The sequence below is a fragment of the Taudactylus pleione genome, unplaced genomic scaffold (genome assembly GCF_031769625.1).
Source record: "Taudactylus pleione unplaced genomic scaffold, aTauple2 ptg000108l, whole genome shotgun sequence".
NCBI lineage: Eukaryota > Metazoa > Chordata > Amphibia > Anura > Myobatrachidae > Taudactylus > Taudactylus pleione.
The window spans coordinates 2,717,453-2,789,541 of NW_028284510.1; the positions used below are offsets into that span (position 1 = coordinate 2,717,453).

Below are 72,089 nucleotides of genomic sequence, written 5' to 3' on the forward strand. Positions count from 1 at the left end.
AGTGATTTAGCACTTCTCAATCGACTCAAATCGAATTTTTGAAAACCAGTGATTTTGCCAAATTCACTAATATTCGATTTGAAGTTCGATTTGGCAAAAAAAATTCGATTTGAGTCAGTTTTGGAGACTGATTTGCAGTTCGATTTGACAAGTTCATGTCCAAATCGAATGGCAAATCACCCTTCAAAACGAACTGCAAATCCCCGACACACAAGCTGCTTCATGCTTTCACTTTCAGCATGAGCAATTCGTTCACACACAGATGCATGCAGACATCAGTGAGATGCCTGCATGCAGAGCCGGCCCTAACCAATTTGATGCCCTAGCCAAAATTTAGGGTGGTGCCCCCTAGCATGGCCACTAGGTCCACCTCTGACCCAGCACCCCTCTCCCAACAGCGCAGATCACAGCAGCAGCCAGCAACACATTCGCCCACAGCAATCCTCAGCCAGCACAGCACCCCTCACCTAGCAGCACAGATCACAGCAGCAGCACCCATCATGGCCACTGCTGGTGATATTGCCCGTCGGACATGCATGCAGGTCTGACGGGCGAGTTGCTGACAATGAGCGGGAGCGCTCATAGTCAGCGACATAGTGGGTACACACTGGCCATTGTGCCAGATTTGTCATCTGATTAGTGTGTACCCATAAGTCAAAAACTCACTCTTAAGAGCTGCCAGGCTACCTGTGAAACTAACAAAATGTATATATATATATATATATATATATATGTAGTGAAAAAAATATATATTTAGAAGTATATGTACAGAACCACATGTAAAAAATATATATTGATAGTCTGATGAGTAAGGTACCTTACAGCCGGAGGCTGACCAAACCTGGTTACCGGGGAAAGGGGGTGTCCTGTAGGCTCATGCCTCCTTACCTTCCCCAACTGAGTGTAGACAGACCGCAAGTGTAATCAAAAGTGTGGAGATGATCAGATCTGTGTATGGCGCTGCTGCCAGCAATAGTATCTGTCTCCAATCGACACAGGAGCGGGTTGTTAGATACAGTCCCCAGTGGTTGTTAATCAGCCGTGTCCCGGAGCTAGCAGCCGGAGGTTATCCACAGCAAGTGGAGCAAAAGGCAGGGTAACCCTTGGAGCTGTTGTAGGAGCCAGTGGGCATGTTTCAATCCCGGCAATATTAAAGACACGGGTGAATCAGTGCTGCTGCTTGTGATCAGCGCTGTGCTGCCGCTTGACGCGTTTCTCAGCGCAAAGGTTGTTTCCTCAAAAGCAATGCTGATCTGTGGTGAATAACAGTCTTTTAAGGTATCCATTAACCAATGGAATCAATTGAATAAATATTGAAACACCTGGGGCTAGTTACAGACCAATTAGGCACATGTCTGTATTCAAGGTTTTCTGTGAACTGCAATACTGTCGGTGGTTCAGTGCGGACTGCTACAAAATACTTTGTCACAATCAGTCTTTTGGACTCATTGTAACATTCAGTGGTTACATTTTAATTTACATTTTCCAGACAGTGAAATACTTACCATTCATTCTTTTATATATTGCATGTCTACAATTTTCTTAGCATTAATCCGATTACCAATTTTTCTGGTTGTGCAGGGTTTTTATCCCTTGGTTATTAGAGCTGTGCTTATCTTTTTATATATATATATATATATATATATATATTAATATATATATATATATATATTATTTGATTTGCTCCTATTCATTTTATTACTCATTATTTCTTTTATTTGTTGTATGTTTAATGGTTCCTGAACCTGACTCCTTATGACCTAATTATTTAATTATTTTTTTTAAGACTATTAAATATCCTTATTATTAAATCTTTTTATTAATAATCTCATCAGTTGTATTGCGCTTCTTTCCTTTTTCTCTTTCTCTGTCAGACTTTTGTGTGAGGCTCAGCACCTCTCTTAGAAGAAGCAATTCTGTTGGATTAATTTACATATCACTTAGCATTTGAATTCATGTACCCACATTCAGGGCTGCCATCAGAAATTGCAGGGCCCAGTACTGACAAGATAGGCAGGGCCCCCCACCACCCGGGGGTGGAGGGCAGCGTTGGGTGGAGTAACACTGGGGGGGGGACATCAATTGGTGATATAATATATTTTTTACTCTGAAAAAGCTGGATCCACCGAAAAATCCAGAAGGGTAACTGTAGAACACTGGGCAGGGAAGGCTGGCTGGACGGGGGGCAGGGTAGGCTTGTGGATGGGGGGGAGCAGGGAAGAATGTCTGGACTATGGAGGGAGGCACAGGGCATGGAAGGCTGGCTGACTAGGGTGGGAACAGGGAAGGCTGGCTGGACTAGGGTGGGAATCACAGGGCAGAGAAGGCTGACTAGACTGGGGGGGACTGGGCAGAGAAGGCTGGCTGACTAGGGAGGGCATGGAACGCTGGCTGAACTAGGGGGGGAAGCACAGGGCAGGAAAGGCTGGCTGATTATGGGGGAGACAGGGAAGGATGGCTGGACTAGGGGGCAGACAGGGAAGGCTGGCTTTACTAGGGGGTACAGGGAAGGCTGGCTGACTAGGGGGGGACAAGGAAGGCTTGCTGGACTTGGGGGTGGGCAGCAAAGGCTGTAACAGAGGGGGGGGGCAAGGCAGGGAAGACTGCTGAAACAGCTGATGGACAGGGAACGCTGGCTGGAACAGGGGGGAGAGCACAGGGCAAGGTCAGAGAGTACCTTTTTTTCATGGTCTTTTCAGCTGGCTGCGCTGGTGCAGCCAGCCAGGTAGAATTTGCTTGTCAGAGATGGGGGCCCGGGTGGCAGCGGTGCTGCAACGGCAGCCAGGAGAACTCATGAACAGCTCTGATGGCATTTCAAAAGCCGGCCGCAAGCCAATCACAGCTCCCAGACCAGCAGCCAATCAGGAGCCGCTGCTCCTGATTGGCTGCCGTTCCGCGATCTCAGGCAGGTTTGTGGCCGCATGCATTATGAGCTCTCCCTGCATTCCCTGTCTCCCGGTGTGGTGTAGCACTGCTGCAAACCGGGCCCCCCTCTCTCTCTCTTTCCTCCGGGCCCGGGACTTGAGGTTTGGCGGTCCCCCCCTGATGGCGGCCCTGCCAACATTCTTTGGTGCACTCCATTACTCTCTTCCTACCTGTGAAGCTGACTGCTGAAGCACATATGAGAATGCAGCTGCCGTGTGTCCACCCCTGCAGTTGTTTCCAGGCTCCTAGTCCTTCCTGTGCTTCTTGGCTGGCAAATAAATTGCCCCTACAGGAATAAATCATATACATTGCCCCCACAGGAATAAATCATATACATTGCCCCACACAGGAATAAATCATATACATTGCCCCCACAGGAATAAATCATATACATTGCCCCACACAGGAATAAATCATATACATTGCCCCCACAGGAATCAATCATATACATTGCCCCACACAGGAATCAATCATATACATTGCCCCACACAGGAATCAATTATATACATTGCCCCCACAGGAATCAATTATATACATTGCCCCCACAGGAATAAATCATATACATTGCCTCACACAGGAATAAATCATATACATTGCCGCACACAGGAACCAATTATATACATTGCCCCACACAGGAATCAATTATATACATTGCCCCCACAGGAATAAATCATATACATTGCCCCAACAGGAATAAATCATATACATTGCCCCACACAGGAATAAATCATATACATTGCCGCACACAGGAACCAATTATATATATTGCCCCACACAGGAATCAATTATATACATTGCCCCCACAGGAATAAATCATATACATTGCCCCACACAGGAATAAATCATATACATTGCCCCCACAGGAATAAATCATATACATTGCCCCACACAGGAATAAATCATATACATTGCCCCACACAGGAATAAATCATACAGTATACATTGCCCCACACAGGAATAAATCATATACATTGCCGCACACAGGAACCAATTATATACATTGCCCCACACAGGAATCAATTATATACATTGCCCCCACAGGAATAAATCATATACATTGCCCCCACAGGAATCAATTATATACATTGCCCCCACAGGAATAATTCATATACATTGCCCCAACAGGAATAAATCATATACATTGCCCCACACAGGAATAAATCATATACATTGCCCCCACAGGAATAAATCATATACATTGCCCCACACAGGAATAAATCATATCCATTGCCCCACACAGGAATAAATCATACAGTATACATTGCCCCCACACAGAAAATAAATCACTGCCCACAGAAGAAAATATTCAAACACATTATCCGCTGACAGGGCATTGCAGTTATGGTACTGTTGGGAATGGGAGATATTTACCAGGAGCAGGCAATGCAGGACAGACAGGCTGACAGGTCTCAGGGCTGGTTTAGCTGTGATGGACTGGCAGGGTTTTTCTCTTTCCTGTTCGGTTCTCTTTTGTCGCGCTGGGGATGGTTAAGAAAAAACAAATCCCCGGCGAGAACTGCAGGAGGAGAGGGTCCACAGAGAGAGGCGGCGCGCGGGGAGAGATGAACAGAGGTGAGTGGAGTGGCCGGACTGCCTCCTTCTCCCTCTTCTTCATTACAGTCTGACTCATTATTAATACCTGTCTTGTGCGGCTGGCTGCGAGTCCGGCCCTTCATAGTGGCGTGCGCTGGTGCCATGCACCGGCTGTACCCCCGCTATCTCTGCTGGACCATCTTAGTTGCTGTCCGCTGCCAGAGCCACCATCCAGATGCCCCAAACCTCCGCCGGCCCTAGGCTTGGAATGCCCCTATGCATTTTAGATGCCCCTAGGCATTTGCCTATGTTGCCTATGCCTAGGGCTGGCTCTGCTTGCATGTATCTGCCTGGAAAAAGTGTGTAAAGAGTTAAATAAAAAAACAAAAATGTGAGGTCACCCCCTAAATCAGAACCAGCCCCGGATTACTGAAACCCAGTTGTGGTTGACTAAGTACAGGGAAAAAATTACTTAGGGTCTCCCTGTACTTAGTACAACCAGCACTGGACTATGGGAAGCAGGGCTGGTCCTGGATTTACAGGGAAAAATTTGCGTAGGGTTCCCCTGTAAGATCCAGAACCAGCCCTGGACCCTTTCTAAAGGGGGACTGATGCCACAACCAGAGGAGTCCTATCACCGGGCCCCACAGCCGCAGCATCATCCCTGACCATTAGTCAGTCCAGGCCAGGGATCCCTGGGGAGTTCAAGACCCCTTCAAAAAAAGGGCCCTCCCTCTCCAGGGCACCCCTAGCCTGGGCTGATAGCCCGGGGCTATTCCCGCCACCCCTGGGTGGTGGGTGGCGGGTTGATTGTGTAGGTGTTGGTAAAAATAGATACAAATAAACATTGTCTCTCCAGTAGAACTGCAGGTCCCTGCAAGCCTCCCCCACATGCTGATACTTGGAGAACCACAAGTACCAGCATGCGGGGCATTAAGGGCCCACTGGGACTTGTAGTTCACCTGCAAAGAAATGTTGCAAGAAACACACACACCTTACAAAGTATAACTTTAATACATACATACACACACACACTCACACAATACTCACCTATATTACATCCAGGGATCCCTTTCTCCTGTAGGCATCCATGGGTTAAAATAAAAAAATTAAAACCCAACCATCGCTTTAAGGAGTAATCAGTCTAACCAGAATGATTACTCCTTCCCGAATGAAGCGCACAGACGAGGCTTCATCCTTTGAAGCTCCGTGTCTGTGCGTTCATTGGCTGAGAGAGGACAGGCCCCGCCTCTCAGCCAATGAACGGCTCCTCCATTGTACTCAATGGTGGGAGCTGCAGGGTTACTAAAATTTATCCTGCGGCTCCCACCATACACAAATTTTCCCTTTAAATCCAGGACCAGCCCTGCTTCCCATAGCCCAGTGCTGGTTGTCCTAAGTACAGGGAGACCCTACGTCATTTTTTCCCTGTACTTAGTCAACCAGAACTGGGTTTCAGCAGTCCGTGGGCTGGTTATGATTTGGGGAGGGGACCTCGCATCAATTTTTTTTCTAATTTTAACACTTTCTTTGCTTTTTACAGCCAGATACATGCAGGCATCTCACTGATGTCTGCATGTGTTTGTGTCAATCTGACCTGCTCATGCTCAAATTGAAAGAATGAAGCAGGTCATTGTATTGGGGATTTGAAGTTCGATTTGAAGTCTGATTTTGAGGTCGATTTCAAATTGAATGATAGTAAATAAGGGTTTTGTGTGTTGGGCTATGTATAAGTACCAATGTTTTTATGATGGTCGATTTGAGGGCGAATTGAGTCCAAATTCGATTTGAAGTCCGATTTTACATGCAATTTGGCCTTTAGTAAATACCCAAAAGCAAAATCGAAGCCAAATCAAATGAAAATTGCACCTCAAATCACTCAAAGTGGCAAATTGACCTTTAGTAAAGTTACCCCTGTATCTCATTCATGAGATCGAAAATGTCAGATCCACAGTACTACACCCTCTTTGGTTCTGCCATACACCTGGGATTGTGGTGTTTACAGAGAAGCACTTGGGTTTGGGAAGTAAGAATAAGAAGTTTGCAGGGAAGCAGCAGTTTTATTCCTTTCCGATCAGAGAAGTCGCAGCCCTTGTTATGTGCAGAGCACTTATACTGTACCAGTGCATTTTGCAGAGCTGTGCAATGATCAGATTTCAATTAGCAGAGCGTGATAACTGATAACATTTCTTATTATTCATGGAATAAAAAGGCCTTTTCCAGTATACAACCCCCCCCCCAAAAAAAAAACTATGTTTGCAGCAGTCCTGCCTTTTTATGGGATGCATTTTTCTGTTGAACTTTGGTTGCCTAATTAAAAAAACAAAAATCTTCACACACACAAAACTGATACAAGTAATAAATACATTTCTGAAGTCTCATTCCTCACATGACTATTGAATACAAAACATGTGGCCAAATAGAGCAGTACTAAATCTAGATGTGCCGCACAGTCCAAAATTTAAAAAAGGGGAGCCACACCAGCTGCCAGTGAGTCCCAACCAGAGTTGTTTGGCAGCATTTGAAGTTTCAGTTGCAGAGGGGTGAAGCCAGTACAGAGTGGTTAAACAGAGAAACAAGATAAGCAGCAGCATTCGTGACAGGATGAATTAGGTAAAGGAGAGTAAGGGGAGGCCAGGGAGAAAGACGTTACAACAGTTGAGGTGGCAGATAATGAGTGAATGGGTAAGTGTTTTGGTGGCATCAGCAGTAAGGGCCTGATTTTAGAGTTGTTTCATAGCTGAATATGGCATGAGCGAGATATACACTGGGGGCCTGATTCAGACCCGTTCATGAGCGCTATGCGCTCGCAAGCAGGTCGATGGTGGCCCAGTGTGCATGCGCACGATGGAGCCTGCTCCGTTATGCGCATGCGCGAGACCTGGATAGCGACGTGCAATCCGTCGCTCTGGGTCTCATACCAAAGGGGACGTGCTGTCGATGTTGAGTGACAGCACGCCCCCTTTGGAGGGCGGGCGGGGTCGTGGCTGCCCAGACAGAGGTGTTCCAATGGGAACGCCTACTGTCTGGGGCCGGCCCCACTGACATCACAAGTGATGTCAGTGGGAGTGATTTCGGCTCTGTTAGAGACCCGAAAGCACTCTGGGGCTTGCGGCTACGAGACCCTACCACAAGGGTCTCGTCGCAAGCCAGATTGTCGCGATGGTCCTGACCATTGCGACCATCTTCCTGGCCGCTCGCTATAGCTGTGGGTGGTCACCCACAGCTCTGCAAGCGGCCAGGAGGCCGCTCTAAAAAACCAGAGGGCCGGCCCTGATTCAGAGCGAGCGCTCTGTCAGAGCGTCCGGCTCTGAATCAGGGCCTGAGTGCGAATGGTGAAGGATGGGGAGGACTCAAAGATGACGCATAAGTAGCGGACTTGGGGAACAGATATGAGGGAGATGTTTGTGAAAGAAATAGGGGGAGGATGGTACCTTGGTAGGGAGGAAGACAATGAATCCTGTTTTGGACAAGTTTAATATGAGAAAATGCCAGGCCATTCCTGATGAGATTGATCCTTCCATCAATGTAGCATTCTTTCCATGAAATGGGGATTTCTGGATAGTGAGTGGGCAGCGACCATGCAGACAAACAGAGTTGAGCCGACCTCCCTGCACTCTCACAATGTGTGGACACAGATGGGATGACTTTTCCTAATTAATTTTTTGCATTCAATATGGATTTGGTGCAAGTCTCGATACTGATGAAGATGGCTGTTAATGTTAAACAATGGGCAGGATGGCATTCCACAAACAGGCGCACAGACATTCCGTATGCATGGATGGATTCTCACATTAGCATAAGGAAGTAAGTAGTCTGCTGCGGCTGTATGGAATGGCGGCCATGTGACTAAGTCTGACTCAGAATCAGGCTCTTAGTGAACATAGGATAGGCGTTAGAACAGTGGTTCCCAAACTTTTTTGAATCACGGTGCCCTAGAATAACAGGATGTTTTTTTCACAACTCCGCTAGGTTTAAAGTTTCTCATTAAGAAATTCTACAAAATAATTAAATTAAGCAAATTGTGCTGACCTGTAAGAACATATTTTGTCACTGGCAGCAAACAGCACTGGTTTTGCCAATCACATTAACCATAAATAATATTATTTGTTCCTTGACCACGGCACCCAGTTTGGGGACTACTGCTTTAGAAAGATTCCAAGAATTCCTAGAGGGATAGGTTTCTCTTGATTATTTTATATTCGTGGTCTTGTTTTGCTTATTTTTTATGTTATTTCTTGCAATTATATGGCTCAATATTTCTTATAACTGTAGTATTGTGCATGAATACTATAGATAGGTAGGAAAATGCATTTTGTGCATAACATGTTAATGTACTGTCATACAATGTAAAAAAATTACTCATATAAATATTTCTAAAGTGTGTTGTCAGAATTCTGGTGGCTGCATTATGAGCACCGCATCCCGACAGCCAGGATTTCGACTATATCCCATCCTCATATATATAATTTAAATATAATACTGTACAACATTTTCAGGCATACATAACACATGTTTAATAAAAGCACAATATTCATACACCTTTCGCCACAGACTATTGTAGATTACTTATAATCCTCAGTATCAAGCTAATATAACTATTGGTGCTTGACATTTTACATAAAATCCAGTTTTAACTACAATAGCTTCAGAGCTAACATAGAGAATTTGTGAAAGATAACTAATAACTAACATTTGTATCTCAGAATACTCTATAATGCTGTAGTATTTGTTCACTTAAAAACCCAAAACATCAGTTGAATGTTGTATACTGGATAAAACATGGCTGGGCTGCTTCCCACTACAATAGAGAAACCATGAGCGAGTAGTTCCCTGGCATAATGGACATGAGCAGCAAGCTTGAGCCTCTATGGAAAGAGGAGCCACAAAAAATTACACCTCTCCTATGGAGACTGTCAATCTTACTCTTGCAGTTCCTTGAAGGCTATGGGCCTTCGGACACAACGGATATGAGAAGATAGGCAAATGCTGTAGGTGCCGTCTTTTGTAAAGAGTCCCCCACCGGTGACTTCTCATATCCACCACCTGCACCCAAACACAGTCGGTGGCTAAGATACAGTACATCCCCAAAACGGTCATGACACACCTAAATTTTAATCACCACTGCCTGTTACCTCCCCCACATGGTCACTGGTTGGTAATCAAGCTGCATGTAAATCCACAATGCATTGTCATTGCAAGAACATTGCGGAACATGCACAGTGCAGCCAGACATGTGTGCAATAGACAAAACACTGACCAGTTGTGATAGAATCAAAGCTGCATCTACCTGTGAATCAGGCCGTATTAGTGCTTGGGTAATAATAAAAGATTGGAATGCCTCTGGTCAGGGCTGCCATCAGTAATTGTGGGGCCCAGGACTGACAAGATGGGAAGGCCCCCCCTCAACATCCCTCCACCCCTCTTCCCCCGCCCCCCCCTCCACAAGTCCCCTTCCTATGCCTCCCCCCACAACCTCCCTTCCTCCACCCCAACCCCCCTTTCTTCTTCCTTCCACAAACACCTTCCTTCACAAGGGACCCTAAAGTCTAACATTAAAATCATAGTGTCATCAATCATTATAAAAGAGTGTGTTAACGCAAATAATATGGGTGTGCTGGTATCTAATAATGTGTATCTATATATATTAGGGGTGAGCGGGTTCGGATTTCTGAAATACGAACCCCCACGAGCCCCTCCGATCCGAGGCCGATCTGAGTCTGGCTCGACTTTTCCCGCCTGACTCGGATCTGAAATCGAGGCAAAACGTCATCATCCCGCCTTCCGGGTCTTGCGGGTTTTGGATCCTATATAATGTACCCACGTCGGCGCCATTTTCGGCTGTGGACAGTGAAGAGGGAGGGTGGGAGTTAGGGCTGGCTGGGCTGTGTAGTGTAGTGTAGTGTAGTGCAGTGTAGTGTTGTGCTGTGCTGTGCTGCGCTGTGCTGCGCTGTGCTGCGCTGTGCTGCTGTTGTCCATAGGGGCTGTGTCCACTACTTCAAAGTCCATAGGGGCTGGCTGGACTGTGTTGTGCAGCCAGTTGTCCATAGGGGCTATGTCAACTCCAAAGTCCTGTGCAGTGTCCCAGTCCTAAAGGGGTGCTGTAGTGTTGTCCAGGGGGTGCTCTGTCCGTCAGGGGTGCTCCCCCCAAGTGCAAAAAAAATTATATTTTTTCTGTGTTTGTGAATTGTGTGCACTGTGGCTGCACGTGCATCAACAAAGGAGCAGCGCCAAGCGTGCGCCTGTGTCCCATAAGTAAAAGGCTGGCTGGCTTGTCCGTTAAAGGGTGCTGTAACCCCCAAAGGGCACTCCAAACAAAATAAAAAAATATATTTTTTTGTGTTTGAGAATTGTGTGCGCAGTAGCCGCACGTGCATCAACAAAGTAGTGCCAAGCGTGTGCCTGTGTCCCATAAATAAAGGGCCGGCTGGATTGACTGCTAAAGGGTGCTGTAACCCCCAAAGGGCACTCCAAACAAAATAAAAATATATTTTCTGTGTTTGTGAATTGTGTGGGCTGTAGCTGCACGTGCATCAACAAAGGAGCAGCGCCAAGCGTGCGCCTGTGTCCCATAAGTAAAAGGCCGGCTGGCTCATTTCTTAAGGGTGGTGTAACCCACAAAGTGCACTAGTCTCCAACAAAAATAAAAAATTGTTTTCTGTGTTTGTGTGCGCCTTAGCCGCACGTATATATCAATATAACATAAATGGAGGACCAAACTTTCTCCGATAAAAATAAAATAGGGAAAGATCAAGAACCACTTCCTCCTAGTGCTGAAGCTGCTGCCACTAGTCATGACATAGACGATAACATGCCATCAACGTCGTCTGCCAAGGCCGATGCCCAATGTCATAGTAGAGGGCACATACAATCCCAAATGACAAAGTTCAGGAAAATGACCTTGAAAAAAACATTTAAATCATCTGAAGAGAAACGTAAACTTGCCAATATGCCATTTACGACACGGAGTGGCAAGGAATGGCTAAGGTCTTTCCCTATGTTCATGACTAGTGGTTCAGCTTCACATGACGATGGAAGCCCTCCTCCCACTAAAAAAATAAAATGAGATAAGTTGGCAAAAGCACAGTGAAGAACTGTGCGCTCTAAGAAGATATCACAAATCCCCAAGGAGAGTCCAAGTGTGGTGGTGGTTGCGATGCCTGACCTTCCCAGCACTGGACGGGAAGAGGTGGCTCTTTCCACCATTTGCACGCCCCCTGCAAGTGCTGAAAGGAGCACCCACAGTCCACTTGCTGATATGCAAATTGAAGATGTCACTGTTGAAGTACAACAGGATGAGGATACTGGTGTAGCTGGCGCTGAGAAGGAAGTTGGCGAGGAGGATTCTGATGGTGATGTGGTTTGTTTAAATCAGGCTCCGGGGGAGACAGTTGTTGTCCGTGGGATGAAAAAGCCCATCACGGTCATGCCTGGGCAGAAGACCAAACATTCCACCTCTTTGGTCAGGCAATATTTCTATCCAAATATGGACAACAACTGTCTTGCCATATGTACCATATGTAAAGGTGAAATAAGTAGGGTTAGGGATGTTAACCACCTAGGAACATCCTCCCTTATATGGCACCTGCAGCGCGTTCATAAAAAGTTACTGTCAAGTTCAGAAACTTTGGCTAAGACCGTAAGCAGTCCAGGGACACCTAAATCCCTTTGTCCTGTTGTATCCAAGTGCCTGCAAACCACACCGTCAACTCCCTCCTCGTCAATTTCCTCCTTAGTCAGGATCGGAAGTAGTCCTGCAGGCCATGTCACTGGAATGACTGACTCTCCTATCCGGGACTCCTCCGGAGGATCCTGCATTGCTATGCCTCCTGCTGCCGCTGCTTCTGTTGCTGCTGCTGGGAGTCATTCATCATCCCAGAGAGGAAGTAGGAACACCACTACTTTTACTAAACAATTGACCCTCCAACAGTCCTTAGCTAGGAGGATGAAGTACGACAGCAGTCATCCTGAAGCAAAACGTATAACTGAGGCCTTGACTGCTATGATGGTGTTAGACGTGCGTCCGGTATCCGCCATTAGTGCAGTGGGATTTAGACAATTGATGGAGTTAGTGTACCCCCGGTTCCAAATCCCGTCTAGATTCCACTTCACTAGGCAGGCGATACCGAGACTGTACAGAAACGTCAGAAAAAGTGTCCTCAGTGTCCTGAAAAATGCCGTTGTACCCAATGTCCACTTAACCACGGATATGTGGACAAGTCGAACAGGGCAGACTAAGGACTATATGACTGTGACAGCCCACTGGGTAGATGTATCACCTTATGCAGCAACAGCAGCAGCGTCACCAGTAGCAGCATCTCAGAAACGCCAGCTCGTTCCAAGGCAGGCTATGCTATGTATCACTGGTTTCAGTAAGAGGCACACCGCCGACAACCTCTTAGAGAAACTGAGGGAAATAATCGCCCAGTGGCTTACCCCACTTAGACTCTCCTGGGGATTTGTGATATCTGACAACGCCACCAATATTGTGCGGGCATTACATCTGGGCAAATTCCAGCATGTCCCATGTTTTGCTCACACAATAAACTTGGTGGTGCAGAATTTTCTGAAAAGCGACAGGGGCGTGCAGGAGACGCTTTGGGTGGCCCGAAAAATTTCTGGCCACGTTCGCCATTCAGTGACTGCATGCCAAAGACTGGAGCACCAGCAAACACTCTTGAACCTGCCCCGCCATCACCTGAAGCAAGAGGTTGTGACACGGTGGAACTCAACCCTCTATATGCTTCAGAGGATGGAGGAGCATCAAAAGGCCATTCAAGCCTATACATCCACCTATGACATAGGCAAAGGAGGGGGTATGTACCTGACTCAAGCGCAGTGGAGAATGATTTCCGTGTTGTGCAAGGTTCTCCAGCCCTTCGAACTTGCCACACGTGAAGTCAGTTCAGACACTGCCAGCTTGAGTCAGGTCATTCCCCTCATCAGTCTTTTGCAGAAGCAGCTGGAGAAAATGAAGGAGGAGCTAAGATGGAGCGATTCCACTCGGCATGTGGGACTTGTGGATGAAGCCCTTCATTTGCTTTGCCAGGGTTCCAGGGTGGTCAATCTGTTGAAATCAGACCACTACATTTTGGCCACCGTGCTCGATCCTAGGTGTAAAGCCTATGTGGTGTCTCTCTTTCCAGCTGACACAAGCCTGCAGAGGTGCAAAGACCTGCTGGTGAAAACACTGTCAGCTGAAGCGGAACGTGACACGTCAACAGCTCCTTCTTCATTTTCTCCCGCAACTGGGGCTGCCAGGAAAAAACTTAGGTATCCTAAGCAAACTGCTGGCGGTGATGCAGGGCAGGCTGGACCAAGTTTGGACATCTGGTCTGGACTGAAGGACCTGGCAACAATTTCTGACATGTCTACTGTCACTGCATATGTTACTGTCACCATTGACAGAATGGTGGAGGATTACATCGGTGACAGCATCCAAGTAGGCATGTCAGATAGTCCGTACCTGTACTGGCAGGAAAAAGAGGCAATTTGGAGGCCCCTGTACAAACTGGCTCTGTGGCGGTCGGGTGCCCCCCCCTAGCATCGTACAATCCTGCTACTCAGCCCGCCCTAAAATTGTGTACTTTTTACAGTCTGTTTCTGCTTTCCAGTGTATAAGGGCAGGAAGGACATATACTGTAAGCAGGAGAGGGCCCAGATGAGGCAGCTCACTCTTTGTGCTAGTGATACATGACCCATTATAATGCAGATGGGGTGTGTGTACTTCACATAGTGGGTGGGGACAGAACTGTGTATGGTACATTAATATGACCTTATACAAATGGGCCTGACCATGTTGTGTACTGTGTGCAATAATGCAGGTAACCATGTATTCAAGTGTTTGTGCCTATCAGTGTATAATATCTCTAAAGCCTGATATGTTACTTATAGGATTCATATGACATATGTAGGGATGTTGTAATGTGTGTTAAGTATGCAGGGGGGAGACATCCCCCCTCCCACTGGAATGTTAAGTATACAGGTATCTGTGTATGCCTGCTGATATCCCCCCCCCATAGGAAGTTACAGAGCTGATACCCCCATAGCCCCCCTGTCTTTAAGCTCTAGGCAGGAAGCTATAGTCAGCTGGATGGCATGTGACATCACAAATGACTATGAGGGGTTAACAGTGACTGATTCTATAGCCCCAGGGGAGCCAGCCCTCTTATCAACCTGATTAAGTTCCTTTGTACCAAAGGGGCCATTGCAAGATGGGCTGGCACCGATATCCACAGGGGGGAGGCAGGGAATGATGTAATCAGTAACTGCTCAGTACCCAGCCCCTGCGTTCAAACCAACCAATACTAGGGATCAGGGGTGGCACCTAACCGTGGGAACATCAGAGGTTTTATAATGGCAGGTGAAGGCTTTCTGAGGGAGTTCTGCCCTGAGACCTGAGGGGAGAGGAGCCCTAGCTTACGTAGCAGGATCCAGGCTGGGTAGGAGTCAGGAGACTCTGCCCAAGCATACGCTCCCACCGAAGCAGTCCCGTGGCGTGGGACTGGTGTGCCCGCTGACGCGGGGTGACTGGTCTGCACGCCCTGCTCCTGCTGAGCAGAGGACGATCAGGCCAAACCGGCCGGGAACAGCAAGTCAGGGACGGAGGAGCCATTTCCTGGAGAAGTGTGGAGCCTCACAGCAGTCGCGCACAAGCGTTGTTCACCCAGCCCAGGCGGGTAAGTCAGAGTAACTGTCCACTGTTCTAACACTAATGGGACCTCTGCTGTAGGGACATGTGTCTGGGTTCCCCAAGGTTTTAGCTAATACTACTGGCATTTCTGTATATATTGTATATAGTTGTAGTTGCTGTTTTTACAAGTAGAAGTAGTGATATGTAAAATAAAGGTATCGTTATACCTTTGCTATTGTGTCATTTCCTGTGCGATCTAAGGGGACTCATAAAAGGACCCGGGGTACTGTGCGGAGCTATTTACAGTTGCCTTTCTCAAGGCGACGAGGGTCAGTATTCGAAAATAATGCACACATAAACCCGGGATCCTCACAGGCTCTATTTTACCTGAGTTGCCCCCCTCCAGTGTGTACTCCGAAAGAGTGTTTAGTGCAGCCGGGAACCTTGTCAGCGAAAGGCATAGGTGGTTGCTTCCACAAAATGTGGAGAAGATGATGTTCATAAAAATGAATTATCAACTCTTCCAGGGAGACCAGCCTCCAGAATGTACAGAGAGACCTGTGGTGGTGGATTCCAGCGGGGATGTGTTAATACTCTGTGAGGATGTACACAACACTGAAGAGGGTGAGGAATCGGTGGATGAGGAGGATGAGGACGACATCTTGCCTTCGTAGAGCCAGTTTGTGCAGGGACAGATTAATTGCCAGCTTGTTTTGCGGGGGCCCAAATGAACCAATCATTTCAGCCACAGTCGTGTGGCAGACCCTGGCGCTGAAATGATTGGTTTGTTAAAGTGTGCATGTACTGTTTATACAACATAAGGGTGGGTGGGAGGGCCCAAGGACAATTCCATCTTGCACCTCTGTTTTTTCTTTGCATTTGCATTATGCACAGTTTGGGGCCTAGTTTTTCAAACTGTCATCCTATCTGCCACTGCAGTGCCACTCCTAGATGGGCCACGTGTTTGTGCCGCCCACTCGTATCGCTTAGCATAGTCATCCAGCTACCTCGGTGCAACCTTTTGGACATAAAAACACTATTGTGAGGTGTGAGGTGTTCAGAATAGACTGGAAATGAGTGGAAATTAAGGTTATTGAGGTTAATAATAGCATTGGAGCAAAAAAAACCACAAATTCTGTGATTTTAGCTGTTTTTATGGTTTTTAAAAAAAAAAATACAGATCCAAAACACAAAACTCAGAACCCAAAACACGGAAGGGTGGTTTTGGCAAAACCAATCCAGATCCAAAACACGAAGAAAGATCCAGATCCAAAACCAAAACACGAAAAGTGGACGGTGCACACCCCTAATATATATATGTGTATCTATAGCTATCTATCTATCGATCTTTATATATATATATATATATATATATATATATACACATTCAAAGTAATAGGACCTGGTGCTTTTCATCTATTCAATTTTGATTGATAAGACACACAGTAGTACACTTCTTTTGTTATCTTATCCACTCTGATCCCTTTTGCTTGCAGACTGTGACGCAGAGGAGCTGTACTGCTCTGCACACAGCACGTTTCTCCTCCTCAGACAATCCTCCATGTGCCCCCTCTTCCCTGCAGCCTTTGCGGTGGCTGGCCACTCACTGAAAGCCTGCAAAGTCTCAGGATACAACCACGCATTCTATTGGACGGCAGCGCTCTGCGGCACTGTCTGTATGATGGCAGTCAGTGCAGTGGCTGCTAGTGTAAGCTGGTGCGCTGCGGATTGGGTGACGGGTGGCAGGGGGCTATCTCAGAGAGGGAGGCCCGGGGGAACTTGCTCCCAGAGTACCCCCTTTATCCGGCCCTGCGGCTGGGTGATAAGTGACTTAGTAGTCACTCATTTTATTATGCTGTAGTGGCGGGGGGCCCGGCCGGGGAGACAGCACTGCCTGCAGGCGGCCGCAACATAATGGTAGGAGCGGGCCCACTGGCTGTCAGTTGCCACTGTCTTCCATTGTGGGCCAGGGAGGTAGTGGCAGGCAGGCAGAAGGGCGGGCCCCGCAAAGTGTCCGGGCCCAGGACTAAAGTCCCGGCAGTCCCCCCCTGATGGCGGCCCTGCCTTTGGTACCTTAGCCCAAAAGAGTAAAAATAAAAAATAAAATAACACATAAATACAAATTGAAAATTTGCAAAAACACCCGTAACCTCATTTATCATTTTCTTATAATTCAAAATACAAAAGCATCTGCGCTACAACCTGGCGTAAATTTCTTCTAAAGCAGATAGACAGCACCAGGTTACACAGGAATAATGTTTACCAGTCATAGGAGTATATTTACTAATGTGAGGGTTTTTAGAGGTGGAGTTGTAGAATCTGATTGGTGCTTTGAGCAAAAACTCCATTTCTAAAAACCCGCACTTTTGTAAATATACCCCATAATGTTTGTGCAGCACAGAAGAAGCTTATAAGGGGATGCACAAATGCAAGTTAGTCTACCCCATTTTGGAGCCATCCAGCCCTTTGCTGGATAACATTGAGGCTTTTCTCAGTGGTGCTTTCTGTTGTAAAAATGATTATTCCCATACTCCAGACATTCATAAGTGGCCAGTGAGGGACAGTATGTCATGTGTCGCAGTATGCTCAGCAAAGTTGCTTCACCGATTCAAATCTTGGAGCAGTTACTTTGACAAATTTACCCAGTGTTATGGATCCAGGGTATTTGTAGTGGTTGTCTACAGGTGTAGAGGATAGAATGGAAATGGATGGAGAGTTCTAAGCACTAGTGCAGTGGCAGGTGGTGTTCCTGACATAGAGCTCCAGCCTCTGATGCTAAAAAAGGAGATGTACCTGGTATCTATGCTAGGTGATTGGACTCTATTTCCTGTGTTAATACTGCACCTGGCTACTGTGTTTCTCTGCTGGATCTCTTCACTTGCTAAACTCACTTGCTTCTGCTCATTCCTAGCCTGGCTGCAGGATTACCAGTTTAATAGACCTCTGCACTTGCTAAACTGACTTTTGTCTTAAACTTCACATGTTTACTTATAATCTGTGTAACTTGTTAAACAGTATTGTTGCTGTTTGACCTCATCTGACCTCTAGATTACATTAATATACAGGTGTCCATCTGGCTCACCTCACTGAAGTTTCTCCTCCTGTCCAGGCTCCACTGCACCACTGTGGGTAGGGAGAGGAGACAGGTGAGAGGATTCACGGGGAAGACACCGGCTGGGACATATATCAGCAGTGGGGGGCAGGGATCACAATTGTGAAAGAGGGTCTGAAGTTATAGACTGAAGCGGGGTCGGTGAGGGGGGAGTACAGTTGATGGTGGCTAAATAAATGTTAAAGACACATGTGCAGATTGAGGAAGTCCTTATGGACACCTCAGCTGCCGGGGAAAATGATCACAATTCCAAAGAGCTGACTCCTCAAAAAGAGCAGCTTTCTGGATGTGATACTTTAGCCAATGAGGCATAATCAATGCCTCCAAAAGGTTGTTTAAACTTGCAGTGAGTTTAAATTGTAATTATCACTAGTGATAATTATGTAATGATGAATAGACCCCTATCTGTGGTATTGTTTTGCAACAAATGACTTTTTTTGGCTACAGATGACTTTTTTACTTCTGGGTCAGACTTTGGCCAATATAGACCTCTATCAGTTAGCAATGTGATCTTCTCCAAGTGGATTCACACTTCTGCAATTTGCATCCCACCTTCCTGGAATACAAAGTGGAAATTGTTATTCATCCTGATCGATGGGCACTTCCCGCCAATGGAGAGACTAGCCAGGAGCTTATCTGCTTATCTGTGAGCAACATTTTTGTATACAATACAGGTATGAGCATTGCCTGATCCATTGTTTATAGTATGTGTCCAGTTATTTGTTTATTGAGTGATGAGGTTACGCCACACCACTGAAAGTCCAAAGAGCCATTTTGCAAACAGAAGCAGGTGCAGCCTGAAGATCCAGAAGAAGGTATGTGTCTACAGGTTGGAGGCAGAAGGAAGTGGAGGCAGGAGCTGGAGAGACATTGCAAGGATGGATGGAGAGAAACTGGGGGGCTGGAGAGACAGAAGGGAGCTAGCTGGAGCTGGGGAAACACTAGCGGGATGGAGAGAAACTGGGGGCTGGAGCAAGCTGGAGCCACTGGGGAGGAAGTAGGGGTGGGCACCACTGGGCATCTGGCATGGATGTACACCCCTGCAAACAAGCATCCCAGCAGCAATAATAATACAGAATGGGGGTATGTATAATGGGATGGGAAAAGGCAGGGATGTTGTGGGAAATGGTTGAATGAGATCACATATCAAACATTGAAATCCTTCTCTCTGGGGGAGCTCCACGAGGGGAAATGCAGCTGATCACGGGGAGGTCGCATCAGGCACTTATCATCAGGCCGAACTCTCTTGCCACATAATGCAACAAATCGCAGGTTCGTGAAGAGGATGGGGTCAAGAAGATGCAGTTCTCTGAGAATTGCATCACGGCGCCCCCTCCCCACCTATTTTCCTTGGAATAGGGTCAGATTTGGGACAGTGATCAACTCTTCCGGGAGACCGAAAGAATAGGCAAGTATCACATATAGGTACGGATAAATGCTATACAGAAATTCTTATCATTTTGCTATTATTGCTACTTCCTACACAATATATTTTTACCCAAGGTACTCTCACGTCTGACACCAGTGCAGTAACAAATCAACCAATATACTTGCTTCAAACATGTAAGGTAAAGGTAAAGTAGATAGAGATAAAGTACCAACCAATCAGCTCCTAAATGTACATTTTAAAGTGACAGTTAGGAGCTGATTGGTTGGTACTTTAATTCTCTCCACTTTGTCTCTCTCCAAGGCTTAGTACATACTGTATACACCAAATTATCTTAATGTATTTAATTAATAGAAATTAGGTTCACAATGAAGACACAAGTTGGTACATATGCTTTATTGAATGTGTTCTCCCTTTTTATAAACTTGTACTGTACAGTACTTTATTTTATTAAAACAATTTTACAGAACTTGTATTGGCAATATTAGAGGAATATCCAGTGGTAATGAAAACTGGTGTACTCTCCAATCATGATCATATACAGTATTAGAACATAAATAATTCATTTTAATGTATTACATTTTTCTCTGTAATTTTACACAAGTGGAAAAATATTCTAATAACACATCTAACTTTAAACAGGAGAACATACTTCATATAATCTGCATTTGTTATCATTGCAGTGCATACAAATCATGTCTGGTTTAGACATTAGCTGTGTACATACTATGGCCCTCATTCAGAGGCGGTCGCAAGAAGCGATCGCTCTCTCTGAATGAGGGCGGGCGCTTCTTTTTTTTCTGTGTGGCCTCCTGGTCGCTAGCTAAGCTGTGGGTTACCATCCACAGGTTTAGCGACCGACCAGGGTGATGGTCGTGATGGTCAAGACCATCGCGACCATCGGGGCTTGCGACGACATGCTAAGGTTGGGTCTCGGCAGCCGCAAGCCCCAGGGAGCTTCCTGCTCTGATCGAGCAGGAAACTCCCCACTGACATCACTGCAGATGTCAGTGCGGCCGCCCACAAAACGGCAAGCATTCCGTCAGGAACGCCTCCGTTTGTGTAACCACCACCCTGCCCCGCCTACAAAACGGGGCGGGCTGTCGATCAACATCAACAGCCGCCCCTTTTTTTAGTGAGCTCCGGAACGAGAGAGTTTCTCTCTCACTCCGGGGCTTGTGCACGCGCAGTGCGGCTGCTGCATATGCGCAGGACCAAAAGATCGAGTCCGTTGTGAGCGCTCAGCGCTTGCGACCGACTCTGAATGAGGTCCTGTATGATATATCTTATGATATATTGTTCTGACACAAATCAGAACGATATATCATACTCACTATATAGTGTTTACACCTGCTCTGTTATTCCCAATGGTGCTTCACAGCAGATGGGATGATGCATTGAACAATGTAGTGCTGTTACATGCAGCATGTAGCAACATTATTGTGCCGTGGAACTCCGGATCATGCAGTGTGTATGGTACGTGCAATGTTTAGTTACATCGTTCAAGGCATCGCTGGGTCGAACTATCGTTCAGGTGTGTAAAGATTTTTGAGTTGCAAGAGTAAAAATATTAAAAGTAGAAACTGATTTAGAGTTTTGAGGGAGCAGTAATATAGCCCAAAGTACAGGGTAAACATGGAGCAAGTATAATATGTAACATATATAATAACCTAAAGTGACTTCAAATTATGCAAATAAAAGTAGCATTTTCAGTACACCATGCTTTTATTTACTACAAATTCTGCACCCAGGAACAAAATTGCACCTATTGCACCTCTTAATATAATGGGGCTAATTTTAAGTTACACACAAAGTGGCTGTAGTTGCAGCAGATCATTTTACTACTCTATGCTTTATATGAGTATCCGTTCAACTAATGCTGGGTGTGTGCATGTGCAAGCAGAAGCCTGCGTTATCACACCTGCTGCCACAATCGTTATCATTAGTACCTGCACATGCACCAGCCCCATGCTAGGTGAGAGTGATAAGTTAGAGACAAGCTTCCCTTCCCCATACACATGACTCAAAATCACACAGAGCATCTTATTAATGCCCACGACACACCCACATCACACCCACGACACCCATGTCACTCCCAAGACACTCCCACGTCACTCCCAAGACACCCCTATGTCACAACCATAACACGCCCATGCCACGCTCAATCCACGCACATGACACTCCCAAACCATGCCCATGACACTCCTACTTCACAGCCACAATGCTCCCATGTCACAACCACGTCACTCCCACGTCACTCCTATGGGTCAGAGTGGTTCTGTGCAATCAATATTTCTACCGCTCACTTCCTGCCTCAAAATGCCCTATTTTATGGTAAAACAGATCCTGCCAAGCTGCTCCCAACTCTGAATTGCACGGGCATATGTAAAAATGCATAAAGTTGCTTCTGCACATGCTCTGTATGCAAAAACTCACCTTTTGTCTTTGCTAAGAGCCCCATTGTGCAATTAGCATCATGGGAAACTAAATATTTACTGTGGCACAAATCACACTTATTTTCTCTGATTGTCTGTGAGTGGGCTTCCTCTGTTGTTAGCGTATTACACTGAACAACCTGCATAGATATAACCATGAAGGGGCCTGTATGGCCACATAGAGGCTGATTCTGTGTTGGTTGCTGAGTGGCTGTACTTGCGGGTAAACACAGAAGCTCGATTTACTACCTTAGTAGAGTTTCCATACTGCGAGCATCCGTGCGACTTTCAGTGGGCAGCCGTTCCGCCTACTGTGTTTCTTTCAGTAGAAGCAATCATCATTATTCTGTAAGTAACTGCACTTGCACCTGCACCTGCACCACGCTAGGTGCACTAGATTCACTTAAACCAGGGGCGTATCTTTAATGCACACCCTGCACCCATACTTACCTTTCCAAAGTCCCACATCGGCTGCAGAGACACTACACAGAATGCCTGGAAAATGGCCGCAGCGGCCACTTTCCTGGCTTTCTGCCTATGTGCAGTAGGGAAAACTCTGGGAAAATGGCTGCTGCCCCATTTTCCCGGTGTCCTGCGCATGTGCAGTAGACTCCAGGTGCAGTTTGGTGCCCAGAGTCTAATGAACCTGTCAGTAAACTGCGGCCACCGGAGAGAGAGGAGGTGGCCCCGGATGGTGAGCGAACATGGGCACCCTCCACTCTGAATATGCCCCTGACTGAAACAGTCTTCCCTTCTCCATTTGCATTACTTAAGCTGGCCACACATCTAAAGATTATCTGTCCAACCAGCCAACTAGTTGATTGGTTGGAATGAAAATCTGGTAACCTATGGGAGTAACTGATGATCAGCAATTTGCTCCCAAACACCGGAAAATGGACAAAAACTGTTGTTTGAACAAATTGTTTAGATCAAACATTTAACAAACTTGTCTGACGTCCATTTTCATCTGTTTTCTGGCATTTAGGAGCAAATTGCTGATCATCATTTACTCCCATACATTACCAGATTTTTATTCCAACCAATCAACTAGTTGGATGGTTGGACAGATAATCTTTAGATGTGTGGCCAGCTTTAGAATAGCACGGGACATACCTCTACAGTTCAGTGTGATCACATCGTTAAAGCCCAGTTTCTGCCCCAAAACTCCCATTTCACAAAAAAATAGATCCGGCAGTGTTGTGTCTGACTCACAATAGGAATGAGATATGCAAAAATACGTACAGTAAGGTCACATCTTTGCATGCTAAAACATTTGCTTCCTTGCACAGAGATGCATCTGATTCATAGACAATCCCATAGAGTGGTATGTACATGCAACCATGCAGAATAATTTGTACTAAGCCATATGGAACATTTTTTTAAGAATATCATCATTTGAATGTTCTCCTTCCAAAAATATTTATACATGTGATGATTCCACATTTACAGATAGAGGTGTGGCGGCAGCATTGTCCAAACAATTAAGGTTGGACCGTTCATTAAAAGCATTTTCCAACATGGCTGGTAAGGACTTTATAAAGTTTTTCTTAAAATCATGGGAAAAGAAAACGTAGAGCAAGGGGTTGATACAGCTGCTGAAATAAGCCAAGCAGACCGAGATTTCTGTAATGACAATATCTATTAGCCGGTATTTTACATTTAGAGTTATTAATGGCCACATGTTGTATGGAAACCAGCAGATGAAGAAGCACCCTATGACAGCAGTGATAACTTGGAATGGTCTGTGAGACCTATTTGATTTCCTTATTGCTCTTATCTTGAATAAAACCAGGACATATGATATTAGGATGATAGCAAATGGGAATCCAAACATGCAAATACTTCTGGTGATAAACATTGACTTTTTCTCTTTACCCTGGTTAATTACATTAGCATCCACATATTTGGGATAACACTCAGTGACACCATCAAGCCCATGGTTAAACACCAGATGGGGGATACTAGTTAGTAGGCACAACAACCAGACCAGTACAGCTATGATGGTGGCTAACCTGGGTGTCCTGTGTAATTTGGTCCAAATCGGCCAAAAAACGCAGACACATCGGTCAATGCTGATGACGGCCATGAAATAGACACTGCACAACATGTTTATGAAGAGAATCGTTACACCAGCCTTACATAGGAAGTGATCATAAGGAATATACCAATACACAGCCCACTCAGAAATACGCAAAGGGAGAGAAATACAAGTGACAAAGTCAGCAATAGCCAAATTTAGGAACCACACGGCGTTGACTGTCTTCATCTTGAATCCGGCAATCCAGATGACTAAGCCATTCCCAATTGATCCCAAAATTAAAGTTACGCTGTACCATATGATGGACATTGCCCTTGTAAAATTTCTTACAGTGTTGGTGTCTTCGTGATAATCCCAATAGTCATCCTTGGTATTGTCTTCTTTACTGTACCAGTTGTCTCCAGTGTTATTCCTACAAAAATAGTGGACTAGTTTACTCAACAGTGTGATGCTCAAACTCTTCAACTTGGAATTTGCTTTAATTACTATAAATGAACAAGTAAATGTTTGAGATTTTGCTGTGTAGCTGTAATATGACAAAATATTGGCTTAAGCATAACATGAATCTAAGCTAAACCAGCTCCTTTCCTCATATTCAGCATAAGGAGACTAATGACTGTCGTTTACCCTCTAGAAGCCTAATTCTGAGTCGGATGCGGCAGAGGCCGTCCTCGCATCTTTTGCCAAATTGCCGCAGTCGCATCTGTGTCATTATGCTAATGCCGCTGCAAAGCCCTTTCCAGGTGTACATCTATACGTCCAAATATGCAAGAACTGATACGCCAACTCGCAACATCTACTGTATAGATGCTGTAATTTCTTCTGGTGCGTCCACTGTCAGTCGCACTATGGAAGCTAGCACCAGACTTATGCAGGTGCACCTTCTCTGCCTATGTAAGGCCTCTTATGTGAGCTTTGCATCTCTATATGTAACTGTTTCAGTGACACTGACACCTGCAACACTCCTATAAGATATAACATCTCTGTGCATCTTATTAGGTACCCCCGTTACCTCCCAGTCACCGTCCAGGAAGCCCCTTCCATTTCGGCTACTGTGCTTCTAAATTTGTTCTGTGATGCTGTACAAACAAAAGTGGGTATGCATGCAGTGCTAAATATCAGTAGAATATAATTGATAACCATGAGATTGCATCCAGTGGTCGATGTTGAGATTTAGGGGTCTATTTACTAAGCAGTGTTAGGAGACAGAGTGAAAAGTGATAAGGTGCCAGCCAATCAGCGCCTAACTGTCATCTCACGGGCTGTGTTTGAAAAATGACAGTTGGGAGCTGATTGGCTGGCACCTTATCACTTTTCACTCTGTTTCCTAACACTGCTTAGTAAGTAGACCCCTTAGAATTAGTGCGGTGGAAATTGCAAGTGAATGGAATTTGGTAGTTTTACAGTCAAAGCGGTCAGAGAATTGAAAGTATGATATACCACTGTACACCAATCCCTTTGACCACTTATTGCAACAGATACTGTATATTCACATCATGAGAGACCACTTCTGTACATGTGTTTACCTTACTAAAAGTTCTAGTATTAAATATAAAGTCAGGTGAAACAAATATCACAAAATAATTGAACTTTTTCATCTTCATTAAACCAATAAACTTCATTAAATCAATAAAACAGTGGAAAAAGTATCTGAACCTTGATGTTTGGTACCTGGTGGTACTGTTGAACGGCAGACGGATGGTGTAAGAGTTAGCATTACTACCTCACAGCACTGAGGTCTTGGGTTCAATTCCCACCATGGCCCTGTGTGGCGTTTGTATTTTCTCCCCGTGCTTGTGTACGTTTCCTCTGGTATGCACTACAGTGTGTATGTGTGTGTACATGTGGTAGGGAATATAGATTGCAAACTCCACTGGGACAGGGACTGATGTGAATAGCCAAATATTGTCTGTAAAGCGCTGCGGAATATGTGTGCACTATATAATTAAATGGTAATAAATGGTAATACAATAAATAAAAAGGTAGCTCTGACTTCAGCCAATCATCTCTTTAACCATTGATTAAGCTTTACAAAGCCAATGTGGAGTTGAACATAAGTACGCTTTGTGGTTGAATCTTGTGTGTTCTCGCATACATCTAAGGGAAATTTAGTGAGCCCATTTGAATTGAGTGATAGCTGGAGAGGCCCCGACATCTTAGAACAGCTGCTCTGTCTGTTGAATGTGAGATGCCGGAGATGGGAGTCTCTGTGTTGAAGACATTGGCTCAGAGGCGCTGAGAGAGGGAGGGAGTGGATACTAATTACCTGGGCCTGGGTTTGCTGGAGGGGCCTGGCGGGGGCACACGCTGCTGTGTGCTGGGCTGCACTGGGAGACTTCTTGCGGCTGGTAAGAAGCAACCACAGCAGTCTCCTATGCTTGTGGGGGGAGCGATCAAGCTGATCGCGCCCCCCACTCGTTATGCGCCGGGCTGAGGGGGCTCAGAGCGCTCACCTAGCAAAACTTTTTTTTTTTCTCGAAGGGGATGTGGCCACGCCTCCTGCAATTAGGCCACTCCACCTTTTACCCGGGCCCGCCGCGGCTCTGGGCGGGCCTGTATTGGCTAAGTCATTAGCATATTTGTGCAAATCCACTGCATACGGAATCAGAGTCAAGAGGGGATTTGCACCCATTTCTGAATTAGGCCCAAATGAAGCCATTGGATTATGTTTCTGACAGTGCAAATGATGAGAACAATAATGTTATTTTGGAAAATAATTTCGAAAAAGTGTATGTAATAGACACTGTACAATATAAGTGTATATGAAACAAGAGGTAATACCTGTCTATGGAATAAAAGTCATAGTCATCATAATCCGTTGTAGTGGTATAAAACATTCTATCATCCAAACCAGGAGTCCACAGCATCTCTTTTCCACTGTAAATTGAATCATAAAATAAATATTAAAAACACAATTAGAATTTCACCAAGCACTGCACATCTGTAATCAAGTCACTATATACATTTGCCCTATTATACATTGATGTTAAAGGAGGAGATTTATCAAAGCTTGGAGAGACATAAAGAAGAGAGAGACAAAGTACCAACCAATCAGCTCCTAACTGTCATTTTTCAAATACAATCTTTAAAATAACAGTTAGCCTATAACCTGAATCCCCTTCTAACTAAGTATTATTGGTAATGCCTACCTGCGCTCTGACTTATACAGTGGGGGATGTGTATTCATTCAGCAGCGGTACCTATAAGGTAACCCAAACCTTGTAGTTAATAATGGTAAATGAAGGAGGGTACTGCGCTCGAATGAAGGGATATTTAGTGAGTGTTCCCAAAGAAGAAAGGTTGACAATCTGTCTGTATGAGACAATTTATTAGGAGTCACACTGCTCCTTTGTTAAAACAATGGATATATGTCCATAGGTATATATATATTAAGGATACAGTTTGTGGATGAATGTCTGTAACGTTGGTGGTTACCACTAACTGGTCTGACTGTCCCAAACTTAGGGTGATTACTTAGATAATTGCAGTGTTTCAGTATATAACATGCAGTGTGGTACGTGCTGTTTGCGCAAAAAAAGGGTGAATCTGGCTTCAAAAGTATTAAGTTCTCTACGCGAGGTATGTAAGCAGTGTCTGGTGGGGCGGCGTCCCGTGTCCCCCAGGTGCACTTACTTACCCTCTACGTCGGAAGAGATCAAGTATACCTGGAGGTGTACAACAAGGACGTAGAGGGTAAGCTTGGGACAGTCAGACCAGTTAGTGGTAACCACCAACGTTACAGACATTCATCCACAAACTGTATCCTTAATATATATATACCTATGGACATATATCCATTGTTTTAACAAAGGAGCAGTGTGACTCCTAATAAATTGTCTCATACAGACAGATTGTCAACCTCTCTTCTTTGGGAACACTCACTAAATATCCCTTCATTCGAGCGCAGTACCCTCCTTCATTTACCCCTTCTAACTAAGACTGCCAGTCTGGACTGCAATAGTAGAGAGAGGGCTTCCCATGGGAAGCCACTCCCCTGCTTTAACAGCAGCCTTATCTGGCTCATAGGGGCTGCAGCTAATGCAGCACTTAAAAGTCAGCCTGTCTGCTAGCCTAGCAGAAGCTCTGAGCTGAAGCCACGCCCAAATTAAGACCACACCCATGGTAAGGCAGGTAAGGAGCCGCCGCTGCTAATAATATATCTACTACAATATAAATATTTTTAAAAGCTATTTATGTAAGATTCGTAATTTATGAAACATTCTTTAACAATGTAGTGATTATTAATCTCCTTTATACTGGATATTATTCAACATTTTGCTTTCTGCTATGATAATAATGGACCTTTGAAAGATATAATTCCCCCAAATGCCTGACATATACTGTAGCTCTTTATAATCAAGCACAAAAATAGATTATAAAACTTTTATACATATGAAATCAGGGCAAAATAAGCTCCAAACTGCCAAGTCTCCAACACAATCCACCAAACTATGCACCCACTTTTGGGAAAAAAACTCTGCCTCTTCCAAGTTCCATGTGTTAGATTTGGGGATATGCAGTCTGGGAGTATTATGATAATTTTTCATACTTAGGAAAACCACCATCCTGGTTATTCAATTTGTTTGATGGGTATTATGACCTACTACCAGTGGCGTAACAACGGCCCCCGCAGCAGCTTGGGGTGCCGGGGGCCGTTGCTTCCCCACTGCAACTGTGAACGCTGGCCTTTGAAGTGATCAGAGGCTAAGGAAGCCTCCGATCACTTCAGAGGCCAGCATTCCCAGTGATGCAGTGAGTGGGTGACGTCATGATATCACCTGCGTGCTGAGGAGCCTGCACATCTGTGCCTGCTGGATCAAGATAGATCCAGTCAGCATGGTAGAGGGAACTACTGCCCAGTTGACGTCCGCAATGGATCAGTTAAGTACTGGGCGTGGGGGTGAGGGGCACTACTTTAAGTGGCAGAACTACAGGGGCACTACTGTAAGGGGCACAACTACTGGGGGAACTGCATATGGGAACCACTACAGGGGGCACTACATATGGGCACCACTACAGGGGGCACTGCATATGGGCACCACTACAATGGGAAATGCATATGGGCTCCACTATAGAGGGCACTGCAGATGGGGACCTCTACAGGGGGCACTGCAGATGGGCACAGCTACAGGGGGCACTGCATATGAGCTTAACTACAGGGTGCATTGCATATGGGCACAACTACAGGGGCGAATGCATATGGGCACAACTACAGGGGCACTGCACATGGGCACAACTACAGAGGGCTCTGCATAATGGGCACTACTACAGGAGGCATTGCATAAGGAACACTGCTACAGTGGACATTGCATCAGGGGCACTACTACAGGGGGCATTGCAATAGGGGCATGACTACAGGGGGTACTGTATAAGGGGAACAATTACAGAGGGACTACTATAGGGGCACTGTATAAGAGTCACTTACTTGATACGCGCAGTTTACAGGTTATGAGCTATGTTCCCAATAATCTGGTACTAAACAGACATAGAAACTGTGCAACCTATGGAGGGTTGGTGAAGTAGATCTTTCAGGGTGGGATGTAATGGGCATTACTGTTTGGCATAATGTGCTATTAGGGATATTACTTACTGTGGCATAATCTGTTATAAAGGGCATTACTGTGTGACATTACTGTATGTGTTATAAGATGCATAATGTGTAAGGGGCATTACTGTGTGGCATAATGTGTTGTAAGGGGCATTACGGTGTGGCATAATGTCTTACATGGGCATTACGGAATGGCATAATGTGTTATAGGGCATTAATGTGTGTCATTATATGTTAAATGTGACATTATTGTGTGGCATAATGTGTAAGGGGAATTACTGTTTGTCATAATGTTTTGTAAGGGGCATTACGGTGTGTCATAATGTGTTATAGGGGTATTAAGGTGTGGCATAATTTGTTATGAGGGCATTACGGTGTGGCATAATAAGGGGATTACTTAGTATGTCATAATATGTAAGGGACATTACTGTATCTTGAAACCACACACCTTAAATGTCATCTTTGGGTGTGTTTGTTATTTGAGCAGGGGGGGGGCACCTGAAACTTTTTTGGCATTTGGCATTTATAGTTATGCCACTGCCCACTATGGCAGCATGCAGATCTACACCTTGGTAAATATTATTGTGATGCAGATTTTATGAATCCAGGGACTACACTATCTTCTCTTGCTTTTGGCACACATATTTTATAACACTTTGTATTACAGTTGTACTACAGAAGCTTGTAAACTCTAAATATAAACTAACATCATTGTTTTGCTAAGGTGGAAAATTGCCCATTCTAAATTAACTAAAGTTTTTAGAAGTGAGTGTTAAAAATGATATTGCCCATAGCAACCAATCAGATTCTACTTAATATTTAACTAGCACCTTCTAGAACATAATAGCTAGAATCTGACTGGTTGCTATGGGCAACATCACTTTTATAACTCACTTCTAAAAACTCTCACTTTAGTAAATTTACCCCTAGCTGTATTTACTCTTAGCAAATAGTTCAATGTAGTCATTTGTCTACCTCTACTAAACAATCTCATTATTCACAGTGGATTTTTTCCCTCTGCTGTTGCAATTGTTGCTGCTTAGCATATTAGGAAAATACAAATGTCATTATTTTATGTGAAGAAGTAAAACACAGGTGAAACAAAATAAGTTAGTATTAAACATAATACATAAAACATCTTTTTAAGAGAATAAATACAATAATCCAAGCAGAATTTTGTTTCTTTCTCCGAACACTGGCACTTTTCTGTGTTGTCGAGTGCTACAGTATGTCTGACAAAATGTGAATCCAGAGTTGTCTTATTCCCACATTCTCAACACTCTACGTGGTTTTGTTTTGTGTACAGAATGAGGAAACAGAGCATTTATTGATGGCTTCATTGTAGCCAGTGGTTCTCAAACTCATTCCTTAGTACTACAGATGCAGAAAGCACTAAATTACAATGAAGTGTGTGTCATGCTTGTAGCGCATTTCGCTATTTCTGAGTTCCAATTTTTAAATAGATAAACAAAACAGGCAATAGGTTCCATATATGGAATAACAATTACATGAGCATCTATTGTATGGTTTCCCCAGGTTTAAATTTACTCCATATAGCTGAGATTACTCCTCACTCTTATTTAAGTTCCATAAGTATTATCTCCTTACACAACTTAGGCCCTCATTCAGAGCCGTTCGCTATTTGCGGTCGTTCATTCAAAAACAAGGGGTGGCTATTCAAATGATCCGTTCGCAAATTGCAGTCTGTTCACACCTCTAAGTCTGAACGAGCGAGCAAAACATACGCTCGTTTATTTGTTAAAAACGCCCCCTGGCCGCTCGCACCATACGTCATGTCCGCTATTTATTAGATTAATCGAGTACATCGACCAGCGTATGAACTGCTCGCTATTCTTGTGGTTGGTGTTTGCTACCACAAATTTGCGAGCAGTTCTGGCTATAAAATAACCCAGTGACGTGGTCAATGACGCTGCTGTATTAATTATGCACACCCATAATACGCCCGTTTTGACCTTTAAGCACGCCTGCGTTCGGATCTCCACTCCCCATTTTCAAGCACCTTCCCCTGTTACCACCCACATACGCCTCATTCTGTCACTCAAAATAGCAGGCACTCGCTATATAGCGTACAAACGATTTTTGGCCGCACTGACTGGTTCGCGCATGCGTACTAAAAACCGTACGCATGCGCAGATGTGCAAACATCGCTCGGAACGAGCGTACTGCCGCTAACGAGCGGCTCTGAATGAGGGCCTTAGTCTACAAGCGACTTACCTCTCTGTCACCGTGTAGGCTTCTTAATATTCTTAGTACTCATCTCCCAGAACAACATGAAGATGAAAACTTTTTTATTCGTCTATTTTTATAATTGGCTGGTACAGAAAAGAGATTTTATTTTAAGATTGTAAAATGACTGTTTTGCATATGAAATTACAGTTTATCACAAAGCTTTAGTTGTTATTGAAGATTAGTGCTGTAGATTTATATCTTTGCAGATAGAAGACAGTGAATGCACTTTGTCTTGTACAATATCAAGCTCATTTCAATGAGAGGAAGTTGGGCAATTCTAACTTATTACCAGGCATGGTTTGATATCTGGTCACATAATCAACAGTTACCATGGTGATATTCATAATGTCAACACCACAATCTTGACACAGTTGAAAGTGTCAACAGGCACAAGTCAACATCCCCAGGTTGTTGACATATTCACAATATTGACATCTAAAATATCCACATGTAAAATGTTGATATTCTGAGATGCCGAAGGTAGGGTTAGACACTGCCGGGAGGGTTAATTACCAGGTGGGAGGTTTGGGTTAGGGATTAGCAGAGTTTAGAGTTAGGCATTAGGGGGAGGGTTAGGAGTAGGGATTAGGGTTAGGGGGAAAAAACTCACTGGAATGCTTTTCTTTCACATGTCTATGCCAGATCTGCTAGTCACATGACTAGGGTTATTCCCTTCAGTCCTGATAGTGGTGCATGCAGGGGTAATGGCAGGCTTGCCTACCCTCCCGATTTGGCCGGGAGCCTCCCAATTTTCGGTTGCCGCTCCTGGCCCCCCGGAAAGGCAGGCAAGCCTCACGACAGCCACCCACCCTCCCGATCTCCTGACCTCCCCCCCAGAATAAACTTTAAAAAACCCCACCGCGGGGGGGGGCCGGTGATGCAATTCGCGCTGAATCGCGTCATCATGGCCCCGCCCCCTGCTTCACAATGCAGAAAATAACGGCATTGTGAAGAGGGGACGGGGCCACGATGACGCGATCATGTCACCCCACCCCCGGCTCCGCCCCAAATGTGACGTCATGGCCTGGCACGCCCCCGCTGTTAGCCGACAATCAGCTCCCTCCCGGAAGGAGGGAACTGATTGTCGGCAAGTATGGTTAATGGTATAAATAAATTACTTACCAAGAATAGAACGAGCACTATACTGTATCTACATAGAGCATATTGCTAGCCAAATAACAGTTCCCATGTGGTTTACTGCACCTTAGCCATGATTGGCTAAGGGCCTACTGCTCTTAGCCAATCAGGGACAATTATAATAGTAACTGGAAACCTTGTGGGTTCTTTGTCACTCAGCTAGCACTTACTGTACATACAATATAACACTCGTTCTGGTCCAGGTAAATCATTATTTTATATTCTGAAAGTCAGGTGCCTACTGTAGAAGAGGACTGACCAGCACTAGGTAAGTATGTAGTGTGAGTGCAGGTAAATGTAAGTTCAAGTGAGTGAGTGAAGATATAATAAAATACTAAAACATTTTGTGTGTATCTTGTCTTTTTTATACATATTTTTTTTTCCACAGTGGGGGTACCATAGCTAATAACCGGCTATTCTCAGACATCTAAATAGATATGTGATATATAAAAAAATAACACAATAGTTATCCAAGGTAAAGACATTATTATTGAAATTATAGATGTAGGGCTGGAATCTGTGTTTTACATCCAGGAATGCTGAAAGGGGGAGGGTGAGTACTGATTACCTGGACCCGGATTGCTTGAGGTGCCCAAGTGCCGCCGACAGCCGCGCCGGGCCCAGGTGACAGGGGGCGTGGCCATGCCCCCTTGGAAAACAAAAAAGAAAAAAAGTCATTTTTTACAGCGCCACGAAGCAGCGCTGTGCACTGGGGAGGGGGACGCTGTGTGCGAACTGGGGAGGGAGGCGCTGTGTGCGCACTGGGGAGGGGGGTACTGTGTGCGCTGTGTGCTCATGGCTGTAGAAGCTGCGTGCAGTCTCCCAGTGCAGCCCAGCATGCAGCAGCGTGTGCTGGGCTACTGTGACGTAAGAGGGAGGGGGATTAGTGCCAGACCCAGGCCCCCGCCGGGCCCCTCCAGCAATCCCCAGCCTTGGTAATTAGTACCCGCTCCCCCCCTCTCGGCACCCCTGCATGCCCAGGTGACCTGGTGGGGAAAATGTTCCCTGTTGCTGCATGTGGCACATTTTTGTTGCACAGTTAAATCATTTTTAATTTTTCAGAGAGGGCAAGGTCACACCTCCCTAATTTGACCTTGCCCCCAGAACCCAGGCCCCACTAAGCTTTCAGCGGCCCTGTTTACATACATTGTAAACTCTAAATATAAACTAACATCATGGTTTTGCCAAGGCGGAAAATTGCCCATTCTAGGGGGTAAATTAGTGCAGTTTAAGGAAGAGGCCATTGTACGATACTATTGTGACACTAAAGCCGCATACACACTAGACGATATGGGCGATATCACTAACGTTCATCTCGTTCGATATCGTCAAGTGTGTATGCAAGATATCGTTGCGCGTCCCCACGGATCGTTAACGATGTCTTTTATCGCCCGTACTTGCAGGGCAACCTGACGATATGAGCCTTTAGGCCCTGATGGTTTACATACAACTCCTATGTTTTGCAATCTGTCCGTGCAAATGATCTATACTGTGCATGTCTCAGTGTCTGCGATGATGTTGCAGTGTCCCATAAGCCATTTTGGGGCAGGGAGAGGGTGGTGACAAACTGTATTTTTGAAATAGGTGTGTCAGCTCCATTTTCCAGGTGTGCCGAGGCCAGGACAAGAAAAAGGCAGGAAGGGAGCGCTAATAGAATGATATTTTAATATTTTAATATTTAATTAGAGTTGTTACAAATGCAGTGTATACATATAAACAAGTAAATATTATTAAAAATATATATCTCTGCAGAAGGACATACAGTATGCACAAATAATAAAAAAATTCTGTCAGCTGACAGAAATAAAAAAAGCAGCTTCTACCACAATAGAATATGAGAAGCAACTGATTACTCAGTCAATGATATAATGTATCCTAAGCAGCATTGATATGAAATATTGTGCACAGGGGGAGATCTACTTAGCTACTGAGAGTGATAAATTGGAGAGTGATAAACTGCCAGCTACTCAGCTCCTACATGTCATGTTACAGGTTGTGCTTGACAAATGACAGTTAGGAGCTAATTGGTTGGTCGTTTATCACTCTCCACTTTATCACTTCCCAGAGCTTAGTACATCTGCCCCTGGATCTTACTTCATGGTAATGGAAGTACAACTTGTAAAGATGTTTTAAACGGATCTGTCAGTGAGAGCACAGAAATGTTAATATTGGTGTGTGGCAGCCAATCTTCTGAAAGGTGGTAAAGACGATAGTAATTAACAGCAGCTGCTTCACTTTGTATTCGAAACATAAAAATATTGTCCAGCATAAGCCTAATATACCTAATATGGTTGGTAGCAGGTCAGTAGTAGTGTTGGCAGGTTTTGTTAAAACCAGATGATTTTTGTATATCAATGACTGTTATTAACCACTTAACTGATATGGTCGCATGGGACGCAAATGCACCCAACTGTGCTTCAGCTGACAAGGTGCGACTGCAACGCCCCCTGTGTTTTTGAAGAGGAAATCAGGGCCTAATTTAGACCCGCTCGCGAGCGCTGAGTGCTCGCAAGCGGGTCGATGTTGGCCAAGTGCGCATGTTATCATGCAGTACACCAATTTGTAATTATATGACCCAGAGTGGGTGCTACTATTATGTAGCAATAATTATTTTGGGGTGAGGGGTTGTTCTGGCTGGACTTTTCTCATGACATCACCACTTAATTCACATAGAATATTTTTTCACTTCTCTATTCGTTTGTATATTATTTATGTCATTTTAATTCTTTTACATTTCATTAACACTTATTGATTTATCTTTACACATCTATCCTTCTACACTTCACTATCACCTTTTTTCCCCTATTCGTGTGATTCCCTGGGGATGGTCCTTGGCTGGAATTTTTTGGGGTGACTTGATTCTCGGACGTGAACCCCTTAATGTTAGGGACGCTGGTATAGAGGAGCCTTGACGTCGGCCCAGCGCTTATTCATATATTTTCAAATGTATGTAACCAATACCTCTGAATTTCTATTATCATGTAGGATTCAAGTATTTTTGATTTAGCTGCAGTGTGCTGGAGGGCAAATTCCTTTTTTCTGTGTTGCCAGAAAAATTTGTCAGCTAATTGGTTAAGAGTCCCGGACACCAGCCACAGAGTCACTGCTTGGCACTGGGGAGGCAGGTACGTGACATATGGGCTTATTAGTGTTCTCACCTGCTGTAATGTGTTTGTTCACCGGTAGAACTGTCAGTGGTGCAGCCAAAGTCCTGAGCTCTGTTGTAAAAGATTCCTAGATGGCGGCATGGGAGATTTGCAGTCTCTCTGTACATCTGGTCATTGATCAGAGTTAAAGTGCAGGGACTAGGAAAGGGCTGTTTCATCAGAGGAAGTAGATATATTATAGTTAATTGTTTATACAGTATGTATACACTTCATCTGTAACAACCAGTGCTGGCTCCAGGGGTCTGAGCACGCTGTGCCGGCCCGGTAAGTAGCACCCTGCAATCACGTATAGCAAATCTGCGCGAGCCCAAAATTGGGCGTCTGGCCTCATTACCATAGGTCACGCCCCCTCCAAATAACATCAGGCTGGGGGTAAAGCCAAGCCCTCTGTCATTGGCTGGACTTCCCCCAGCTCTCTCCCGCCAGTGAATGAATGCCGCGTGCATGCGTGAGGCATCCATTCATCCTCCGGCGGTCAGAACCGCCGCACAGCTGCACCGGTGGGGGTCCCCAACCTCCTGGTTTGACCACCTTTGGGCCACTTCAGCCCACGGGTGGAACAGTGGGACAGTAGTGTCCCGCTGAAATCGGGATGTTGGAGAGGGGTGCGCCCTCTATGAGTGGCGCCCCCGTGCTACCGCACTAGTCGCACACCCCTAGAGCCGGCCCTGGTAACAACTGTAAATAAATAATAAATGATCATTCTGTTAGCGCTTCCTTCCTGTCTTTTTCTTGTATGTTATTCTGTTAGGATACCTGCACCACATTGTCGGGTAGCAGCATTTACTTTGATATGGTGTCATTTGAAGCACTTCATTTGTTCTTTTCTTTTGTGTGAAGGCCAGGGTCTGCATCTTCCATTGCAATGCAAGGGGTGCAAATATATTTATCATTTTGTGCTTTTGCATGTAACCAATAAATGCTGGACAGCTTTATTTTTGCACAGTAATTTAGTTTTGAGTTTGTACTCACCTCTCTAACACCTAAATCTATCTGCACTTTATATATCTGCCCAACCTGCAGTGCAACGTGGTTTTGCCAAAGGTGCACAGTAACTTATTTGCTTTACTCCCAGCTCAGAATCAGGCTGTTGGGTGTAATGCAGAGGTGGCTGGAGAAGCTCAATCAGCAGTGTCTATTGGCTGGTCTCCCATCTGACACTTTATGTAAATGCCATTATAAAGTCCTCCTCTTGTGTACATAAATGTGTTTCAATGTGCAAGGACTGAGCAGCCATTTTAGTGTCTGTACATGCTGTTATACCGCTCGGTACGTGTTTAGATACACCATCAGTCAGACCAGCAAAACGTGCACCAGCCCTATAGCAGGTGCAGTTTTCCTGTCCAAGTATGGTCTCCAATGTGTGCAGTTGAGCATCAATAATAGCAACTACTGTCACCAGCAAGCTCATGACACTCCCATAACACACCCATGACACTCCCATAACACGCCCATGACACTCCCATAACACACCCATGACACACCCATAACACGTCCATGACACTCCCATAACACGCCCATGACACTCCCATAACATGCCCATGACACTCCCATAACACACCCATGACACTCCCATAACACGCCTATGACACTCCCATAACATGCCTATGAAACTCCCATAACATGCCCATGACACTCCCATAACACGCCCATGACACTCCCATAACACGCCCATGACACTCCCATAACACACCCATGACACTCCCATAACATGCCCATTACACTCCCATAGCATTCCCATAAGAGTGACCATCTCCATGTGCACACTTATACCCATTTTCCACCAAAAACAAAGGTCAGACCCCATTTACAGTGCACCTTCGATCGGGGTTATACCTGGGTCAGGCCCCGTTCACACTGAACCTGGGTCTGCCCTGCTAAACTTGTGAGGTCATAAAAAGTGGTAGGTGACTGATCTACAGCCACCTACCCACAAACCCGGGTCACGCCATTTACACTGCACCATTACCCAGGTCACAAATACCTGGGTTGGATTCCCAGGTCACATGACCCAAGTTAGTTTTCAGGGACCTTTTTCCACTGAGCCACTACCTGGCAAAAACCCAGTAATAATCTGGGTTATTGCAGTAGTGGAAAAGGGGTTTAAGACACCTCCCTTTCACCACCCAGAAATGCCTACTACATGTTCAATACACTTCTCTGTGTGTGCATCTGAAATTGAAAATGTACAAACAATATAGAGATACATGCTTGGTGTAACATAGATGCACGTGTAGTCAGGGGCGCCGAGAGGGAGGTGAGCAGGTACAAATTACCCAGGCCTGGGCTTGCTGCTGGGGCCCAGCGGGGGGCCTGGGTCCGGCACTGCTCCCCCTCCCTCTTAAGTCACAGCAGCCCAGCACACACTGCTGTGTGCTGGGCTGCACTGGGAGACTGCTCATGGCTGCTAAAGCAGCAGCAGGAGCAGTCTCCTATGCCTATGGGGATCATGCACCCCATTGGCTGTGCGCTGGGCTGAGGGGCACACAACGCCCCCCCTCCCCAGCTATGGGGGAGTGGTCATGCCTCCCATAGTTAGGCCATGCCCCCTGTCACCTGGGCCCGGCACGGCTCTCTTCGGCCCTGCATGTAGTAGCAAAGCGTTGCTATACTTTGTCCAACATTTACAGTGCAAAGACTGCTGAATCAAGGCCTTCTGCTATTGATACGAATGTTAGATAGTTTGTAGCCATTTTATTTAATTAAACGACAGTAACATGGTGATTAGGACCTGATTCTGATTCACATACAACTTTGCTAAGCCTCCATACGCTGCCTGAGGTCAGAATTCAGATGTGAGTATTTACCCATGTTCTGAGTTGCACAAATCTATGTGCCAGCACCAGCCCAGGACTCTATTATAATTATTATCACCACTTACCCCCATGCTGGGCATAAGAGATATGTCTGAAATAGACATTCCATTGACATTCCCCCAATTTAGAATATGGTGTAACATTGGCAACATGACATAATACATGCCTGCAACACTCCAATGCGATGGTTTACTTCCCTTGGTCATCCTCATGGCCATCCGTTTGCACCTGGAAATTCCCATTTCATGGACATAAAGAAACATATAAAACTCGCTAAAAGCAGCCTCATTTGTACCTGCATGTTAGTCATGATCAGGCCCTATCCTATAAATTGTAAGCTTGTGAGCAGGACCCTCCTACCTCTATGTCTGTCTGTTATTACCCAGTTTTGTTCTAATAATGTTTTTCCAATTTTAAAGTGCAACGGAATATAAGAAACTGTTACTAAATAAATAAAATATGTGCACATCACACCATCATCAAATGAAATGTTTCCATGATGAAAATAATAAACAATATAATACATGTACATCCTGCTCTGAGTTCAAATATTGAACAGAGCAAAAATGAGTGAAAACAAATAAATAACATTGAACTGTACTCTTGACTCTGGGATGGTCTTTTAGATGTTTCCTCAATATCATCCTCCATTTGCATTTGTTACGTCCTCATTTTTATTGTCATCAATATCCTCTTGTACCCTCAGTGTGCCAGCATGTACTCTGGGAAATCTGCAGTAAGGTTGAAAAGATCTAGGATCTGGGATTGGGGGGATCCAGCACATAGATTTTATCCAATCTCTCGCTTGTGGTGGAACTTCACATTTCAATTGCACAACATTTCTCTACTTAAGAGAGTAACCTGAATATTTATCACCGGCTCACCCCTAATCACTCTGGCCTTGTATTATCACTTCTATCTGCTGGGCTCACTCCATGCACTGTCACTTCCAAAATACTTAGTACATGTATAGTGAGAACAACCAAAAGGAAACCTAGGGGGTATATTTACTAAAGGTCGATTTTAATCAATTTCAAATCATTCAAAATTGATTGACATTGGTGTTGTGTTTCTGGAGCTAAATCACACATTTACTAACATACTATTTTTGATTTAGTTTTTTTAAGTAGTAGTAAATGTGTGATATTGCCCCAGAAACACAACATTAATGTTGATCGATTTTGATCGATTTTAAATCAATTAAAATCGACCTTTAGTAAATATTCCCCCTAATGTTAAAGCTACTGCCTTGTAGGTTGGAGGTGCCCAGCTTAATCCAACCTATTTCTATGTGTTTTATTTTCTTGCCAAGTAGTGATTGGGAATGGAGGCAAGGCAAGCCAGTAAGTTATCTGTTGTCTCTTGAGACCTTAATTCAACTCTGGGTGCAAACTTAGAGCCGTATTCAATTTGGAGTGAAGAGTCAGTTTCAGCAAAACTTTTTTGCCGATGACATCATTTTCGCCAGTTTAATTTATCCCTGACTTTTTGCCGGTGTGAAAAGTTTGCGCATTGTAACCAGCGGAAAAGTGTCGGCAATGGATGCCCGGCGGAAAAAGTGCAGAATCGGGGTTTTGGGGTGCAAAATTGCATCACCCACCCTAACCCTTTGTACACCCCCCTTGATGCTAACTGCATCAAAAAACACAACAAAGGACACCCCAAAAAAGCACTTTGAAAAATGGCCAAAAAAAAAAAAAGTTGGGGTACAAGTTCAAAAACTAGCGAAATAGCCTCAGGGGGGGGTATGGAAGTATGGGGGAGTTTTTTTATTGCAGGTGCTTGCTGAAGGTACATTTTTTTGTGCACTTTAAAGCATTATTTGAGTGACTTTGAACTATGCTTGCACCCATTTTCATCTACCCCAAATTTGATGGGAATATTTATTTTCCCCCAAAAAAGTAGCAAAATCTATTCTTCATCACTTGCTCAATGACACAAATTAGCGCCTATTGAGACCATTTAAAAAACCTAAATACCTTTAGCAGGGCTATTCGGGGGTACCCATAGTGAACACCCATGTCAGAGCATCTTTAGGGGGGTGTCAGACTGATTTCCCCAAAACTGCCAGTACTTTTCGTCGATTTCCAATTCGCCGGGTACCGTTTTCGCACATTTGCAAATGAATACGGGGATGCGCGTAAAACTTTTTCGCCCGTAAAACCTCCGATGACGGCGATAAATCCGGCCTCGGATTTTTCACTCCAAATTGAATACGGGCCTTAGAAATAGAAGGCATTTGGAAGTAGCAGACATGGAGCATGCAAGTGTATGGAATTGGATCACACTACAATTGAAAATGCAGTAGAAATACTGTATCAGTGTGGAGTCCACCACAAGCTTGCTCACCTCAACCAACTTAATCAAAATTTTACATGTTCCGCACTCTGAAGAGAAGACTATGATGGATTTGGCTGGCTTAAAAATGTATTGCACTATTTTGGAACAAATATTCCCTGAATCAAATACAGTTAAGAAAGAAATTAATTACGGACGGACCATGTATGATTTTTATTTAAGTGGAGTGGTCACATATCTCAAGCAATGCAGATAGTGGATTTCCGTGGATTAAAGACTATTTTTTATAAGAAAGTTTTGTGGTCACATTTTCTCTTGCACCTCATTTTTATATTCTTGCTAACTAATTCTCATGGTGCCCATTACTTTATATGATTGGGGGAGGTTCTGTCTCTGTACGCTTATTAGAAGACCTCAACCCATGAAAACAGCATAGTCCATGTCTAAAATCTGGGTGATACCTGGTGGCAAAGGATGTGGAGCAGTTCTCATGTTTTTGTGAGTCGGTGTAAGGACTGGCTAGAAGGAAAGACTGTGATGGAGTTGACTGACTTAACAATTGTTTGCAATACAGTAATTTGGTATAAACATTCCATTCCCCGAAATGATATAAAGTTTGGAGTGCATGCATGATTTAATTATTAAAATGGTGTGGTGACATACCTCAGACATTGCAAATAGTTGGGTGCAGTGGCTTAAAGCCTATTGTGTGTGTATATATATATATATATATATATATATAGAAATAATATACATTGTACTGTATATATAATGTAATAATACAATGATAATTGTCTGTAGCCCCAGTTGGGCCAAGCTAGTTTGTTGCTCATGACGTTCTATAACGAAAGAGAATCCACGACATGTAATACACTTTTTAACCACTGGGTGGCGAGTGCACCACTAATGAAATTTGTACTACTCAATTCCATACTATGGGGTCTATTTACTAAGCAGTGTTAGGAGACAGAGAGAAAAGTGATAAGGTGCCAGCCAATCAGCTCCCAACTGTCATCTTACAGGCTGTGCTTGAAAAATGACAGTTGGGAGCTGATTGGCTGGCACCTTATCACTTTCTTATCACTTATCACTCTGTCTAGTAACACTGTTTAGTAGATAGATCCGTATAGAAGTTAATGGATATCCCTGACAATTGGGCCAATCACATTCACGCAGTTTATTTGCATGTTGCATGTTCACACAACTAATTTTTTTATAATATCGCAGAAGCTCTTTGAACGGGATGCAAATCAGTTTACATACATAACTACAGTAGTGCTATTGTCGTGCTCTTATGACCATATAACTAATAGTGTACATTAATGAGATGCACACACAGCTTTCTTTGAGACGGCAGAAGGTGGTATGTATTCCACAATGCAATATACTAGTTATTGTTACAGGATAGGACTGATGTGGAAGGAAAATAGAGGTTCAATGGAGTAATAAGGATTAGGTAAGGAAAAGTATATTTGTGGTAAAATGGTTTCAATTCAGTCATATTCACGTAGTATTATAGCAATTTATTAGAAACTATGATATAAAAGATGTATAAATAACCTTCCATGTATCCCAAGCTGATCTAGCTGTAGAGCCTTTAGAATATATATATATATATATATATATATATATACAGAATGTACTAATAATGCTCTATAATAATAAAATATCAGATGCTTTGCCCGTTGATAGTCAGAATGCCCAAGACTATAGGTCACCTCTCCTTTCTCAGGCCTTGAGCTTTTGGACATATTCCTTATATTACATATATTAATGTTTATCCTATATTATGTAATGTGATTCATTAGTTCAGCTAAATCTGCCTAATAACTTATAGAGTACAAGTGTATAAACAATATTGGGGGGGGTCAGTTCTTCATTCTAGAACTGTCCTCATGCCGCATGATGTATCAGTTGGATATCTGCTAGTAAAATACCTTACTCTTGCACTTTTGTGAACCAGATTATTGTTGGATTAATTGAGATTTCCATATCAGGACCAAGACATAAAAATTGTTGTGAATATTATGCTAATTTGAAGTTAAATTATGTACAAGGCTACCTCCAAGTAGGTCAAATTCTTGAATCTCCACTTTCAGAAACAAGAGCACACGTATATGTGTTATTTGCATAACTGCGGCTTTTATTTCTTTTAATAACATGTAACAACTTACATTTATAAAGCTAGGCAGCACAAATATAAGGCAAAACTTGAACAGGATAATGTGGTATCTTTAATGAAAGTATTGGGTATATTTATTAAAGTGCGGGTTTTTAGAAGTAGAGATGTTGCCCCTAGCAACCAATCAGATTCTAGTTATTATATTCTAGAAGGTGCTAGCTAATTGTTAAGTAGAATCTGATTGGTGGCTATTGGCAACATATTCACTTCTAAAAACCCTTTAGTAAATATACTCGTCAGTGTCATTTTATCCCTACAAGCCTGATTAAATCATTCAGTTAATGCTTTTTCCAGTCTGGATGGTATAGAATTCTTTAAAAAGCCTTTTACATTTTGGCCTATGAAGACATAGAGGATGGGGTTGATGCAACTGTTGAAGTAAAGCAACCATATAGAAATGTTATATGTTATATTATTCATGCTATAATTAGCTGTTTCCAGCAATGGACATATGTGAATTGGAAACGTACAGATAAAGAAACATAATATGACTGCAGTGATGATCTTATAGGGTCGCTGTTTCCTCTTTGGTGTTTTAACTTTTCTAAGTTTAAAACAAATTAGACAATAACACATTAAGATGACCGAAAAAGGAACAATAAACAGGGTGACAAATCTGGTGATGTCCAATATTGTATGATAACTACCATAGTTTATAAACATATGAGGAGAACTTAGTATAAACGTCACCACCCAAAGTATTGCTGAAATGTTGCAGACTAATTTGGGTTTTCTATAAGTTTTGGACCAAAATGGCCACATTATGGAGACACAGCGGTCAATACTCATGGCGGTTAAAAAATATACACTAGCGCTCATGTTCAAAATCCATACAGCATTGATGACAAAACTAACAATAAAGTGAGGTTCTATGAATGTAAATGGGATAGAGACACAACATATGAAGTCGGCTATGGCAAGGTTAAGGAACCAAACACCGCTAACTGTCTTTAACTTAAACCCAGCAATCCAGATAACCAAACTGTTCCCCACAATTCCCAAAACAAAAATTATACTGTAGAAAATGATTGTCAGCACTGTATATATTAGGGAATAACTGGAGTCATTATCTGATACTGTCCGATTAGAGAACGTCTGATTGTCCGAGAGATTATAGTGCACAGCAGATGTTGTCCTGAAAGCAGATTAGAGCATAAATAGTGTTACTATTAATTATGTTCTGTATTTAAATTAAATGTAGAAATATAATCCTAGCACAATAATTCAAGAATGATTATTTTCCATTATTTGCATGTTGCATGTTTTACCCATCACAGTACAGATTTTTTCAGACACATTTCCCCCTGCTAAAATAAACAATATTGCAGTTTTATATTATCCTTGGCACACAGGTAAACAAGTTAAATGTCCAAAGTCACCATGCTTGAAGGTCCTGATTCAGAGCCGGACGCTCTTTGAGAGCACTCGCTCTGAATCTGGGCTGTCTTTTTTTTTTTTTGGGACGGCCTCCTGGCCGCTAGCTAAGCTGTGGGTGACCACCCACAGCTTTAGTGGGTGGCCAGGTGATGGTTTGTGATGGTCACGACCATCGCGACCATCAGGTTTGCGGCAAGACCCTTGTGGTAGGTCTGGTCTGCCGCAAGCCCCAGTGAGCTCCCTGCTCTAATAGAGTAGGAAGCTCACTACTGACATCACTCGTGATGTCAGAAGGGCCACCCCAAAATGGCAGGCGTTCCTTTGGGAATGCCTCCATTTGGCCAGCCACCCCCCTCCCTGCCTACAAAACGGGGCGAGCTGTCAATCAACATCGACAGCTGCCCCATCTTGCAGTGAGTCCCACGGCAAGTGAAAATTTGCTAGCTGTGGGGCTCACGCTCACGTAGTGTGCACGCCGTGCATGCACACTGCCCGGCCATCGACCCGCTTGCGAGTGCTATGCGCTCGCGAGCGGGTCTGAATCAGGCCCTAAATCCCCTATTTTAAAAAGTTTTATTATTAATTATTATAAGATAAGCATCCACAACCACATAATTACTTTCGTTCCAATAGATAGACATTAAAAATTTTAACTATGCCTAGACAGACAATAGATGTTAGACAGGGACAAAAGTTTGACACAGAAAAGGTCAACAGGTATAGGTTAACAGGGTCAAAAGGTCGACACAAAAATGGTCAACACAAAATTGTTGACACATATATATTTTTTTTAGGGTTAGGGCTAGGCACTAGAAGGGATGGTTAGGTTTAGGCACTTACCCAGACGGTTAGGCACTAGAAGGGAAGGCTAGGGTTAGGCATTTTTGTGTCGTCATTCTGGCCATGTTGAAATTCATCCATGTCTACTTTTTCTGTGTCAACCTTTTGTCCCTTTTAACCTTGTTTCCCTGTCTACCCATTGCCTGTCTAACATCTGCTTTTTATTGTCTATCTATTATACCAAACCCAAATTACTTGTCCTCCCCACTGTATGTATTATATCTTTTTTGGTACTGTTTCTTCAAATCCAATGTTATTTATAAATAGAGAGAAGAAACATAGATCATGATTCAGGGATGGTCACTGCTGTGGCCACTCTTGCATCTGTAGCTGGAGTTGCAGCTTTTATAATATGCAAATGGTGTAACCTGCAAGGTCTGATATGTCCACTTTCTGCATCTCCTCATGCTGTAATACCGCCAGTGATTTTTTTAGATGCCATCATCGACGCTTGCACCAGCCCTATGGCGGGTACAGTGTCACTGTCTGACTCTGGCCTCCTATGGCTGCGGTGGTGCATCTGGGAAGGTAGCTGATTTCACTGATAGATCGGCATCACTCCCATAACACCATGAGGCTCTTTTTTTTGCGTTTACTTCTAGCCACCTCACAGGCACAGCTCAGGAACACCCATCACTTTCCTGCTCCATTTCTGTTACTGTCTGACCCAATCACTACTTGACCTGTGTGCGTACACTCTGTTTCGCACATGTGCTGTTCGGGTATTCAGAGATTTATTACTCATCCACAGTTGCTAAAAAATCACTCAACTACATCAACATCAACATTACATACAGATTGCATGTGACTAGAAATCAGGCACATAGAGAGTAGAACATCTAGCACTGTTGCTAAGTCATGCTATATCTGTTCCTTTTGGCACACCAGATCCTGAGCAACTTAGACGCGCCGAGCATCATTATTTGCATGAATAAAACAACACTGATCAATTTGATGTGCGGCACTTGTATATCTGTGTGCGAATGAGTCTGAATCTGCGTAAGAAGGGCTATGATGCAGTGGTAGCAGCTTTTTCTCACACCAAGTTCCATTGTGTTTCATCTGCAACTTTGTACCTGTTTAAAACTAATTTCTGAGCAGTTAAAGTCACAGACCAGCATTTTTAGTATGAAGTGAGTCGTATTTTCCTGTGTCTGGGATGCAAATAAAACTACAGTTCACTACTCCTCTCTGAGAGTATCAGTCGCACTGGGCATCCCTCATCATAAAGCCTATAGACACTGGGTGTATGAGGGCACATCTGTAGCTTTAGGGAAATGAATGAAATTTATTTTAAAAATTCCATTCATTATAATATCATATACTGTAGAAACAAAATATTGATAATATTTTTTATCATATGCAGTATATAATATAATTAAGTGCAACAAATTATGCTGGCACTTATAAGTAAATTAATATTATTAAATAAATATTTTAAATATCACCAGAGGTATTATCCAGAATCATGCAACAGTAGAGATTTGCTGGTCTGGTTTCCAGAAAACCGACAACAACCGAATTTAGGGCTACTGGGTCGAATTGAGTCCCATCTCGGTTCTCTTTTGAAGCTCCGACTCGAACCAGGCCAGCTTTTAAAAACCAAACTCGAGTTTTGTATTGCATGTAAACAGGTCAAAATTAGGGATGTGCGCCAACCCCTGTGTTTGGGTTTTGGTTTGGGATCTGTATCTCCTTCAAGATTTTGGATCTGGATTTGGTTTTGAAAACCACCCTCAAGTGTTTTGGTTTTGGATCTGTATTTTTTTAAATAAATAGATAAAAAGTTTTAAAAACAGCTAAAATCGTGTAATTTATGCATTACAAAATCTGAAAATTCGGATTTAAAATCCAATTTCTGAACCACGAAAAGATCACAACTGCAACCCGGATTTAACTGGATCTCCTCAGGAGATTAGAACTGCGACTTTGATTTACCCGGATTTCCGAAATTCGGGTGTATTCGAATTTCTGGAGAACTGAACCGCACATCTCTAGTCAAAATTACATGTTTTAGCTATTTTTATTGATTTTGTGAGGAATCCAAAACCAAAACTACCACACTAAAACCAAATATGAACCCAAAACCCTTGAAGGGTGGTTGGGCAAAACCAAATCCAAAATTCAAAGATGAGTTTAGAACCAAAACCAAAACACAGGGGTCTGTGCAGATCTCTATGAAAAACAATAGTAAACAATTAAACCTTCTATTCATTAAACACGCACACACTTGCACTAAGTTAATAAAAGCTGAATTGGGATCTCTTGTGATGGCCATCTATCATATCTGACACATTCTACAATATTTACATTCATGAATTTTGGGCCAAAATCTCTACGTATTACCAATATTGGCATTGTTTTTGTTTATTTTTTAATAAGGATGTAATGGTGCTCACTAGTTTTAATAACATTTGTCCTGTGTACATTATTTGAAAGAAGAAGAAAAACAATGCACCATTTTTATGAATTGTTTTAAAATTGAAAACAGGAAAGATATTTAATGAGTAAGGAAATCTTTCTGAACATTCCAACAAAACAAACAATATGAATCCATTGATTATAATCAAAATAACCAAAATTATTTGTATAGAAGCATCTTACAAAATCTGGTACCTATTGATTAACAGGAATAAAATCATACATACCGTAGATGGGTAGATACAGTATGTCTTAAATGTAATTCTGATGTCTGTTTTAAATGTTAATACATTGGATAATTATAAGAATCTAGGCTGAGCTTGAAGAGAAGACAAATGTTCTTCCAATATCAAGATGGTCTGAACAAAAAAATTGCTTAATTTTAACCAAAATTTACTAAAAGGTGGTTTTCTAAAACCGGGGAACGTTTACTAAAGGGCAAACAGCTCTAAAACTAATAAGCACCATATTACAAATTACCATCATATTTTTTTTTACATGTTAAGATTACTAACTGTAAAATTTATGAAGTTGAAATTTGGCAAATTTAAAAACAAAACACAATAAAAACTGTTTGTGCAAAATTGCTCACAAAATATGCATTTGAGAAAGAAGAATACAATTATTAATTTGGAAAAGTATTGTTTTTTAATGATTAAGATGCCAAGACAATTAATTATCTTATGAGACAAACTTATTTTCTAATATACTGTATATATTGTCGAGGAATGAATAAATAATTATAATTCTATGAAGGGCATTTTAACATTATATTAGTGGTTCAACAATATTTACTAATTATATGAGGGCAATAATTTTTAACAGTTTGATGGAGCAACATTTATTATTTAATGGCAATATAAGTGGTACCAATCATGAAATAATGTGTTGTTCCTGTCATAAATAATTATCTCCTCTATGTTATAATTATTAAATAATATTGATTGCCCTCTTAATATAATCATACTATAATCATACTATAATTTGTTCCCCTAATATAGTCAACAAATATTTTACCTCATAATACAAACATCAGTCTGTTTTGCCCCCTTAATCAATAAAAAGTTATTGCACTTATAATTAATAAGTATATACTATTCACTTCCTATGAATAGATTTGCCAGATCTATCTATGGTTTTCTATGTGGTTTTGCCTAAACCATTGTGGTTTAGCCTAACCAGTGGGCAATTTTGAGGTTACGAATCTACTACTGGATAGTAAATCAAGGGGACTGGAGGTGAAAACCGCCAGCGATGTGTATTTTAAGTATAGTTACAGCTTTGCTTAAAAAGGTATATTTTTTTAAAACACTAACTATTTAAAGTTAATTACCACCCCACTGTGAAGTTTTTACCCAAATCCATCCAGTTGAAGGCCCAGAACAGGCTCCCCAGATCAAAGTTCTGCCCAGAATACACCAATGAGAGGTCTGACTGGGATCCAAAGTTACAACTCTGTGAAGTTTTTATACAAACCCATCCAGTTGATGGCTTAGAAAAGGAACCCTGGGTCAAATTTCTGCCAAATGTACACCAACGGGAGGTCCGACCGGGACCCTTACCCGACTAAAACATGGCCAGGATCCAAATGGACCACCTCACATTGGTTTCATCACAATCAGAGTAGAGGTGTTCAAATGCATAACTGGACAAACAAACAAACAGACCAATACATTTATATATAAGATAGATAATCATGTGTATAAATAAGCTTACTGAAAGCCAAAATCCTGTGTCTCATCAAATAAGCTGTGATTTGAATCAGGGGTCTTCATGTTGGCTGAACACCTGCAAACACATCAATACATGTATACAATCATTTTGCAGTTGTTAACTACAAATAAATAAATTAAATAATTTCTACTGTTTATTTAAATACTCTTTTGAAATTAGTAGTATATGACATTCAATTTAACTAAGAGATATAAAGAAAAAAAAAAAAAATGCTGTGAATTGTATAAATGCAATATGCTAAGAGTATGCTGCTCTTAATTGTATTTATTAAGTGCAATGTTTGAATCTGCAATCTCCTTTTATTAAAATGTATTTTTACTGCAAGAACACTTCAGTAAACCTTTGATACGTGTGCATAAATTAAGTAAATACTGGATAACAATAATATGAAAAAATAGCACCTAAAATCTGGGTACATGTATATGTTTAAATAATTATGCTCCTGTTTCAATGGGACGCAGTACTGATATATTCCTTGCTGAGTGATTTATTTTTATACTGCACATGCGTATGAGTCACGCTTACAAATGTGCCAAGAGTGAATACAGACGGCGGTCACAGTGAGAATACAGTTGTAGAGTGATTGACAGTGACCATAAGTGTAAGTTAATGGGGGGGTGGCAAATCAAATGAAGGCATGTTGCTATCATTTCAGGGTCATATTTCTGACTATGACTGCAGCTGTCTATGCAGTTGCAAAGGCTCTGGTGGCTTACTTCTGGTAGACATTCTGAGCAGCCATATATTTGCTCAAATGATCGATGGTGTGACTGATGGTGCATCTTTGTACACAAGCGGCAGATCAGAGACACCACTAGTGGGTGACTCTGTACAAATCCCAGCAGCTGCGGGATTTTCATATTTTTATAGAATTGCTGCATACGGAATCGCAGTCATGACGGGAATTGCGTCCACCTCTGAATCAGGCCCTATGTGAGATATGTTGCCCATGAAAACTTTTTGTTAAAATAAATTTCCTTTTAAAATCTTTAACAGGATATTATATTAGAAAATGGATATTGGAGCAACAGCATTTACATGACTGAAGTACTGTAGTAGCAGGTGCTGGAGGACCTAAATCAAACCATTGTAGAATTGAGGAGTAGATGTCAAGTACTATCCATCCATCAGTAGTCAGTACATTTCTCAGCTAAAACCATGGACAGCAGAACTCTAAATTGCATTGATGGACTATTTCCATTTCCCTCTAATTATTTGCCTGGTTTTATTGCTGCTGCCGAATCCTTCTTGACTTTCTGCTTAAATGTCTATTTTTTCTCCAGCCAACCAAAATGTCTATTTTTTCTCCAGGCAATCAAAAAGGCACGTCCAAGTACTATCCATCCCTCAGTTTCCAGTACATTAGTTCCCAGCTAAAATCATGGACAACAGTACTCTAAATTGTATCCTAAAAACATTGATGGAATATTTCCATTTCCCCTTTAATTATTTGCCTTTTTTTATTGCTGCAGGTTTATCCTTCTTGACTTTCTGCTTAAATGTCTATTTTTTCTCCAGCCAACCAAAAAGACCTGTCCAAACTCATCTGCTTCTGTTGATATCTTTAATTTTTGTGGAACTCTTTTTAGAGTTATGTTGCTATTCATGAGTTTTGCCTATACTTTCTTCCCACTGCCTGCTGTAGTTTTATGCCAAATGCTCCTTATATTTTTCATGTACAACAATTTATTGTTCCTTTACAATATAAATATTTTTTTAAGGAACAACAGTTATACAATTTTGAAAAGTGTAATCATGTAAAACTTTGTCCATCATCTACAATATATCAATAGCAGTAAGGTTAATAATAATAATAATAATAATCATAATCATAATCATAATCATAATCATAATCATAATAATAATAATCATAATAATAAATTAGGTTAACCTTCTGAATATTACCTACTAGAAATAACAGAAATTTTGGTACAGTACATGTACTTCCTTCAAGATTTGCCTAGTGGTCACATTCTATTCTGTTTGCTAAATTTAAACAAAATTTCACAAGCTTTGGCCAAGCAAAGCTACAATCAAAATTGTACATGTTTTACAAACTTTTATTATTTGAATTTTTATTATCCATGATCTCTTACCTTAGTATGGCAATTGCACAGATTTTGTTGTTATAGATGGAAATAAAAATTGTGGATGTTTATGTTTGAATAGTTTTTATAAAAATATTGTCTCAGTAAATCATTTTTGTCTCCACAAATAATTAGCTTTTCCAGAGCACTGAATAAAAGGAAAACAGAATAAACAGACAAACAAAAATATTTATACATTTAAATACAGTTACATAATTATGCTATACTAACTTGAGTTGTTGTTGGCGAATATTTAAATTTTTTTAAAAGATTTACATTAATAATGATACATGAATCACTTAGGAATTAACAGCATTGTTTATTATATATCTATATAGAAAATTACTTCACTCTTTGTATTGTAACATGTCATGGAGCAAATTTGCTTCTTGTAGCTGGGTTTATTCCCCTATCTAAGGAAAAGCGCAACTGTATATGTGATGTGTTTTATATATGTATATATATATATATATATATATATATATATATGTGTATATACAATTCACTCTAAATTTAACTCACCTCTCTGTTTCCAATTGAGCTTCTTAATATGCATAGTACTCTTCTCACAGAGCAGCAAAGCAATGACTGTATTTTTAATAAAACTGTTATAACTGGCTGGTTCACCAAAGAGATTTTGTTCTAAGATTTTACAGCAACTTCGTTACATATGGATATTAGTTTATCACACAGTTTCTGTTGTTATTGAAGATTAGTACTGTAGATGTGTATCTGTCTAGATAGTACTCTGTTCCACAATATCACACTAATTTCAGTGAGAGTTAGAAGCAAAAACTAACTTAAAATCAAGGGCGGTTAATATAGGAACATATCCCATTATTTAGCTAATTACACTCATCTCATGCAGTTTTCCCAAGCCTTAATTTTGTATGCACTGTGCATCAAGTATGGAGCACAAACTGCTCGAGACACAGCACAATGCCCTCTTTGGTATTACCATGCTCTTCTGATTGTGCTGGTGCCCATAACTTTATACCAAAGAGCATGAGTTTGTTACGTAAGAGAGTGGCGTATGAAGAGACTCAGCAGTTTTCACCTGCATGTTGTAAAGGAGCTGAATACAGGTTAATTTCACCAATGAGCCTAGGGCTTCATTCAGAGCCGCTCGTAAGCGGCCGCTCGTTCGTTCCGAGCGATGTTCGCACATCTGCGCATGCGTACGGGTTGTAATACCCTTGCGCGAACCAGTCAGTGCGGCCGAAAATCATTTGTTCGCTATATAGCGAATGCCTGCTATTTTGAGTGACAGAGGGAGGTGTATGTGGGTGGTAACAGGGGAAGGTGCTTGAAAACGGGGAGTGGAGATCAGAACCCAGGCGTGCTTAAAGGTCAAAACGGGCGTTTTATGGGTGTGCATAATTAATACAGCAGTATCATTGCCCACGTCACTTGGTTGTTTTATAGTCAGAACTGCTCGCAAAATTGTGGTTGGAAAAACCAGCCACAAGAATAGCGAGCAGTTCATACGCTGTTCGATGTATTCGATTAATCTATTAAATAGCGGACATGACGTATGGTGCGAGCGGCCAGGGAGCGGATTTTTCAAAATTTCGACAGCAAGTTTTGTTAGCTTGTTCAGACTTATAGGCGTGAACAGACCGCAATGAGCAAATGGTTCATTTGAATAGCCACCCCCTTTTATTAGAACGAACGACCGCAAATAGCGTCCGGCTCTGAATCAGGCCCCTAGTTTTGCAGAGCCGTGCAAAGAGGAAATCTCATGATATTATATGACACATTCTTGCTCTGAGATGTTTTTCACTCTTCACAATGAGTTGATGTTTGAGCCAGCTCTGACCTTATTGTGTGACCTGTTGCATCATCAAGTTACACTTCAGCAGCAAAGTGAATTTCTAGTTGCACTTTGCCTATTTTACAGCCAAGTACATTGCTCTACAATCATTTTAATGGCAATCATATTAGAGGGCTTTTTGTGGTATATTGTTGGAGCTGGTTCCGAATATGACATCAATTTTGCTAGATTGTCTCTAATTTTTGAGAAACAAGAAAAACACAACTGACTGCTGGTTGGGTGGCCGATCACTTGTGTACAGAGGAAGAATGTTCTAGAACAGTGGCATCAAATATGTGGCCCTCTAGCTGCTGTGGAACTACATATCCCAACATGCCTTGCCACAGTTCTAACATGCCCTAATAGCAAAACTGTGGCAGTACATGCTGGGATGTTTAGTTCCACATGCTGGTGGAGGGCCGCATGTTAAACACCCCTGTTCTAGAATGATCATGTGAAAACTGAGTATATTCACATGTCTCTTTTTCTGGACTGTCCGATACATTCCCACATACCTGTCTTATGGCTAAGTTCCTTACTATTTGAGGGTAACTAGAGCCAACTCAAAAAACTACTTTCATTTTTTAATTCAGCAACCCCAAAACACCCTTTATTTGTTCAATTATCCCTGGTAACTAAACATTTTTATTTCTCTGGCTGTGTTACCAAACACACAAAAGTGACACATTTTGGGCCATATTCAATTAGGGGCGAGAATAGCAAAAATCCCGCACCTGCATGGTTTTTCCTACAGGTGGGGGATTTTTGCTATTCAATTAGGTGCGTGTTTTTTTTTATTTGAGTGCTGGTAGGTTTTTTTTCCTCGCACCTCCAAAGCAAGTCTGATTTTTCTTAAAATCATTAATTTTTAGGAAAAATTAGTGGAACCCCAGCAGCACTCCCCCTGAAGAATAATTAAGCAATTGGAAGTTTCCAGTTAGCTTAGTTAGTCCTTAATTACTTACCTACTGCAGCGCTGGATTCTGCATCAAGCGTCGGGTCTGCAGCTGCGGTAAGTATGCAGTGTGTGTCAGTGTTTGTTAGTGTTTGTAAGTGTGTATGAGTGAGTGTGTGTGTGTGTATTGGTGAGTGTGTGTGTATGAGTGAATGACTTTTTGTGTGTGACCCCTGGTGTCCTCCCCCCTTCACAAGTGTATGCATGCCCCCCGTAATGGGCGCTAGGAGAACTATATCTCTCAGTAGCACTTGTGCCTCCCTGCAGCCCCTGGAGCCTAGCAGCAGCCCCCACCCCAGTGAGAAGATGGAGGGGAGGCCACCGGGAGCCGTGGAGACCACCAGAGACCCCACGGCAGGTAAATGTAATTTTTTTTTACGTGGCGCGGGGTTTTCAGAGCTGAAAACCTGTGATCACTTTTTTTTAATTGGATACCACGGGTATTGGGAGCGCGCATACCTACGTTTTTTTCCTCGCTAAACCTCACAATCAATTGAATATGCCCCTTTGTGTCTATATTTTTCTTTACTCTTTTTAGATAATCGGTAAGGTCTTGTTGCCAATTGGAGGGGAGTGGCTGGATTTTTTAAAGTTACCTCACAAAGGCACCAGTACTGCTCTGATCAATTTTGAATATGGTTTTCACTATAGCTTGGGCATCCCATACTTGTGTTATCAGCGCTTTTTAGGAAGCCATCCAGGGATGCCTATTACTGATGCTAATTAAGAATTTGGGATAGGATCAATGCTGTATATCTTTTTAAAGTCAATTAGTAATCGTTTATATTATTCTATTGATTAGAATTTATTATATAAATAATGTAATGATTCATCATTTTATAATTAGTCTTAATTGTAAATTATATACAAAAACATAATTATACTTGTAAAAACTATTCACTGTTCTTTTTTTTAACCAGCCACTAGACATATGTGCTTTTATGATAAATGACCTGCATTGAACATGTAGGCTTTTTGTGGACAATTGTCTATTTAGGAGATTTAACAATGTAAAAACAAATTCGACACAATACTCCTGACCCCCACTATAATGATTTATTTGGTCAGTATTATAAGAGAAAACTGTCTTTATTTTATTGATGGAAGTTATTATTTTATTTATACAAGTTATTTATCTCCACCAAAGTAATGAATGAACATCACAAAATAATCCCTATTTACAGATTATGGACCTGATTCAGAGCCGCTCGCTGCTGGCGAGCGCTCGCTCGGTTTGAATCAGGGCGTTTTTTTTTTCAGCCTCCAGGCCGCTTGCAAAGCTGTGGGTGACCACCCACAGCTTGTGCGAGTGGCCTGGTGATGGTCACGATTATCGCAACGATAGGGCTTGTGACGAGACCCTGTGGTAGGATCTCGGCTCCCACAAGCCTGAGTGGACTCAGTTCTCGGCTCCCACAAGCCTGAGAAGGAAGTGCACTACTGACATCACTCGTGATGTCAGTAGGGCCGACCACAAATGGCAGGCGTTCCTAAGGGAATGCCTGCATTTGTGCAGCCACCCCCCCTCCCTGCCTACAAAACTGGGCGGGCTGTCAATCAACATCGACAGCCTCCCCGTCTTGTAGCGAGACCCGTTGCGACAGAGCTGCCATCGCAGGATGGGTCTCGCGCATATGCATGCCAGAGGTGGCGCATGCACATTTGGGGACCATCGACCCGCTTGTGAGCGCTGTGCACTTTCGAGTGGGTCTGAATCAGGCTCTGTATTTCCTGATGATGATGGTAGTGATGATGAGGATTATGATGGTGATCAGGATGACTATGATGCTCATAGTGGTGATGAGGATGATGGCAATGAGGGTGATGAAGGGGATGGAAATGATGGTGATATTGATGATGATGAAGATGATGGTGGTGATAATGATGATGATGGTCATGAGGATGTTAATGATGGTGTGGTGGATGATGATGATTGTGATGAAGATAATGATAATAATGGTGATAATGATGATTATGATGAGGATAAGGATGGTGATAATGATGATGGTGAGGAGGATAATGATGTTGATGATGATGATAATAGCGATGATGGTGATAATGATGGTGATGAAGAAGATGATGATGGTGATGATAATGATTGTGATGAGGATAATGATGATGAAGACGGTGATTATGAATTTGATAGTAATGAGGATAATAATGATGGTGATGATGATGCTGGTAATTTGGTGGATTATAATGATGGTGGCGGTGATGAATATGTGATGGTAATGATGATGAGGTTGACAATGATGGTGATGAAGATGATGATTATAATGTTGATGATGATTATGGTGTTATGGTGATGAATATGAGGAGGATAATGATGGTGGTGATGGTGATAATGGTGATGAGGTTGATAAACATGGTGATTAGGATGAAAGTGATGAGGATGATAATAGAGATGATGATCATTTTATAAAATGAAACTAGCAACTCATTGAATTTGTGTGCAGCTTTAATATTATTGAATCTTATACATTTTAGGGGGTGACAAACAATATACTCTAAATGACACATTGCTTCAATTAAAAAAAGAGGCTAATTCAGAATATACACTGAAATTGCACATTCCTTAAAATAAAAATACTTACATGTTTTTCCAAATACGTTCCTTATAGCTTTTACAATGTATTTCTTCACATCTGCTGAGCAAACCATTAGATATACATCACAACAGACCGCATGCATACTGACATGTGTGTCCTGCAAACACTAGAGCTTCTGTCCATTCAGCTTGGTCTACAGTAGCTTACTCTGGTATTATTCATTAGCATAGCTTCACCAAACAGGCAAGTATTACAGCTCATACTCAGAACACAGGGCCTGATTCAGAGCCGGACGCTCTGACAAGAGCGCTCGCTCTGAATCAGGGCCGTCCTAGCTGAAATTGGAGCGGCCTCCTGGCCGCTCGCATAGCTGTGGGTGACCACCCACAGCTTATGCGAATGTCCCAAAAGATGGTCGCAAGACCATCACGACCATCGGGCTTGCGACGAGACCCCTGTGGTAGGGTCTCATCTGCCGCAAGCCCGGAGTGCTTTTGGCTCTATCAGAGCCAAAATCACTCCCACTGACATCACTAGTGATGTCAGTGGCGCCGGACCCAGACGGAGGCATTCCCATGGGAACGCCTCCGTCTCACCAGCCACGCCCCCGGCATGCCCACCAAAGGGGGCGTGCTGTAACTCACCATCGACAGCATGCCCCCTTTGGTGCAAGACCTGGATCGACGGCATCCCCGTCACTATCCGGGTCTCGCGCATGCGCACGACGGAGCAACCTCCGTCGTGCGCATGCGCACTTGGGCAACATCGACCCGCTTGCGAGCGCTCAGCACTCGCGAGCAGGTCTGAATTAGGCCCTCATTTCATGTCAAATGAAATACATATTAGATTTATTAATATACTACTACAATAATTATTGACAATTAGCAACTCAAGTTTTATTGACAGCCCATCTCACCTCTACAGACTCCAGTCCCATTCTGAACTGGCTGGAGCTAAAGTTGACAATATGAAACTGTGAGTGTCCCTATTTTACTGGTTGCCAGGCAGGTGGTAATAATTGATATAAGGGAAGGGAGCATCACTCTTTTTCTCTTTTAAATAATGTAAGTATTTTAAAAATAGTAGATACAATTCATCCCTCTCAACTTTTATCCTGGGAAAATCAGAAAGCTTTTGCCCAGGCAGAAGTTGATGAAGTTAACTGTCATAACTTTACCCCATGGGTGGGGAACCTTTTTTCTGGCAAGGGCCATTTTGATATCTATAACATTATTTGTTGGCCGGAGCCCCCTAACTGTGATGTCACATGGGGTGGGACCACAATTGCCGGTGATTACAGCAATGCCCTGAGCATCCTGACAATGCTCCGAGTAGCTGTAAGGGCAGTGGTGTGACTGTCTGAAGGGTCCAAAGGATGCTCCAGGCGGCACTGCTGCCTATATTCTGGCTGCAGGATACATTCTAGGCATCCTACTAGCAAGATGAGGCTGTCAAAAAAAAGCTCTGAGGGCCAGACCAAATTATTCTGTGGGCCTTATCCAGCCCCCAGGGCTGAGGTTCCCCATACCTGCTTTACACCAACACATTTACACTATGTATTAGACTTTACTGATGACTGTATTATCTTTGCTCCAGAATAAAGAGTGCAGATGCATTTTTATGTGTATGTTTTTGGTGTATACAAGCATTCAGCTTTTTCAATCCAGCAAAATAACTGGTGCTTTTCACTTAACCAAAAATAATGTGACTTTTTGGACCCAAAGTTCTTCTTAGCAAACCTGACTGTCATTTTACTCCATACTAACCTATACTGTATTCCAAAACTGAAGAATTAATCACTCTTGCGGTATAAAATAAGGAATAAGTCCCCCAAACATCCAATAAATAAAGTGACTTTGGGATTTTAAAGTAATGTGTAGCTGTCTTGTGTATATCACTGCTAACATAATTCTTTTTATGGAGCGTGAGGTATCAATCTGTGTGAACTTCTGCTCCAGCGATTCGTGGGGGGAGTGAATATTTGTGGGACTTCTGATGAGAGCATTTAGTTTCAATTTATGGAACCTCTGCAGAGGTGTTTGTGCTTGGGGTGCTGACTCATGAGACCTCTAAGGGGAAGGTTTGCAAGAAGTGCATGGCTCCACCTGGTTTAACATGATATTTTCACTTCTAAACATACTGTTTCGTCTCTTAGTGCATGCTTCAAATACACTCAAAATTCAAATAATGTTTAAAAACATCCTAATATGGCTTACTGGATTTAGGACTTCCTCCTATATAGTAAGTAGCAATATTCCCAATTAGATGTTATGTTTCCCCAAAGTCCATAAGCACTCAGTCTTTGTAGTTAGGTGCTCTAGGGGTATCCATGGGGGATGAGCCACAATCAGATGATCTGGAGAAATAATGGTCCAAGTAAGTATCCTTGAGTAAGAATCAGCAGTCCATATATAAATCCAAGGTGGTGTAACCTTAAGCTCAATGCATTTCCCTGGGTAGATATAATGCCAGCTTCCTCAGGAGCATGTTTACTTGGGCCATTATTTCTCCGGATCATCTGATTTTGGCTCATCACCTATGGACACCCCTAGAGCACCTAAATGCAAAAACTGAGTGAATTTTTTATTCATATATCCTTTTTGCACAATATTATTTTGGGTTGAAATAGATTGAAATAAAATACCTTTAATGACAACACCGTCTATATGACATAATTTTTTATATGTTTTCAGCCAGCGCTGATTTTTTTTTATTTGTCTATGTGATATTATAGAGGACTCACTATCCTCTTACCAGCTGCTGTTGACAGTGCACCTGAACCTCCTTTGTACATACTTTTTAGAAAACCAGTCGCGCCTAGTCACAGAATGGCAAGAGCTGCGCTATGCCACGATGCATGTGCCCATGCGCTTGCTTTGTGGCAATGATAGATGGCTACATCTGTGGTTGCATAGCAACCCTATAGAATGTTTTCATTAATCAAGAACTAATAGCCTAAAAGTAAAAGCCTAGTAGAAAAAAATATAATACATTACCAACATGCTTCTCCTTAGGCCAGTACAGGTGATTTCTGCAGGAAGTAACATGTAGTAAAAATCTCAAACACCATAAAACTTACTCAAAACAGCAAACCAAAGTCTCATGGTCAGTTCAGGTGATTGGAGGTGGAGATTGCATGTGCTTGTATATATCCATGCTGCTGATACCTGATGCTAGACTGCTTGTTATATATAATTTTTCAGATTTTGATTAACAACTTATATGAACTCACTGCAAATTATGTAATAGGGAAGATGTGTCTAGAGAGTTAAAGACCCTACGTCTACTTACTTCAGCACTACAAATGCCACAGATGCTTTGACAAATTTTAGGATTTAAGAAAAATATTTCCACATCGAAGAGGTGGCTGTTTTGGTTTTTTGCCCAGGCATGACAAAGCACTTCTTATCATTTTGTGAAGTGCTTTCACTGGTGGATGATAAATTCAGCATACAAAACGTCATCCTCCTGAATTTTATCAACATATTCAACATATTCATCATCATCATCATCATCATTGTCAGATACACAATTATTCCCATCATCTTTCTATTGCACTTTTACAGTGTCCAAAGTAGCATCCTCAATTTCTATGTCTAAACCATCATTATAATTACTTTTACTATCACTCATCCTCACATTTGCAGTGGGTTCAAAAATTGTGGAAGGATGATGCATGAATTCTAGGATTACAGTGTCAGAATAAAAAATGTCAGATTCACACATACTGTACATATAAATAAAACACAAACAGTAAATTTTCCATGTCAGTGACAACTTCCTTGCCACTCACTATGAAGCATAGTGTAAGTGTCCTAACTTTTATGGCTGTTAGGGATTTTCTCTGATTTCTTTAACTGTTATAGGATCAAAAATACCCAGTGGTGTAAATCATTCTTGAATGCATCAGAAGTGCCTATTGTTTCCCAAGTCCATGTACCAGCAATCCTTACTGTGACTGTTACATTTAACGGGTTGTTTCTTTTATCATGCTTCTTCTGGGCACCACTTGAAACTTAAACTTGAAGTTCTCTAGCACCCAAATTCCTGATGCTGGTACATGCATCACAAATCCATATTCTGAGACTCACTATACATTTGTGGGAGAGGCACCACTGCACATTTGCACCACTCCCTTTTTCCCTATGCATTGGTCAACACAAATGCAGGAATATGTGTGAGCAAGACTTGGGAAGTGGTGATAGTGTAACTTATCCATATTACCTAAGTATTGCATTCGACCATTTATTAAAATGGTCACTGACAGAGCTTTTGCCCATGCACATCACCAACTTGTTTACTGTGTTAAGTGATGCAGTACTGAATGGCTGTGTGGTACTTAGCTCTGGAGAGAGAGACCTATTACCCATATCAATATCCTCTGTACAAACTCCACTTACTACTACTGATAAAAAGGTGAGTACGGTTGTACAACTGTTACACTACAATAAACAATTGAACTTCTGAATTATATTTCCTAGTAGTAGCATTAGAAGCTAATACAGCCAAGCTATCAACAGATATAGTGAGGAAAACATGCTGCAGTTCCAAGAATGTGTACCAGTTGAATTAAATGCTCAGAATACTGCATTAAACACTAAAGATGCAAAGCCTAGAAAGTTCAAGTATAAGTGCTTCATATGTCATAATGTAGGGCACACATTGTCTGAATGCAAACTTAGAAATGTTAATACTGCACAAAAAAAGAAGTGTAACAGTAAAGATGAGTCAGCTTTAAGCATCACAGACAGTAGACTTCCGATTCCGGCTGAATGGAGTAAGCTGCTTCAGGGCTTAGCTCCTCTCCATTCCCGTCAGTTACACACTTTTTCAAGGCTGCATAGCAGCTTCCCAGCTGAGGACACCCGCTACCTTACCTCTTACTTAGTGCATGTAGAGGTTTCTGACTCCGGCAGCACCTGCGAACCAGCTACCGCCACTTCAGGAGAAATGACAGGTGGATCCTAAAATGGTGCTGGAAACTGGCGCTGACTCGGCTCCTAGCTCCCCAGTGGCTAAGAAGGCTGCAGCATATCATGAATCCTCCAATATGCCAGAGGTACGATGTGCACTTGATTCCCCTGTTACATATAGGGACATTGTAGAGGCCATCAAAGCTACTATGGGTCCCCTGCTATCCCAAGCAGTCACAGATATATAATCGCAGTTACAAGCACTTTCACACAGAGTTTCAGACACTAAAAACAGATTGGGCGCTGTTTACCATGATATGGCAGATGCATAATGTGCAGTTACACATCTAGAGAAGGAGAATTATCAATTATGGAGCAAGCTGGATGATATGGAGAATCGCTCACATAGAAACAATATCAGACTAGTAGGCCTGCCTGAATCACAAAAAGGGCCAGCACTGGCTGATTTTGTGAAGCACACTCTCCCTTCCTTACTAGAAATCATAGAGGAGTGTAAAGATTTGGTGGTGGAGCGAGTACATAGGGTGGGACCATCGCCTAAAACTTCTAATGCCCGTCTGAGGGTAACCCTGTTTAGATGCCTCAATTATCTTCACAAATCTGCATTTTGGTCAGCATCCAGGAGGAATAACTCTATTACATGGGAAGGAAATAGACTGTACATCTTTCAGGACTTTTCTGCAGAGCTCTCCAGAGCACGTAAAGCATAATTCCTCAATTTACTCAGGCTTAGTCAAAGAAAAAAAGAAATTTGCTTTGCTCTATCCAGCCAAGCTTCACATCTATGAAGGTGATACGTTCAAGGACTTTACCTCCCCAGAAGATGACTACACTTATTTCCAGGAAGAACAGCAGGCAAGCAGCTATGATATTTCTGATCCCTCTCCCATTCCCACCTGAATGCATATTATTCGAGTCATTATGTCTTTTTCCCTATCTGAGATGATAGGAATCTTATTATGATGTTTAAGTGTATTATACCAGAATTGATATAGATGTTCTCAATGGCCACTTTTCTATATCATTGTTTTTCCCAACATTATACATGTACTGTATTTTGCAATGAATATTGGGCCTAGCTAGATATAAATGTTAATGATTTATGACAATTGTAATATTTCATATATATTTTTGTTCCTTGAATAGCAAACTGTTCACTCTAAAGAGTTTCATGTCATATGAATATATTCTGTTAATGTGTACATTAATTACTATGGTTTGTTCTTATCACTAAACAGATTGTAAGGATGTTGTATTCTTGTTATAAACCCTCATTACTATATTTTAGCCATGAATGGAATTCGGAGTATTGCCTTCCCGGAATTACTAGATATAATTACATAGATTTACATTTGGTTTATTCTGCTGGAAGTTGGTAGACAAATATTCTCTCAAACTCCCTGATGTAGGAATATTATTCCTTTTTTTATGGCTAACACTTTCATTATGTTTTTTTCTTCCCCACTACTTCCCCTCTTAGGCCCTGATTCAGAGCCGGACGCTCTGACCAGAGCGCTCGCTCTGAATCAGGGCCCACCTCCATAAATATGGAGCGTCCTCCTGGACGCTCATATAGCTGTGGGTCACCACCCACAGCATATACGAGCATGCAGGATGACGGTCGCGATGGTCTTGACCATCGCGACCATCGCCATTGCGAGCAGAAGCCTGCGGTTGAGTTTCTCAACCGCAAGGCCAGTAGTGATTTTGGCTCTATCAGAGCCAAAATCACTCCCACTGACATCACTAGTGATGTCAGTGGGGCCGGCTTCTGACGGTAGGCGTTCCCTTGGGAACGCCTCCATCTGGCAGGCACGCCCCCGGCACGCCCACCAAAGGGGGCGTGCTGTCAATCAACATCGATAGCACGCCCCCTTTGATCAGACAATACGAGCGAAGGAAAGTCCTTCGCTCATCGCGTCTCGCGCATGCGCACGACGGAGCTCCCTCCGTCGTGCGCATGCACAGTGCAGACCATCAACCCACTTGCGAGTGGACAGCCGCTCGCGAGTGGGTCTGAATCAGGTCCTTAGTTTCTTGTTTGTCTCCTTCCCTTTTGTGTCTACCCACGCAGCCAATATTTACTTTTGGTGAAGTAATTCTAGGTAGTCCTAGACTCAACTACTGTAGCAATATATGTCTAAGAAAAAAATAGGTTATCTGAATGTTGGAGGTATAAATTCACCAACTAAAAGAAGAATGATTTTGTTATACCTATTAAAACATAACATTGATCTCATTTGTATACAATAGATGCACCTAATCTCCTCTGAAATGCTTAAATTACAAATGTTGAAATGGGTATTGGTAGATTTTGAACCTTACACATCCAAAGCTAGAGGTGTGGCGATTCTAGCAAAAAAATCATTACTGTTAGAAATTTTGTTAACAAGAGCAGATCCATAAGGTAGATTTGTTATTGCAATAGTGAAAAACTATAATATATCATATGTATTATGTAATATCTATGCACCTGACACTTACAAAAAATTTTTTTCCCAAACTTTAATTGCTATTTTGAATATCCATGACTCTGAGAACCTAATAATATGTGGTGACTTTAATTTAGTCTTTAATCCTCAGCTAGATAAATCACACGTTCCAGGACACAAAAAAAAATTTTACTCCTCCAAAACTGGGAATCTCTATGTTCACAGCTAGTTTACAACTAGTTGACATTTGGAGAGCGTTGTATCCCACTGAGAAGGAATATACATGTCTATCAGCTGCTCATCAGACACTTTCCTGAACTGACTACCTCATGGTCTCTTTTTCCACAAGTAACTGAATCAAATATAGAAGCAATAGCACTGTTGGATCATGCACTCCTCTGGTTTTCTCTTCAAATCTCAAATGAGAAAGCTTCCTATGGCTTGTGGCGGTTCCCTTACTATTTGAATAAATCAATCAAATTTAAACACAAAATAGAAGCCACTTGGAAAGAGTATAAAATTAACAATTTAACCCATGCTACTTCAAATCCTCCTTTATTTTTGCAATCGGCCAAGTCAGTTATGCGTGGAGCCATAATATCTTATACCATCTCTGTAAAAAACAAATACTCCTCTACATATTCAGACCTTCAGACCTGTCTCTCAGAATCTTTTACAAAGTTTAAGGAAAACCCAACACCATTGCTTAGACAGCAATATCAGTCAGCCAAAATACACTTTGAAAAAATATTACTAACAATTGGGGATAAATACTGTATTTATTTTCTGTTAATTATAGATATCATAAATTAGGAAACAAAACAAGCAAGTTATTAACACATTTTTTAAATGGGACCCAAACCCCAATGCTTGTACATCCACTAAAAACATCGGCAGACACTCATACAACATCTAATAGATTCCCAATGTTATGAAGGAATATTATGAAAACATATATTCAGCCCGAAGTGACCAAAGGGACCATGACCCTTTCATAAACCCTCTTCTTGATAATACTAGATCCCAGGTGAACTACCCTCAAATGCTATCAGATTTATTAGGCTCTTTAACAGATCCTATTACTTTTGGGGAAGTCTCTGATGCAATTAAATCCTTAAACCAACTAAGTCACCTGGTCCGGATGGATTAGGAAATTACTTTTACAAATTCCTCTCCCCAAGATTAGAAGAAACTTTGGTTTCTGTGTTTAACTATATCTTGAGTCACAAAGATATGCTTGTATATTTTATTTTAACTCTGCCATAATCAAGGTTCTACCTAAACCTGGCCGAGATTTATCTCTGCCAGGATCCTATTGCCCAATTTATTTGTTAAAATCGGACTACACACTACTTACTAAAATATTGGCAGATAGACTAAAGGTCAATTTACCACATATAATCCATCCGGACCAAACCGGGTTTATTTGGGGTTCACATTACGTACTTAATGTCCGTAGAGTATTAACTGCTGTCCAATTCACTCAATCAGCATCGGAGACTTCCTCAGAAGTGATTTTATCCTTTGACACTGAAAAAGCTTTTGACCTAGTCTATTGGTCACATGTATTTCAATCTTTATCAGATTTCAGATTCCCTCCAAAATGTATACATTTTTTGCAAACTTTATATACAAATCCAATGTCACAACTTTCTTGCAATGGATAACTCTCTCCACATTCCCCATTCTTAAAGGAATGCGGCAAGGGTGTCCCCTATCCCCACTCCTATTCGCAATTGCCATGGAACCCCTTGCTATTAAATTGAGAAACAATACATTGCATAGAGGAATCTGGGTCAATAACATTGAGCTGAAAGTCGCATTATTTGTGGATGATATGCTTCTCTTTATTTCAAACCCTGCTTCCTCAATACCAATAATTATGGAAATAATAACTTTGTTTGGTAAAGTGTCAGACTGTAGCATCAATTTGGATAATTCTGAATTATTACCAATTAATAAACACTTCTCTTCCCTCAGATAATTGCCTGAAGTGAACACCTTTAAACTTAACTTTACTAGTATTCGGTATTTAGGAGTCCACATCACACCTTCTATAATGGACATTTACTCAGCAAACTTTAATACTCTTATTTCAAAAATAGCAGCTTTACTGGAAAGCTGGAAAAACTACCTCTTTCCCATCTAGGCAGATCAGCTGTACTAAAAGTATTATTTTCCCAAAACTATTCTACTGTATGCAAATGCTACCTATTGCTATCATACCTTCGGATCTTAGATGTATTTCAAAACTAATGTCATCTTTTTTGTGGCATGGGAAGAAACCTTGATTATCCCTTAGTAAATTAGTTTTACTGCATGCCAATGGAAGCTTGGGTATTCCAGACTTTGCAACATATTCCCTAACAATTTTCTTTTCATTACATAACTTATTGGTTGCTTAATCACTGTTTATTTACTAACATAAACCTCGATAATGCTTTATTATTTCCATGTTCTCCTGGAGCATTACTACACACCAAACTCAAAGATATACCAAATAATATCCTCACTAACATAATGTTGAGAGATACTTATTTTGCTTGGCTTGCACTCAACAAAAAGCTTTGTAGAAGTCATCTCACCACCACCTTCATCCCATTATGGGTAAACCCATCCTTTCCAACAACGTTTACTAATGCATCTTTTTTACAGTGGAGGTGGAAAGGTTTAACTGACAGCTCAAAAGTTTTTGACCCAGGGGGAACTTTCCTTTCTTTCACGGATCTGCGGGATAAATATAATTTGTCACGTAATGATTTTTACATGTATCTACAAACCCGTCATTACTTAACTTCTATCCCCTTGGCCATGTCCTCATCATCAATAATTGACCCTGTAAAAAATACCCTACAAAAACTTACTATACTTAAATACAAAACAAAAATTTTATATTCTACTGTATACTGATGGATACCTCAAATTTCTCAGTCAGGGACAAAGTAATAGATGTATGACTTCAATTCTCCCTAACTACTCTTCAGACATTACGATCATACTTTAAAATATTCTTAACTCTTTGTATTTACAAGAAGACCATTTTAGAGTGCTCTTTACAGCATATATATCACCAGCACAAAGCAAACATATGGTACAATCGGACAATGGCACATGTTTGAAATGTGAAGCCCAAAATGCTAAATTTTTCCATTGTTTTTGGGACTGTTTTAAAATAAGACGGTTTTAGAGTAAGATTATTCAGTTCCTAAATAATATTCTCAGTTTGCATTTAATATTAGACTGCTAATTTTAAGGATTGGAGTTTAGGAGCCTTGAAAAAACAAATTATCCTCTTCTTCACAGTCATTGTAACAGTTGCTAAAAATCTAATACTCATCAATTGGACAAATAAATCAGCTCCTTCCTTTGCAAAACTCAGACAAAAGTTATTACAATTAATTTATTTTGACAGAAAATCCAATTTGTCTGATTTCAACAAAGGAGTGCTAAGTTTTTATAATAATTGGGGTAACTACATAGAAAGCTTAGATGATGCTACGCAAAGTATGAATTTTTGAAACAACAGACTGGTATCTTTATAACTTTATCTACACTCAATTTATTTCAGTAATTTGTAATCCATAACGGGTAAGAGTGTTTTTTTTCATATCTTGTCACCGTATAACTAATGTTGAATTGTATAATGATATTGTTGACTACCTTTTTGAATTTATCTTATCCATTATTATATTGAGCTGTCTCTAATCCTTATGTGTCTCCCCTTTGTCTAACCCTCCCCCCTACCTATCTTCTTCTTATTTGCTATAATTTATGTATTGATTAAGTTGTAATATGTCTTAGTATTATATTTTGTTTTCATAAGAACATTAATAAATGTCTGACTGTTCATTGCTTAAAGCAATATACTGATATCTCTTTGGTATATACTGAGACATTGGATTATTTTTGTACCTATAAATGAAATAAGTGATTATTTTTGTCACATTCATTGTACTTGACTGGTTAATCTGTAAAGTCCAATAAAAATTGATTTAAAAAAAAGCATCATCGAAAGTCACAAGAGAGATTTATGGTATATTGACACAGGTGCCACAAGACATTTCAGTTGCAATCATAGATGGTTCACTATGGTAAACTTGTGTGATCCTGTAACAGTAACTGGATAAGGAGACAAAGTATTTACTGCCACAAAAGATGGGACAATCACAGCTCACCTAAGAATAATAGGTAGAACAAATGTCAATAAAATCCAAAATGTGTTTTAAGGATCAGATATGGGGACACACCTCATTGCCATAAGTATTCTAGAGTATACAGGATTCCAAGTCCTGTTCATAGAATGAAAGTGCTTATTAAGTCAAGACATATTATATTCCAAGAAATATCACCAATTAAAATAAAGCTTGAACAGGAATTGCAGAGAAATTATGTTACATTGGTTATGCCAGCAGCTGGAGGTATTTCTGAGATACAGATGGGTCCTCACTTATCTTTGCAGCAGTCATGCCAAACAGCCCCTCTTGGCACGCCAGGTCATGTGAGACTTTACTAGCACTGGGCATCATTTTTACATCTATTTTTCCTGAAAATGTGTCTGTCACTATGTGATGTGCCTAGGATGCACAAGGAAACTGTGCTGATTAATTTGATATGTGACACTTGCATATCTGTGTGACTAAGTCTCTCAATCCGCATATGAATTGCTAGTATGCAATGGTCACAGCTTTTTTTCCATACCAAGTTCTATTTTCAGTCTCAGTCACACACAAATATACAAGTGATATACAAGTGTTACATATCAAATTAATCAGCACAGTCTCCTTGTATGTTCTAAGATATTAGCAGAGTTGAACAGAACCTGGTGACTCACTTATGTCAGGCTTAACACGCTGCATCGCATATGGAGCCTAAATGAGTAAGGACACATCTGTAGAAACTACCAGTGTTGACATCCATCCATAAAATAGAACTTATGCTAGATGAAATAGTGCCAATATCACATTCTGTAAACACCAAAATATCCAGGAAGCAAACTGTGATACATTAACTGCCATTGAAAGGACAATAAAAGAAGGGTGAAAACCTACTCATTGCACATGAACCCTTATTAAAATTATTTTAAATCATATAGTTTATGTTTCTGGATAGGGCTACCTGTTTCCTGTAATATAATTAAAATATAACTTGTATTTATTATAAATAAAACATCCAGATATACTGTGCAATAGAGCAAATTATGAAATATAGAAAGTATAAATACCTGGATACATTTTTATATATATAAAAATTAAAATGTAATCGCTACTAAAATTATATCAAGATAATTATTAGGTACAGCTAAATAAAGAAAAAAAAGACATAAGAACTACAAAATAAAGAGAAGAACAAATAAAACCCTCTCTAACTTTATTCATTTTTAATTTACTATTTTTATTTTAAAATACACAAATATTTTAATATTTTTAAATTTTACTATTTTAATCATAACTGCAATAACCTCATTATTTTAAATAAAATAGACTATCATTTAAAAATATTTTTTTGTGGTTTCCACGTGAACTATTATTACATAACTAATTATTTTCTTTTTCTGTTGTAGATAGTATCATATGTATTAGTGATAGCACCCCTTGAAATCCAGAAAAACAATAATAATTGGTAAGATTATACTATATTATTTATACACAATGTAATTTACCTATGCAGAAAGAAAAATAAACAAGCTGAAATTTACTTTCCTTTAGTATTTGGCTGGGATCACAAACTTTCTATTATACAGTATTTGTTAGATTTAAAATGTGAAACTGTATTCCATTTTTGATACTCATTAATATTACAGTCATTGTTTTAACCACTTAAGTGACAACATTTTATAAAAAAAAAAAACACTCAGTAAATTGTGAGATTGTATTATGGTTGAATTAGGTCAAAAACATCTATTTATAGCTTATCCAACATCATGTAATTGAAAAAATATATATTTTTGAAACACGTAACATTAACATCGATTTTTATTATATCATTCAACGATATATCATACTGTCATTGATTGGAACATAAAAACTGCAGTGTCAATTGTGTGTTAATTTACATTTCTGCAGTGATCAGCAGCATGGCAGTCACTGGGGGAGGGTGCAGTGATGAAAAGGTGTTACATTATTTGTGTCTATGTCAGTTAAAGCACAGCCTTGCATGGTTAAAGCACAGCTTTGCACCGCACCAGGCAAGTGGTTAATAGCAGAATAGTATAAATTGACATTGAGACATTATTGTATAGGTAGCAGATGCAGTACTGGATTTTTTCATGATAAATAAAATTATTGTAAATGATATAAATGGCTGTCATTTTATATATTTTTTGTACTTTTAGACCACATTAACTGTACTTAATTTCATGTGCGTACAAAACTACATTACCAAGAGTGCATACTTATTATTTTCTTTGATTGGGTCCTTTTTTATTTTTCTTGATATTTCACCTTAGAATGAAAATTCCACAACTTCTGTTGAAATATCTTTGATAGTTTAGAGATATTTATTAGCTGTTCCAGAGCACTGCAAAGAAAGGAAAACAAAACACACACATACAGACAAATATGTTAAATTGCAGTTTGTTAAGTAATTGCTAGCTAATACTTAAATCAGATATTACCAGTATCATAAAGTTGTTGAGCACTTCTGTCTTCTTAATAATTCCAGATTTATAGTGTTCTAAATGGTCATAATTCTGCTTTATATCAGCATCATCAACCAGCACACATGCTCTATTTATTATTTATGAAAAGTGGTTCAATCAGCCAAATAGACTAGATAGTGGTAAAGTGTGTTTACATCACTCCTGTGTTTGTTTTTAGGTAATAAAAGATTTTCAAAATTAATCAAATTGGAACAATTTGCCCTATAGATAGGATAATCATTAAAATAAGATACTGTAGTTGACTTTGTAACTGCCACCACTTTACTTCTGTACAATGGGAATGAGATTGTATTGCCTCTGGTTAAAATCCCGACAACAGAAGCCAGAATGGATGAAAGCCCAGCAGCGGAGGTAAGTACTACTAACCGTTCCCTCTTCCCCATAAACCTCCTTTAGGAGTGCCTAACCCTAACCTCCCCTATAGTGCCTAACCATAACCTCCCCCTGTTAGTGCCTAAACCTAACCTCTCCCTGCACCCTGAACCTAACCCTGCCGGGGGGTACCTAAGCCTAACCCCCCCTAATAGTACCTAACACTAGCCCTCCATTCCTCTACCCTGACCCTAACCCTCCCCTGGGGATGCCTAACCCTAAGTCCCCTGGGTTGTCCTAAGCCTAAACATCCCGCCATGGTAAAGTAGAATGTGCACCCATACTTACCTCAATCGGGCTGCATTGTTCTACTTTCCAGTGTCAGGATTATGACAGGCATCGGTATCTCGATGCCTGTCATTAATCCCTAGCTGGCATTCCGGAGTACATAACTACATTCCAAATAATAAAGTAGTGAAATGTTACTTTTACCATGCAGTTACCTTTGCCATGCAG

General features: G+C 41.7%; 2 protein-coding genes across 2 annotated transcripts; both read right to left on the reverse strand.

Moving 5' to 3' along the window:
- Positions 1–23,445: 23,445 nt before the first annotated feature.
- LOC148525444 (N-formyl peptide receptor 3-like) lies at positions 23,446–24,372 on the reverse strand. The gene has a single exon (XM_088470965.1). The coding sequence runs from the start codon at positions 24,370–24,372 to the stop codon at positions 23,446–23,448; it is 927 nt and encodes a 308-aa protein (XP_088327091.1).
- Positions 24,373–43,472: 19,100 nt separating this feature from the next.
- LOC148525445 (chemerin-like receptor 1) lies at positions 43,473–49,874 on the reverse strand. Its single transcript, XM_088470966.1, has 2 exons — positions 49,816–49,874; positions 43,473–44,596 (listed from the first exon to the last, which is right to left on the reverse strand). The coding sequence occupies exons 1-2, from the start codon at positions 49,872–49,874 to the stop codon at positions 43,732–43,734; spliced, it is 924 nt and encodes a 307-aa protein (XP_088327092.1). The 3' UTR covers positions 43,473–43,731.
- Between the last annotated feature and the right edge of the window lie 22,215 nt (positions 49,875–72,089).

What these genes read in the sequence shown, in the direction of transcription:
- LOC148525444 (XM_088470965.1), bottom strand. Translation starts at nt 24,372, where the DNA reads ATGTCCATCATATGGTACAGCGTAACTTTAATTTTGGGATCAATTGGG.
- LOC148525445 (XM_088470966.1), bottom strand. Translation starts at nt 49,874, where the DNA reads ATGAAGACCCCTGATTCAAATCACAGCTTATTTGATGAGACACAGGAT. An exon ending in ACACAGGATTTTGGCTTTCA is followed by an intron (nt 44,597 to 49,815) that starts GTAAGCTTATTT and finishes ATCTGCTTTCAG; the next exon opens with GACAACATCTGCTGTGCACT.